Source organism: Panicum virgatum, chromosome 4N (assembly GCF_016808335.1).
Source record: "Panicum virgatum strain AP13 chromosome 4N, P.virgatum_v5, whole genome shotgun sequence".
Classification (NCBI taxonomy): Eukaryota; Viridiplantae; Streptophyta; class Magnoliopsida; order Poales; family Poaceae; genus Panicum; species Panicum virgatum.
In genome coordinates, this window is record NC_053148.1 from 27953200 (window position 1) to 28023265 (window position 70066).

The 70066-nt window shown below is 45.0% G+C and overlaps 1 protein-coding gene and 3 long non-coding RNA genes across 4 annotated transcripts; 3 read left to right on the plus strand and 1 right to left on the minus strand.

Annotated features, from left to right (window-relative positions):
- Positions 1-27895: 27895 nt before the first annotated feature.
- Positions 27896-37447, minus strand: LOC120670097 (amino acid transporter AVT1C-like). Its single transcript, XM_039950089.1, has 12 exons — positions 37147-37447; positions 35553-35887; positions 30481-30695; positions 30317-30340; positions 29965-30145; positions 29628-29847; positions 29384-29519; positions 29082-29101; positions 28734-28876; positions 28615-28658; positions 28475-28537; positions 27896-28271 (listed from the first exon to the last, which is right to left on the minus strand). The coding sequence occupies exons 1-12, from the start codon at positions 37374-37376 to the stop codon at positions 28176-28178; spliced, it is 1707 nt and encodes a 568-aa protein (XP_039806023.1). The 5' UTR covers positions 37377-37447; the 3' UTR covers positions 27896-28175.
- A 7381-nt stretch (positions 37448-44828) lies between these two features.
- Positions 44829-45555, plus strand: LOC120671061. Its single transcript, XR_005673484.1, has 3 exons — positions 44829-45167; positions 45246-45413; positions 45495-45555. It is a non-coding gene; the product is annotated as an uncharacterized LOC120671061 (long non-coding RNA).
- A 163-nt stretch (positions 45556-45718) lies between these two features.
- LOC120668916 lies at positions 45719-46190 on the plus strand. The gene is made up of 2 exons (XR_005672634.1): positions 45719-45865; positions 45957-46190. It is a non-coding gene; the product is annotated as an uncharacterized LOC120668916 (long non-coding RNA).
- Positions 46191-46242: 52 nt separating this feature from the next.
- LOC120671095 lies at positions 46243-46619 on the plus strand. The gene is made up of 3 exons (XR_005673507.1): positions 46243-46318; positions 46391-46471; positions 46607-46619. It is a non-coding gene; the product is annotated as an uncharacterized LOC120671095 (long non-coding RNA).
- Positions 46620-70066: the final 23447 nt, after the last annotated feature.

Genomic DNA, 70066 nt, shown 5'->3' on the forward strand with positions numbered 1-70066 from the left:
AAAGGCGCCGGCGGCGTGCCCCCGCGGCGGCGCAGCGCCGGAGAAAGCGAAACTGGCGTTCCAGAGCTCGAAACGGGGTGCCGCTTGGCCTGGGAGGGAGCTAGTGGCACGTGTAAACTTCCTATGGGGTTGTTGGGGTTCTGAGAGGCCTGGAGCGGGGAGGTCAAGGGTGGTGGCGGCTCAGCATAACAGAGCTCGCCGACGAGGTGAGTTCCGGGCGGTTCTGGTGCGGAAACCCGGGCACAAAAGACTCGGGGAGCGCCTGCGAAGCGAAGGCAAGCCAGCGCGGGCCTTGCGCGGGGCTGCGGGGCGCTGCATCGAGTTCGCCACGGCGAACTGCGGCGCCAGCGGCGGCGGAGCGGCGACGCTCGCCGTTCCGGCCTCCGCGGCGGTCTACTAGCCCTAGGACCTAGCGCAACTGGGAGAGGAAACAGGGCTAGTGCTCACCGTGCAAGGTTCAGGCGGAGATGCGGCGCAGAGGGGGTCGGTGACGAGGCCCGAGCGGCGGCGCTCGGACGGAGTCGGAGACGGGTCGAGGCCAGGGGCCTCCGGACGTCTGGGCGGCGCGGGACGATGCGGGGTGTGCCTGCGAGGTTGGTGGGTGAGTCAGGGCGGGCCAAAAGTCACCGGCGGCGAGTAATTCCGGTGAAATGCTCACCTGCGGCGGCGGGTTGTTCTGCTCTGGGCAAGGCGGCGGCGCTAGGGTTTGGGGTGGCTGCCGCGTGGATGGATGGGGTGAAGGGGGTCCGCGGGCTGGTTTAAGAAGGGGCGCTGGGGATCTTGGGGGGGCGCGCCCGAATAGGAAGGTCGCCGGAGATCGCGGCCGGTTTCTGTTGCACGGGCGAGCAACACGGGAGGGGGATGAAGCTGGCAGCTGGGCCCAGACCGCAGCGAGAGAGGGAGGGACGACGCGGCGCGGGCAGCTGCAGGCGCTGGCGTGCGGGCCCGGGGAGTGTGGGAGCGGGAAGGAGTGGGCAGGCTGGGCCGTGCGGAGGGAAAGAGGGTAGCGGACCTCTGCGGCTGGGCCAGAGAAGGAGGTGGGCCGCGGTGGAGGGAGGAAAACAGCGGACCGGGCTGGGCCCAGGTCGAGGGTTGGGTTGATGGGCTTCCGGGATGGGGTTTGGGTTGGGTCTAGTTGGCTTGTTGGGTTTGGATTCCTTTTCTAATTCTAACTCAAACAAAGTTTGAATTCAAACCACACTCAAATAATTAAAACTATGCACCAGCATGAATGCAACAACAAAATTTAAACCTATGGTAAAATTTTAATTACTTAAGGAACAAAATTTAGATTAAATGCAAGTCTAACACGATAAACCTTAGAAAATTAAATAAAGCCAATTAAATTTATTATTAAATGCTGGAATTTAAATTAGGGTGTTACAGACCCTACCCCCTTAAAGAAATCTCATCCCCGAGATTTAGCTGGGCTGGCTAGCAAAGAGATCTGGATAGGTCTTCCTCAACTCATCTTCTCGCTCCCATGTAGCCTCAGCTTCACTGTGATGACTCCACTGAACTCTGCACATCTTGATGCGCTTGTTCCGAGTAACCCTCTCTGATGTCTCCAGAATTTTCACCGGATGCTCAGTATAAGTCAGATCTTCCTGCACATCGACTCCATCCAGGGGTGCCTGCTCCTCGGGTACTCGCAGACACCTCTTCAGCTGAGATATATGGAAGACATCATGAACTCCTGAGAGGCTGAGAGGTAACTCCAGGCGATAAGCAACTTCGCCTTTCCGCTCTAGCACCTTGAATGGCCCCACATACCGAGGTGCTAACTTCCCCTTGACATTAAATCTGCGGATTCCTCTCATCGGAGACACCTTCAGGTACACAAAATCACCAACACTGAAAGTCAGGTCTCTCCGTTTGCCATCCGCATAGCTCTTCTGTCTGCTCTGTGCAATCCTCAGATTTTCTCGCACGGCCTGAACCATCTGCTCTGCATCATCTATGATCTTAGGGCCAAAGAGCTGCTTCTCACCAATCTGATCCCAATAGAGAGGAGTCCTGCATTTTCTGCCATACAATGCCTCAAAGGGGGACTTCTTCAGACTGGCCTGATAGCTGTTGTTATATGAAAACTCAGCATATGACAGGCACTTATCCCAACTAGTACCGTACTGAATGGCACAAGCTCTCAGCATATCCTCCAACACTTGGTTGGTTCTCTCTGTCTGCCCATCTGTCTGAGGGTGATAAGCCGTACTGAAACGCAGGTTCGTATCCAACGAATCATGGAGCTGCTCCCAGAATCGAGAAGTGAACTGAGACCCTCTGTCGGATATGATCTTCTTGGGCACACCATGCAAGCAGACAATCTGAGAGATGTACAACTCCGCAAGTCTGGCACCGGAGTAAGTAGTGTTCACTGGAATGAAGTGAGCAACCTTCGTCAATCGATCCACTACTACCCATATAGAGTTGTACCCTTTCTGAGTACGAGGCAATCCAACAATGAAGTCCATAGTGATTTCCTCCCATTTCCACTCTGGAATCTTCAAAGGCTGTAACAGACCTGCTAGCCTCTGATGCTCAGCCTTGACACGCTGACAGGTGTCACAAATAGCCACGTACTCTGCCACTGAACGCTTCATCCCATACCACCAGAAACGTTCCTTCAGATCATAATACATCTTCGTGCTGCCCGGATGAATAGAGTAAGTTGTATCATGGGCCTCACTCAGAATCAACTTCCGGAGATCCTTCACATCTGGCACACAGATCCGGTTCTTGTACCACAAAGTACCCTGATCATCCTCTCTTAAATGAGGAGCCTTGCCCTTCTTGAGCAACTCACGAATCTCCTGCAGCTTCTCATCATCTTTCTGATGCTGCCTGATCTCTGACTCTAGAGTCGGTACGGCCTCAAATGCTGCACTGGAGGTATGATGCAAGAAGCCCAGACTCAACTGCTCAAACTCCTCGCATAACTCTGGAGGCATCTGGAAAGCCACGGCCATGTTGACATAACTTCTTCTGCTTAGAGCTTCTGCTACAACATTGGCCTTGCCCGGATGATAGTGAATCTCCAGGTCATAGTCCTTGACCAACTCTAACCATCTTCTCTGCCGCATGTTCAGCTCATTCTGCATGAAAATGTACTTGAGGCTCTTGTGATCAGTGTAGATATCACACCGCTGCCCATACAAGTAATGCCTCCAAATCTTCAGAGCATGCACAACTGCGGCTAACTCAAGATCATGAGTGGGATAGTTCAGCTCATGCCGACGTAACTGCCGTGAAGCATAAGCAATCACTCTGCCCTCCTGCATTAGAACACACCCAAGACCATCCTTCGAAGCATCACAATATACTGTGAACCTCTTCGTCTGGTCTGGCAGAGTCAGGACTGGCGCCGTAGTCAACCTTTTCTTCAGCTCATCGAAGGCCTTCTGACGCTCATCAGTCCATATGAATGCCACATTCTTCTCTAGCAAGGAAGTCAATGGCTTCGCGATCTTGGAGAAATTCTCAATGAACCTCCGATAATATCCAGCTAAGCCCAAGAATGACCTGACTTCCTTTACTGTCTGCGGTGTCTCCCACTCTAGCACATCCTTCAACTTGCTCGGATCAACAGCAATGTCTCCCTGAGAGATAACATGACCGAGGAATGGAACCTCGTCAATCCAGAACTCGCACTTGCTGAACTTAGCATACAACTGATGTTCTCTCAGCCTCTGCAACACGAGCCTCAAATGCCCCTCATGCTCTTCTTCTGTCTTGGAGAAGATCAGAATATCATCAATGAAAATCACCACGAAGACATCCAGATAATCCATGAAGACCATGTTCATCAGATGCATGAAGTAAGCCGGGGCATTAGTCAAGCCGAAGGACATGACTGTATACTCATATAGCCCGTACTTGCAGGTGAATGCCGTCTTCGGAATATCCCCAGGACGAATCATCAGCTGGAAATAACCCGAACGAAGATCAATCTTCGAGAATATACGAGCACCTCGAAGCAGATCGAAGAGATCCTCAATACGGGGCAATGGATGCTTGTTCTTGATAGTGACTGCATTCAGCTCCCGATAATCAACACACATTCTCTTCGAGCCATCCTTCTTATCTACCAGCAACAATGGAAAAGCCCAAGGAGAGAAGCTGCGACGGATATAGCCCTTGGCTAGCAACTCATCAATAGTCTTCTTAACTTCTTCATGCTCTATAGGTGCCATACGGTAGGGCCGCTTTGCAATAGGAGCTGTGCCAGGCAAGAGATCAATACAAAACTCAATGGCGCGTTCAGGCGGCATACCTGGCAGATCATCCGGAAAGACATCCGGGAATTCAGACACCACGCGAATACCATCCGTGGGTCTAGCCTCCTTCTGATGAAGAAATTCAGAAGGCTCTGAAGCACTGACTGTCACCTCTTGGCCATCAGATGCTGTCAGGTGAACTGTCCGATGAGCACAATCAATTCTGACACCCCACTTGGCAAGAGTATCCATTCCCAGAATCACATCGATACCCTTGGTGTCTAGCACTCTCAGATCAGCACTGAACGTTGCCCCCCTTATGGCTACACTGACTTGGGGGCAAATAATATGGGATCTCAACTCCCCTCCCAATGAAGATACTAGCAGACACTTCCTTAATGCAGTGGTAAAGAAACTATGCTCCTCAACATATGACTTGGTGATGAAAGAATGAGTAGCACCAGTATCGAAAAGCACTGTAGCTGGATGGGAGTTGACCATGAACGTACCAATAACCACGTTAGGAGCCTCAGCCGCTGACTCGGCCGTCACGTGGTTCACTCTGCCCTGTGCTGGCGCCCTGGGCTGAGCTGGGCGCCCCTGCTGTCCCGCCTGCGCCTTCCGGGGGCAAGCGTTGGCGTAGTGCCCCGGATGGCCGCAGTGAAAGCAGGTGCGAGGAGGTCCCTGAGCCTGCTGTCCGGTAGGAGCTGCCGGATGTGGAGCCTGCGGTGTTGGCGGAGCTGGTAGAGCAGTACGAGCCGGAGGTGCCGGTAACCTCGGGCCCTGACCTGCCTGCTGCAGTCGAGGCGGGTACTGCTGCGGTGGCCTCTGCTGGTACTGCTGAGGAGGCCGGTACTGCTGCTGGTACTGCTGGGGCGGCTGGAGGCGAGGACGAGTGTTGCTGCCGGTAGCAACGGGGACAACCTTCCTCTTCTTGTCCTCCATCTCTAGGTGCTTGCGCTCAGTGTTGAGCGCGCTGTCAACCAGATGGTTGAAGTCGTCGAAGCGGAGGTTGAGCAGCGCGTACTGGAGGTAGTCCTCAAGGCCCTCCATGAAGTGCTCCTGCTTCTTGCGGTCATCCGCAACATCGGCAGGGGCGTATCGAGCCAGCTGCAGAAAGCGATCACGATACTCCGTGACCGACATAGTCCCCTGAAGTGACAAAGACAGATAGATATCGAAAGATTAACTCAAGATTCATAAGGATAGAACAAGGGGCATTAGCTCAAAAGAAACCGCGGAATGATTATATTTAAGATTACCTGCTTCAGTGCAAGGAACTCCTTCTGCTTCATCTTCATAACGCCCGCGGGGACGTTGTGGCTGCGGAAGCGCTCCCTGAACTGGAGCCAAGTGAGAGCCTCGCGGTCCTGAACTGGGTGAGACTCCCGCCAGTCCAAAGCTGCCCCTCGCAGCTGTCCTGCTGCGTACAGAATTCTCTCCCGATCATCGCACTGGGCGATGTCCAGCTGACGCTCCACTGCACGGAGCCAGTCGTCAGCCTGAAGAGGGTCGGACGTGTGAGAAAACGTCGGGGGTGACCCCTCAGGAACTCAGCACGCCTGTCGCGAGGCTGCGGCGGTGGAGGAGGTGGAGGCTGAGTGTGAGCCTGCTGAAGAGCCTGAACCGTGTTGTTCAGGGTAGCCATCATCTGCATCTGGAGCTGGAAGTATTGCTCCGGAGTCAAAGGCGGCGGCATCGGGATCCCGGTCCCCTGGGTATTCTGACCCTGGTTGTTCTGCCCCTGCTGGTCAGAACCACGCCTGGTGTTCACCATCTGATTTTGGACAAAAGATTTCACGAGTACGGATATTGTAGGAATAAATTCAGATGGATAGGATAACTCTTTGCGGAAAAAGACTCAGCCATGATAAAGTAGACAGGATAGAGTGGACTGTTTTACCCCCAACGATCTAACTCATTTTATTAATTAGTTAACTTTAATTTAATACTGATTTTCATTAAACAAATTTAAACTACTAAGCTATGCAATCATTCAAAAATCCAAATCAAACATGTAGCATAATAACAAACAGACAATTTTCACGACTTAGCCGAGTTTAACACACGACTCGACTAACACAACGCGTCGCAGAACGTGCTATCGTATTATTATAAAAGGGTCACCTAGCTTACTCATGGTGGTCAGATGACTGATTCAGGCCAAAATCTACGAAAACTATTCTTCAGAGTGAGAAATCAAGGCAAGACGAGTAAAAAGTCATAGAAGTCAAGGGGTATAATAGTAAAATAGTTTCAGCAGGCAAGGATTAGAGAGAAGAAGTCCTGAAACTCGACCAGTTCTATCTAGGCTTCGTCCTACAGTCGATACGGCTTTGATACCACTCTGTAACACCCGGTTTATAAAAGAACATAAACCGAGCAATCATATACGTGCCAGGATCAAGTCACACGTATATACAACAGAATGAACAGTATATCATAGCACATATCACGAATAAGACATAATAAATCGAAATACGAATGTTATTTATTACATTAATGACAAAAATGTCTGATACAGATGAAGCGAAGTACAAAATACGGTAAAAGCTCTCCGAAGCTGAGCAGGGCGCCACAGGGACGTCGACTGGGAGACGAACACCTAGAAGTCCTCGTAGTCCTGGTAGCGCTGGACAAACTCCCTCGTGTTGGCAGGAACTGAGCAGCAGTAGCGTAGCCAAGAGGAAAAAGTAGAGAAGAGGCAAGAGTGAGGACACAACTTGTACTCAACAAGTATAACACAAACTATGAGGCTCTAAGATTGGCTGACTCAACTGCATTAGCTTTTAAGTCTTGGCAAAATTTTATTAAAGCTAATTACTACAAGTTGATGAATCACCATTATCCCAGTTACATAGTAATTAATCAGAATTAATTAGGAAACTACTGAGAACCAAAACCAAAACCAAGCCACCCGGGGAAACCTGCCTCGTCAAAGGAAAAAATAACCCCACTAATCAAAAGGAGGATCTGAAACGCTCATAACTGTGAGCACGGCTAGTATACCAGTTTTACACTCCGCAGAGGTTGCACATCTTTACCCACAAGTCGTGAGCTACGCCAGTTGTTCATCACACTTCCTTAGGTGAGATGACTAGCAAACTCACTACGAGGCCATTACAAACGACACGTTGGTAAGGTGTAACCGCTAAGGATTCAGTCAATGCAACGATGGTGCCCACCTCGAGGGGGTACAAGACACACAGACCAGCCTCGTAGCCTGACCACCATTGAAGCTCGACTCCCCTCTTGCCCCGCAGGTAAGTTATTCCCGAACCAAAATGACCTAATTAGTAAGCCAAGACCGTCCCATTCCAGTCTTGTGGTAGCGCTGTTGTCCCAGGTTGTCGCTCTATGAACCGGTCCTTATGGAGAGTGGCCAACCCCACAGTAAGCACCGTGCTGGCCCCCTAAACCATGTTTCTAACAAACCAATTTTAACGAGACGTGAACCACTCAAGCCACATAGAGGGTCACTCTCAGAATTAAGTTGCATATACCATTAATCAAATTAATTAAAAAGGACCATTATGTGTTATAGCGCAGCAACCTAGCACAACTAACCAAAAATGCAACCCAAAGGTATATATAAATGGTGTAAAGTGGCTAGGAAATCCTTATAGGCATACAGTATTAAATGCAGTATGAAATTGTATTTAAAAGTGATAGGTTGTTCAGGTTATACTTGCCTTCCTCGTACTGCTCGTGCTACTGCTCAAAGTGCTCGGAAGACGGCTGCTCCTGGTACTGGTACTGGGGCTCCTCAGATGGATCAACGTCTACTCACGAACACATGGCCAAAACCAAGCACAATAGTAAGCATACAAGCAAACACTAACAAAAACAAAGAAACAGTACATCAATACATAAAAACAGCAAGAAAAACTAAGCCTAAACTGTTCTACACGTTACAATGATCGTGTGGACATAAAGAACGCCTAAAATGGAGTTAAAACGCATAATCTAGGCTAAAAACAAGTTCTAGGGGCTTATTTGTAAGAAAAACAGGGTTCCAGGGGCTTTTCTGCAAAAACCGAGGGCCTAAACGTAATTAAACTAAAGCTTCAGGGTCTAACTCGCAAAAACGCAGGGTCTGGACTGCGGGTTCGAAATCTAAAAAGGTCAGGGGTCTAAGTGCTAAAAACTGGGCTTGGTTGGAATTATTTTTCAACACGCTAGGACTGCGGGTTTATTTCAATAAAACCCAGGGGCTCTTTACGAAGTTTGCCAGGCTGAAGGGGTACGCGCCGATCTGGATCGTTGGATCCAGATCTGATGGCCTGGGTTTTAAGGGCGCTGGATCTAATCGTGGCCGCCAACTTCTGATCTAACGGTCCGGGAGAGGAGGGCGAGGAACGGCGGCGGAAAGGCGCCGGCGGCGTGCCCCCGCGGCGGCGCAGCGCCGGAGAAAGCGAAACTGGCGTTCCAGAGCTCGAAACGGGGTGCCGCTTGGCCTGGGAGGGAGCTAGTGGCACGTGTAAACTTCCTATGGGGTTGTTGGGGTTCTGAGAGGCCTGGAGCGGGGAGGTCAAGGGTGGTGGCGGCTCGGCATAACAGAGCTCGCCGGCGAGGTGAGTTCCGGGCGGTTCTGGTGCGGAAACCCGGGCGCAAAAGACTCGGGGAGCGCCTGCGAAGCGAAGGCAAGCCAGCGCGGGCCTTGCGCGGGGCTGCGGGGCGCTGCAGCGAGTTCGCCACGGCGAACTGCAGCGCCAGCGGTGGCGGAGCGGCGACGCTCGCCGTTCCGGCCTCCGCGGCGGTCTACTATCCCTAGGACCTAGCGCAACAGGGAGAGGAAACAGGGCTAGTGCTCACCGTGCAAGGTTTAGGCGGAGATGCGGCGCAGAGGGGGTCGGTGACGAGGCCCGAGCGGTGGCGCTCGGACGGAGTCGGAGACGGGTCGAGGCCAGGGGCCTCCGGACGTCTGGGCGGCGCGGGACGATGCGGGGTGTGCCTGCGAGGTTGGTGGGTGAGTCAGGGCGGGCCAAAAGTCACCGGCGGCGAGTAATTCTGGTGAAATGCTCACCTGCGGCGGCAGGTTGTTCTGCTCTGGGCAAGGCGGCGGCGCTAGGGTTTGGGGTGGCTGCCGCGTGGATGGATGGGGTGAAGGGGGTCCGCGGGCTGGTTTAAGAAGGGGCGCTGGGGATCTTGGGGGGGCGTGCCCGAATAGGAAAGTCGCCGGAGATCGCGGCCGGTTTCCGTTGCGCGGGCGAGCAACACGGGAGGGGGATGAAGCTGGCAGCTGGGCCCGGACTGCAGCGAGAGAGGGAGGGACGACGCGGTGCGGGGGGCTGCAGGCGCTGGCGTGCGGGCCCGGGGAGTGTGGGAGCGGGAAGGAGTGGGCAGGCTGGGCCGTGCGGAGGGAAAGATGGTAGCGGACCTCTGCGGCTGGGCCAGAGAAGGAGGTGGGCCGCGTTGGAGGGAGGAAAACAGCGGACCGGGCTGGGCCCAGGTCGAGGGTTGGGTTGATGGGCTTCCGGGATGGGGTTTGGGTTGGGTCTAGTTGGCTTGTTGGGTTTGGATTCCTTTTCTAATTCTAACTCAAACAAAGTTTGAATTCAAATACAAATTTGAATTCAAACCACACTCAAATAATTAAAACTATGCACCAGCATGAATGCAACAACAAAATTTAAACCTATGGTAAAATTATAATTACTTAAGGAACAAAATTTAGATTAAATGCAAGTCTAACACGATAAACCTTAGAAAATTAAATAAAGCCAATTAAATTTATTATTAAATGCTGGAATTTAAATTAGGGTGTTACAGCGACCGATTAAGCCCGTCAGGACACCACCGTGGACGATGGTACCTGTCTTCTTCTTCTTCTTGCTCGGAATCGCCCCTGGTTGGCCTCTTCATACGGGCCCTAAGCGCCGGAACACTGATGTCTTGTCCTGCTGGTGTCCTCGAGGCCTGCACTCCAAGCAATCATCTATAGTAGGCAATCGGCTCATGCCGGAATTCCAACAGTACCTGAAGAACGGGCAATGCCAGTGGTCGCGTATAGCCTGGCGTCTCCCCAGTGTCCTTCCTGAGCGGTGCTCGTACTCGTCTTCTTCCGATTCGTATCAGCGGCGCAACTTGTACTGGTACTGGTATTTTTCCAGAAGCCGATAAGAAGCTGGAAGCTGATTGCGGATGTGACGCACCTGCTCTTCGGTCACATGCTGCTGTTCCAGTTCGCGTCTATCCTGCGGCCGTTTGCCAGAAGCGGCCTCTCTCCTCTGCTTGTCATGGCGGCGCACGGGTCCCACCATGTTGATCTGGAATGCCAAATCCTGGCCCTTGGATCCGAGATCTGACAGCTCCACCACGTTAGCTTGCGGAAAGGGCTTGGTGTCAACCTTCATCATGTGTTGAGCCAGGATTAATCGTCCTTGCTCGATAGCCGATTGAATCTGACGACGTAGCTCCTTGCATTCACCCGTGGAATGAGTGAACGAGTGGTGCCATTTGCAGTACAGTCTTCCCTGCAGCTCTTGTGCCGTTGGTAACTTGTGATTCTCTGGGAACTTCAGTTGTTTTTCTTTGAGGAGCAGATCAAATATCTGCTCTGCCTTGGTCACGTCGAAGTCGAAGCCCTTCACAAGTCCCTGCTATTTGACCCACTTGCATGGGACAGGGTTTGCCCCCCGAGTCCACTCAGCCACGGCTATTTCTTGCTCCTCGCCAAATTCATCAGATTCTTTCGCCTGGGCCATGTTTACATGGCACTTGAACTTGTCCTGGTACAGCTCAGGATGGTAATGTTCGCATGCTGTAAGCTTCTGCACCAGGTGCGCCAGAGATGTGAACTCCAACTGAAAAGCTGCATCCTTGATCGGCTTAGCGAGTCCCAGGACAGCCAGATCGGCTGCCTCCTTCTCTGTGATGCGCGACGAGTAGCATCGGTTCTTGACTTCCCTGAAGCGCTGTATGTATTCTGACACAGTCTCTCCTCGCTTCTGCCTGACTTGGGCGAGGTCGGCAATTCTAGCTTCAGCAGCCTTCGAGTGGTACTGGGTATGGAACTGATCTTCAAGCTGCCTCCAAGTCCGAATCGAATCTGGAGCCAGTGATGCATACCATCCAAAAGCTGGGCCTGTAAGGGATTGGCCGAAGAACCGGACCCTCAACGGATCCGACACTGAGATCATCCCAAGCTGCGTTAAGTATCAGCTCACATGCTCGATGGAGCTGGCTCCTTCTGACCCGTTGAACTTGGTGAACTCAGGAAGCCGATACTTGGGTGGCAGTGGGATCAAGTCATAGTCACTTGGATACGGCTTGGAATAGCCGATCGCTTTCCTCTTGGGCAGGATGCCGAACTGGTCTCTCAGTATTGCACTGACCTGCTCCACACTAAGAACTCCTGGGGCCGATGGCTCAGCACTCGGCCCAGTAGCATACTTTGCCAGCCACGCTTGTTTTTCTGCGTCTGCTCCAGAAGCTCCTGGGTTTACCATCTGCACCGCGCGTGTTGGATTGATGCTGTCAGGGATGTAAGTGCACGTGTAGCCGTGCGGAATCTCCTTGGATGGCTCGGTGAGGAACTGGCCTTCTCCAGGATCGCCGCCGATCTTGTGGACGACGTAGATCGGCGAATTTTGTGGTCTTGGAGCCACAAATGAGAACGACAATACCGGTCTAGAATGCAATGCAGCTTCCTCTGTGTGACTCCCTAGGGTTGGCCCCGATGGAGAGTACTGGTTCTTGATTATCTGCTGGATGACGTGATGCGCCATGCGCTCGAGTTCGTTCATCAGGCTCTGAGAGTGCCGATGAAGCGCATGGGCCACCATGTAGTTCATCTCCTGACGCAGGGCTCTGGTGCGCTCTTCAGATGGTACAGACAGATCTACATTGTCAAGAGCGCCTTCTGGTGAGAACCCCTTCCACCTGATGCCATGGTTGCGGGTCTTCTCAAAAGAGCCGATGAGATTGGCTTCCAGCAGAGCTTTGATCTCATCATACTTCTGCTTGTGTTCAGGAGGGAGCTCTTCATACGTGATGGGCTTGGGAGCGGGTTCTTGATCTTGAGCTCCAGTCATCGTTGCAGTGGACGTTGTTGCCGAGAAGTGTCCCACCAGGCGTTCCAGAATGTGTTGTCGGTCGAAACCCACCGGCGAGCAGCGACAGGCAACACGAAGAGCCGGGAGGTCGCCGGGGCGCTGGCAGGCACTGCTCCCTTGTCGACGGCCCGCAATTCCGGCAACGCGTCGCGGCTTGTGAAGACGCAGGGCGTGCCACCTGACCTATACCCGATCAGGAAGGTGCGGACGTGCTTGCGAAGATTGATCTGCACACACAAACACGTGGAAATGTAAGTCCGAGCCGTGGACGGCTCCCCGGGACGACTCTTGCATCGGCTTTAAAGAGCCGATCAAGTCCCGGTGTCAGATCGGATCTGTATCTATCCGGATATTGATGATTAAAGCGAATAACTGTAAAGCTGCTTCAATTAAATCTAATTAATCTAATCCACAACGGTAAAGGCTTCACTGCTAGATTGGAACATCCTACACGTGACTAGGCCTAATAAACGTAACAGATAACTAAACCATAACCAAAATAGAGGCCTAAGAACTAGCAAGAGCCGATTCCCGGATCAATTCCCTGTTAAGACTAAAGAAAAGCATCTAATACGCCACCGGATCGTCCAACCCGTTTGCAAGGCCTAACCTAGCAGATATTACGCCAACTCTTAAGAACAAGAGCAAACCGTAACAGATCAGATCTACTAAACTTAAAAGAAGCAGGGTGTTGCCTCTGTGCAACTAATTCTATACGACAAGAACTAGCATAAGATTGAAACGTGATAGCACAGAGGCAACATGATATTCGTAGATGATAAGCAACGAAGCACAATGGATCTACTAAAAGCCATGCTACGAACATCAAGATAACTAGCATTACTCACCATCAAAAATGCTTCAGTACGAGTAATACCAAGATAAGAGCAAGAACAACGCTGCCTTGATCGCGAGAAGCGATCAGGGCAGCATGGCGCTTACTTGGATGAAACCCTAGGTTTAGGGGTGGCGATGTGCCGAGATTTGTTGTTTGCGAGATGTGATGACGCTCTCCTTTACGAATAACAAAGGATACATATTTATAGTCCGGAGACTTGGGAAACAATCTAAACTAATCTTGTCCCGATCAGACTCTATCTCTAATCTTAAACTAAATCTAAGGATGCATGGCCCATGTGGCCCAGATGCTCACGCAGGAGCCGATTTACAAGTCTTCTTAGTCTTCTGCTTTAAGCCCATCTTGCTTTCGGCCCATAAATTAATCCTGTTAATTTATGGCGATAACAGGTATGCGGTTCTTCCCTTTATAAAGCCTGACCCAACCGGCGCATCCCGGAACCGTCGCTGCAACCCAAGCGATGCCGCACACCTGGAGTTAACCACCCAATCTATGACAAGGGGGGCCAGGCCCACCTGTCAGGGAGGTCGGGTAACAACAAAGGTGTGAAAGGGCGGGATCTGGACCGTCGTCCGCGCGCGAAGCGAGGTAGAAGCTGAGCTGACGTGCGCGCATTAAGCGCTGGCCGGACCGGGCTCTTCAGGAACTGCGCTGGTGGTAAATACCCCGTTTACTCCAGCCGCAACAACGCCGAGCGTCGCACGTGTGACTAGGTGTACCACTGTGCGTGGGGACCACGAGTCAGTAAGCCGTTGCGATGTGATGAGGCAACAAAAAATCCGATAGACGGTCAAAGCAGAGCAAGACTCCTACAGTAAGAGGCTTCAAGTTATGCAAAGCCAAATCGCAATAGTGGCCCCACCTGCGGGTTCGTCACCTCTCCCGAGGTGGGCCCGGGGGCCACTGTCGGTACCCTGTAGCAGGGATACCCACTTCTACTGCAGCAAGGCAGGACTCGCATAGTCATCTGCGACTATCGCCATAAGGGACGGAGCTGCCGGGCCCCACGGGTCAGGCACCTACCTCACCAGGCCAACAGCCCCGAACCTGCTCCCAGCTCTGGGACGGGTCCGGTGACGCCACGTGTCCCAAGAGGAGGGGAAGCTCCGAACCGACAGCCGGGGGCCCGGACCCCCCATAGGGATCCGGGACCTTCCCGCGCCTGTCCGGACCTCCCGTGCGCATAGAGCCAGCATACCGCCGGGGGGGTCCGGAGGCTCCACGTGTCCCGCAGGTGCGGGCGCGGGCCTTCCATTGGAAGACTCGCCCACCCACCGCATTCAATGCGGGTGGTTGAGGCATGCTCTGCCACCGCGGCACGCGGGGCAGCCTTTGTCAGGCCTCACTGTGGACCGCGTATTACCAAGGTACACAGTGTAGCCGCCAGCGCCGCACCTGCGCAGAGCCGTCCACGACATTAATTGGATACAACGGCACGGCACTTTTCCATGATGCCGCCTACGCCGCAAGCTACACGGCCTGTTCAGCTATGTGGCAGGCGACGCCGCTGGCTACGCCTGGCGCCATTTCGACAAGACAGCGCCTGGACATGCTGGACGGGGGATTCCAGGAGCAGGCAAGGAAATCCAAGGCGAGATCTTCTCCGCCTGTAACGCCATAATGTATGAACAGTTCGTTACTTTATACTACATCGTTGGACCCACCTGTCGGGGACCCAACAGCCATGTACGCGCCCCCTTGAGATATAAAAGGGAGGCGCTCGCTGTACACGGCAGACAGACTCTGGGCAGACGCACGCTGGACTCAGCTCCAAGCTCTTCAGTCTTGAGCAATACAGCACACAGTGGATGTAGGGTATTACGCTCTGGCGGTTGAAAAAAAAAACTCCGGATTGACGGTTTAGCTAAAGAGAAAGAAATATGAGCACTCTATGATACCGTTCTGACTCTCAACCGCCAAAGATAAGGTGAAGCTATAAGCACCACAGGAGTAAGGTAAGAGGTACGAACATAAGGCCAACTTATTCAAAATCAAGATAAGAAGCATTTGGTTGTGCCTAAGTATGAGTTGGAAATTCAACATCGTAGCAACTCCTGATCATCAACGAGCGCCTTGTTTTGCTCAGGGACGAGCAAAAGGCTAGCTTGGGGGTGTTGTTGACGGTCGTTAAGTATGAAATATGACCATCAACTATACTCATTTAAGAAGGAAAACTATACCTCTTACTTGCATATTTGTATCACTAACCTAGCTCCACAGTTATTTTCGAGAATTTATGATTTCAGAAGCACAAGTCCGGAATAAGACGAAAACACGACGAATACGCAGATAGAAGTCACAGACGATCATGTCCTGTGTAACATGAGCAAAGAAGGCCCACAAACCAGAGCAAACCGACCAACCAAGCCCCGGCACAGACCATCTGACATCAGGACCCACAGAACAGTGAACCAGCGAAGGTCGGTGGGAATTGGCGCCAAGGGGGGGTCGGCCGACCCCACCTGGCAGCCTCCGAGGCTGAGATTTGGCAGAAAGCTTGTTCTTATCCTCCTGAGGTCGATTAGGCATGTTTTCATGTATAGAGATGGCGGGAACCGACCTCTCAAGCGATAAAAGGGGCCTCCCACCACTCTTCTCAACACACCACTTGGAAGCCTCTCTCTCTACACTCTCTTGTGACTTGTACTCCTTAGCGTAGTGGAGCTAGGCTAGTACTTCATCTTCTTAGCGAATCTAGTCATCCTCGGGGTCGGCGAGCAATCCTCAGCCTCTGGTATGGCTTTGTATTCCGACTTTCTTTATGTTAATCATTCAGAGTTCGTTCTTGGTTATCTTGCTATGTTCGTAGCTTGTTTAGCCTTGAACTGTGTTTTATCAAGTTATAGTAGTTGCATGCTTAGACCAGATGATTTGGGTAAGGATATCGGTTCGTTGTGCTTTCGGGCTTGCCTTAGCATCTTACCTGTCCATCCGAAGGGTGGGGGACCCGGGGGTGCTATGGTAGTGACATCATATGCGAGCATGGTGCTCGGGTATGCGGGATCCTTCGGATATGACGGTGCTCCGTGGTGTGACTGGGGTAGACCGCAGGTGGTGACAGCCCTGTCGGTCCGCCGGGAAGCTGCTTCTCGGTTAGTCTACTCCTCGACGTTCAGGTACAGTGTAGGAGTTCATGCAAAGATGAAACGGGACTGGATGTTCTCCAGTGCGGGTCATTCTCCCCAATGTCCCTAATTTCCTGGCACCTGCAGCTCTAAGCAACGCAGCTAACATATCTTATCTGCTAACATGATTAGTATAACAGGAATCTTTGCCTATGCTCCCACTAACCTTAGGATTGCTTGTTTATTATTTATTCATGAGAGTTGGCTGTTCTGTGTGTGCCGCATTACCCCTGATTATCCTTATTATATTTCACTTACCCCTGTATAGTCAGTGGTCTTCATCTTGCTCATACATGTCATGGTTATGCAACTAAGTAAATACACTTTACACAACCTAGTCATCCCTTGGGAAAATATAAATAATGATACCCTGAATACTTCCAGGTGAAATGCTACAACAGTATATCCGTGCGCTTGCGGATCCTTCTGTAAACGTTAAGACATACCACACGGCATCTACGAGGCGCCGTTGCTAGGAACTAACCACTCCTAGTGATGACACTAAGAACTGCCAACACACCCCAACAGGTATAGTTGGCCATTCGGGCCGCCCGGCACGGCATGGCCTAGGCCCGACTGGGTCCGACACGATTAGGCCCGGCACAACAGGCCCAATTATCTAATCGTGCCAGGCCGAGCCAGCCCATGTGCCGAGGCACAGGCACGGGCACGGCCCGAAGGCCTGTTTGACGTGCCGGGCCGGCCTGAAGGCCTAATCGGGCTCGACGTGCCAGGCCGGCCTGTGACCCGCCAAATCTGCCACCACTCCATCAATCCATAATTTCACCATCTATTCAAATTTCACAACTACAAAATTGAAACTTTCACACATTCAAACATTGACACAAACACATCAATAAAGAACATCATAGATTAACTTGAGTTGTTTTATTTGCTGCCTCGTTTAAAGCCTTTGTAGGTAAACCCTCACACCTCGTGAGGATAAAACCTTACAAAGGAAAAGAGTACAGCCAACTCTAAATTGTTCAATTACAACAGTTCTAGTTCAGTTCAAGTTTGGACCACATGTCAATGCCACACACACTACACAGATTCAGCTTCATCAAGATACAAGTTTTCAAAAGAGTCTTCAAGTTCTTCATCCTCTATGGCATGCTGAAGTATTGCATCTCCTTGCTCCCAATCCTTCACCAGAGCCAGCATCTCCACCGTCTCAGGGCCCAAACGCTGTCGCCGCTCCTCGATGATCCTGCTAGTTATACTAAAAGCAGACTCTGATGATATTGTAGAAACAATATTGCAAAAACAGGCACAGTCATAACATCTACAACTAGGATAGAAAGAACATGATATGATAGCTTATGCTAATGCCACCAGTGCAAGATGTTGAAATCATCATCAAACATGTTAACTATATCACTGTCTAGGTAGGTAGACAGTTCAGAAATAGCCGCTAGAGAAGCACCAGAAGTTGCAGCTTGCAACAAAGCACTAGCAGATGATCTCCTATGCAAAGAGAAAGTAGAACCAAGACTAGCACGAAGATTAGAACTACTAGTGCTAGTACCAGAATCAGAAGCATCATCACTATAGATCTTACCCCAAGCAGTCTTTTTCTTACTTGTAGGGCTTGGTTGGGCACTATAGCGAAAATGGCCTCTCATGCCATATTTCAATATAATATTTTGGCGATTGATGACACACACAACACTTGGACTAATATATGTGTTAAGATGATCATTATCAGGCTTATAGGTCCAAGGGATGAAAAGATACAAAACCCCGAAGAAATCAGGTCGAAAGGACCAAGACAGAGGTAATTTGCACTCACCGGTTAAACCGGCATGAGGCAAATTACACTCACCAGTGCAATGGGCTCAGAGAAGACTCAGTTAGCAGAGTACACCGGATGAACCGACGAGAAGCAGAGTGAAGGCGTCGGTGCAATAAACACAGAAGCTGAGGCTAGGGTTTTGCGTCGGTTGAACCGACGATGCCTGAAGACAAGCGTCGGTGCAGTTGTCCAGAGACTCTGTTTTTGGGGGTTTCTGAGCTTACATACACCGGTTAAACCGACGATGAATTCAAGAGCATCGGTGCAATTGATCAAGAAGTCGTTGGAGCAGTAACGGCTAGTCGGCTGGGAAAATGCACTCACCAGTTAAACCGGCGATGGCGATTTTCCTGAGCATCGGATTAACCGGTGCTAAGGAAATCTGTCAGCTTTTTTTTAACGGCTAGTTTTGGAGGGTTGGGCTATATATATATATATATATATATATATATATATATATATATATATATATATATATATATATATATATATATATATATATATATCCCACCCCACTCCTCATTTGGAGTGTGCTGGAGTTGCTGAAGAGATAGAGAAGTCTACTACACTTGAAGAACACCTCCAACCACCATAAAGCTTCATTGTACATCATATAAGCTTAAGCACACTTGTGAGAGTGCTTAGTGCTTGATTAGGCTTAGGTCTTGAGAGAGCAAGCTTGAAAGAAGCCTTGCTGCGGCAAGCAATAATTGTAATCGTCGTGTGACCCTCCGACTTGGTGTGGAGCGGCAACGACACTTTGTGCGGGGAAGGAGACCCCTCTTGGTGAGAAGCTCCGATAGTGAAGACGGTGCCGTTGGTGACACTTCGAGAGAGACGGTGGCGGTGACCTTATCTTGGTAACTTGGCGTCACTTAGCCTTTGCTTGTCGGAAGCCTTGGTGGCGAACACAAGATGTGATCAAGCGAAGAGACTCGGCATCACACTTGTTCTTGTTGGACAAGTGACCGTGGACGTAGGGAGAGACTTGGTGTCCTAACCGAACCACGTTAAATCGTGTGTCTTGGTGTCTTCACGGGAGTTTGCATATTCTCTCCCTTACCTCTTTACTTACCGTATTACATTTCTGCATTTACTCTATCTTGCGTGCCTTCACTTTCCTAGTTAGTTTGATTAGGATTGGCTATAGGTTGCAAGTCTTTTGGGGTAAGTAGAGAGTAGTATAGATAAACCTTAGTCATAACTAGCATGTGTAGGACGTGTTAGGTTTATCTTATGCAAGTAGTTTGAGCCCTAGGTTAGAAAGAGAATTAGCGACCCTATTCACCTCCTCCCTCTCTAGGGTCGGACATCCCGGTGATCCTTACAATTGGTATCAGAGACTGGTCTCACACCTCTTACGAGGATTAGCCAATTGCATTAGTAAATTTGTGAGAAAGCTCGTAGGAGACCCGTCGACTTCACCGTCGAGTGAGTATCATGTCCGGAGATGGGATGAGTACCGATAGGGCTCCGTTTTTTGATGGCACGGGTTTTCCACGATGGAAAGTGCTTATGCAAGCACACCTTCAAGCCCGGGGGCTTGATGTTTGGCGTGTCACCGAGGTTGGCAAGAAAAATGAGACTAAGGCCGAGCGATAATATGATGCTATTGCAAAATCTTCTCTATTGTCTGCTTTATGTGATAGTGTGTTTAATCGTGTTTATGCTTGTGAAGATGCTCATAAGCTATGGAGGCAAATCATCGAGAATCATGAGGGCACAAAGGATGTTGCCAATCAAAAATATCATATTCTCGGCGAGGAGCTTAGTAGCTTTAAACAACTTCCAAATGAAAATGCTCATGACATGTACTCACGATTAAATATTCTTGTCAATGAAATTAATGCCTTAGGTCTCAATCAAGTTGAGGATTGGGAGATTAACCGGAAGATCCTCCGAAGCATTCGCAAGCCCGACTACGACATCATCAACTCACTCTTGCAAAAAGAAGACTTGGTCAAGCTTACACCAAACCAAGTCATCAATCAAATCATCGCCCATGAATATAGTATGGGGATGACAAAGAAGAAGGATCAAGAGTCCACCTCTTCTTCAAGCCACAAGAGTCTCACCGCCAAGCACTCATGCAAGCACCAACCAAGGCGACAGGACTCATCAAGCTCAAGTGAACAAGAAGAAGAGGATGAGGAAGATAGTGATGATGAATCAAGTTCAAGTGATGAAGAATATCCAAGGGCCGTGCTATAACACCACCGCAAGATTGCCGAGCATGTACATGAGCTCTATGAGCTTGGGTACAAAACACTCATTAGGGGAGTGCGGTTGGGATGGAGAAGATGGCGAAGAAAAAGAACAAGTCAAGACCCCAAGCTCTCTCCGCCATCTACAAGCCCAAGAAAGGTGGTGAAAGCTCAAGTAAAAAGAACAACAAAAATTCCAAGAGCTCCACCACTCATCGCTCTTGGAGGACATCACCACCACCCATGTGTCTTATGGCACTAGGTAATAATGATGTAAGTGATGACTCCTCCAATGATGAATCCGATGTTGAAACTGATGAAACTAGTGAGATGATGACACTTCTTTATAATCAACAAGAACATCTCACTAAACAAAATAAAGAAATCAAAGCTCTCAAGGCTAAAGAAAAACTTCATGCTTCATTTGTCTCAAGATATGAGAACTTGCTAAACAAATTCAATTTGTTAAACAATGAGCATAAAGAACTTAAAATAAAATATGAGGGCTTTGAATCTAAAAGTGAATCATCATCGGATAAATCATTTCCTTGCAATATTCCTTGTCCTATTCCCATTGTAAAGGTAGATGCGTCTACCTCTTGTGATCTAACCCCTTGCAATGAGAATGTGATTGTAGAAACATGTGATGATCTCATTGCTAAGGAAAATGATAAGCTCAAACAAGAGGTAGAAAGGCTAATGGCGGACTTGAGGCGGCTCAAAGGAAAGTACACTCAAATGCAAGCCCAACCTTCTCAAGATAACACCCTCACGGGCGTGAAGACGCTTGAGAAGGGAGAAACCGTGACTTGCTTCAAGTGTTGCAAAGAAGGCCACAAGTCCTACCAATGCAAGGAGAAAGAGGGCGAGGCAAAGGGCAAAGAAAACGGCAAGCCCAAGAACTTGAACAAGAGCAAGAAGGGACACAAGAAGGCTAAGGAGATCAAGAAAAACACATCTCCAAACTTGAAGGCGTCATACATGTACACCAAGCCCACCCTCAAGAACAAGCAAAAGAGCAACCACTACATACTTGAAAAGAAGAAGAATGGCAAGGTGGTAGCTCATGTCATGGGGTGGAGAACATATGGATGGAACCGGCCTATTTGGGTGCCCAAGGATATTATTCATACCATGGATGGCTCTCAAAAGGTTTGGATCCCTAAAGCTTAGGCGCCAAACAAGCACTATGGGAAATTTGGAGGCTTGGCAAGGTTTGGGATGCATGAGTAGGGATGCATCATGCAAAGTTGAATTAAAACCAAGTTATGAATTAAAGATTAGTGACCCAAATTCCCCTCCCCTAAATATGAGGTAATGAGCAAGGTAAAAGGATGATCTCAATTCATTTGATATCCTTCATGCATCTTTGTAGCTCAATGCCTCTCTAGGATTGCATGATCTTATCTTTACTATTGATATCTTTCATTTGATATGCCTTCCTAGAAATTTCACATGGTAGGTTATCCATGCCTTATTCATATCTTGTTGTAACCTACATGAGCTTAATTGATTCTCTCTCATAGCATATGTCTTTCATAGCATATCTTGCAATTTGATATCTCTCATATTCGTGGTAAAAATGCTTTTGATATCAATTGCTTGCTTATGATGCCTTGATTAGCAAGTTATGAAGTAAAATCCCCATTATGTGAATTACAAGTGCAACATTTGTTTAAAGTGATTCAAACACTAATGCACACATTTAGGGGGAGCTAACTCTATAACTTATGTTTGTGTGACTAATATGCTTTACAAGTGCTATTTGTTGTAGTCACCTAGAGCTATCTCCATGAGTTCAAATTTCTTTTGAACACCACCCCTACAAGTCACAATTGGCATCACAATTGGTGTTAAGATGAGAAGTGCCACAAGCTTTGAAAAAGGGGGAGCTTGTTCAAACAAAGGGAGATATGCCAAATTTAGTGGGTATAACACTCTATCACTAGTAAATTCCTTTTGCTACTAATGCTCCTTACTGTTAGTGGTTATGAAGCTTTTAGGTGTTTGATGACAAAGGGGGGGGGGGAAATGTACCCTAAAAGCAAGCAAATAGTTTGGAGTAAATGATGCCATTAGCAAGGGGGAGGAATGGAAAATACAATGCAAAAGGATGCATGGTGATAGGGGGAGGTACTTAGTCAATATGAGGGAGAAGTGCAATTTGATGATCCCATGGACTAAGGTACAAAAATTTTCATTGCTCATATGGTTCAAACCACACAATTGTTTTACATTGGCCACAAGCCATTGTTTCACAATTGCTATCAAGCCGGAAGCATTTCAGCCTATGGACTAATTAAATGCCGGTGGCTTTTAAAATGATCATTGAAATGTCATCCGAGCAAGCTAAGTAGTTTCTAACTTTTAAATTTGGTACCAATTTCTTATTCTTCCAATTCATCTTGGTTGCTTTGGTTGTGTTGTCATCAATCACCAAAAAGGGGGAGATTGTAGCGAAAATGGCGTCTCATGCCATATTTCAATATAATGTTTTGGCGATTGATGGCACACACAACACTTGGACTAATATATGTGTTAAGATGATCATTATCAGGCTTATAGGTCCAAGGGATGAAAAGATACAAAAACCCGAAGAAATCAGGTCGAAAGGACCAAGACAGAGGTAATTTGCAATCACCAGTTAAACTGGCATGAGGCAAATTACACTCACTAGTGCAATGGGCTCAGAGAAGACTCAGTTAGCAGAGTGCACCGGATGAACCGACGAGAAGCAGAGTGAAGGCGTCGGTGCAATAAACCCAGAAGCTGAGGCTACTGTTTTGCATCGGTTGAACCGACGATGCCTGAAGACAAGCGTCGGTGTAGTTGTCCAGAGACTCTGTTTTTGGGGGTTTCTGAGCTTACATACACCGGTTAAACCGACGATGAATTCAAGAGCGTCGGTGCAATTGATCAAGTAGCCGTTGGAGCAGTAACGGCTAGTCGGCTGGGAAAATGCACTCACCAGTTAAACCGGCGACGACGATTTTCCTGAGCGTCGGATTAACCGGTGCTAAGGAAATCTGTCAGCTTTTTTTAACGGCTAGTTTTGGAGGGTTGGGCTATATATATATATATATATATATATCCCACCCCATGCCTCATTTGGAGTCTGCTGGAGTTGCTGAAGAGATAGAGAAGTCTACTACACTTGAAGAACACCTCCAACCACCATAAAGCTTCATTGTACATCATATAAGTTTAAGCACACTTGTGAGAGTGCTTAGTGCTTGATTAGGCTTAGCTCTTGAGAGAGCAAGCTTGAGAGAAGCCTTGCTGTGGCAAGCAATAATTGTAACGCTCGTGTGACCCTCCGACTTGGTGTGGAGCGGGAAAGACACTTTGTGCGGGGAAGGAGACCCCTCTTGGTGAGAAGCTCCGATAGTGAAGACGGTTCCGTTGGTGACGCTTCGAGAGAGACGGTGGCGGTGACCTTGTCTTGGTGACTTGGCGTCACTTAGCCTTTGCTTGTCGGAAGCCTTGGTGGCGAACGCAAGACGTGATCAAGCTAAGAGACTTGGCATCACACTTGTTCTTGTTGGACAAGTGACCGTGGACGTAGGTAGGGACTTGGTGTCCTAACCGAACCACGTTAAATCGTGTGTCTTGGTGTCTTCATGGGAGTTTGCATATTCTCTCCCTTACCTCTTTACTTACCGTATTACGTTTCCGCATTTACTCTATCTTGCGTGCCTTCACTTTCCTAGTTAGTTTGATTAGGATTGGCTATAGGTTGCAAGTCTTTTGGGGTAAGTAGAGAGTAGTATAGATAAACCTTAGTCATAACTAGCATGTGTAGGACATGTTAGGTTTATCTTATGCAAGTAGTTTGAGCCATAGGTTAGAAAGCGAATTAGCGATCCTATTCACCCCCTCCCCCTCTAGGGTCGGACACCCCGGTGATCCTTACAGGCACCCCTTTGCAACCTTACACGACCAAACTTGTCATCATACTTAGAAAAAATAACCGACAATTCAGCCCTTACCTCAGTCAAGTAGCTTGAGTAATCATTACCATTTAGCTGAGATAGAAGTAACAGAAGTTTGTTGAAACCTCTCATCTTAGCCCTAGGATCCCATATAAATGCAAAGGAGTAGAGCATAAGTATGTCCCATCAGTATTGTAAAAACTTACCTTTCATGGGAACCACAACATATCTTAGTTCTCTATTATTTTCATAATGGTTTAGATGGCCAGCTATTTCAAGAATATGATGCAATATTAATAGAGCTGTGGGGTAATAAACACTAGACAGAGCAACAGTGGAATCATAGAACTGTTAAAGGAATTCAAATATTTTTTCAGTAATATACCAGTGTTGTTCTGCCAAGAGTGGCTGATCATCAATTAAAGGATGTTGAGTAGTGATGAAAACAGAGAATGTGACCTTATGGGGCAGGAGATGTTTTAACATAAGATAAGTAGAATTCTATCTCACATCTATATCGAAGCCAAACTTGTGAGATCTTACACCAACAGCAATGCAGTATGACTTATATGCAGCGATGCGCTGGTTAGACGAGTTTAAAAATAATATAGCAGTTCTAAATGCAGCAAGCATTGGTTTGAACACTTCAAGGCCAGCCTTAACAATTAGATTGATGATATGACAAGCACATCTTTTATGCAGGAACAATCTATCAACATAACCCGACAGAATAGGATTAAGTTGATTAATAGCCCTAGTGTTAGCAGCAGCATTGTCCAATATAACAGAGAATATTTTATCAGTTAATCCATAATCAGCAACAACAGAAGCAATATGCTCAGCAATATTCTCAGCATTGTGAGACACATCAATCAGCATGAGACCCAAGATCCTTTTTTCTAATTGCCAATCAGCATTCACAAAATGAGCAACCACACTAAGATAATCTTCCTTAGCATTACCAGATCATATATCAGAAGTAAGAGCAACAGAGGATACATACTTCAAACACTCCACAAGCTGAGCACGACATTCATTAAAGTACTTAGCAAAATCTCTAGTGGTTGTTTGCCTAGAGACCTTAGCAAATCTAGGATTATGAGTAGTAGTAATATACTCTTGAAAAGCATCGGATTCACCGAAGCACATAGGTAGGTCAAGACGTGAAATTAACCTACACAACTGAGTATGAGCAACTTCAGGTTTATACTCCCAAGTGTGCACAGAGCCATCAGGATTAAACTTAAGCTGAGATTTTGCCAAGCCAGATCTACCTTTCAAAACACGACAAATAGGAATGTGCCTACCCAAGTGGCCAGTACCACCGATCGATTTACCACTGAAATCTTTCTTGCAATGCTTACATTTAGCACTAGTTCGAACTTCCTTACCACTGATTACCATATATCTCGTCGAAGTCATTCCAGACCTTAGAGGTGGATGCCCTCCTCTTCCTGGCAGAGTTGCTCACGCTCTCAGACCCAGCCGGCTCAGAAGCCTGCCCCTGAGAATGTGCACGGACGTCTGCCAAGCAACTCCTCTGCGTCCCCAGCCAGGTCTTCCTCATCATCTCCGCGAAGACCCATCGCCCGCAACTCATAGTTGTAGTACGTAAGGGTCCTCGCCGTCGGCCATCGCCGGCCTCCGGTCCCTCAACGGCCTGTGCAAGAAAAAGAAGTGAAGCCAATAAAGAAGAAAGTACCAAGTCAGTGATGAATCCAAACAAAAAATAATAATATGGCGAGCAGGAGGGGAAACCGGAGTTACCTTTAGCCGGAGCACCAGAGTTGCCATCGATGACCTCATCGGAGAGTAGGAGAGGGAGATGGGGATTGGAGAAGAGGCAGGCGAAGAAGGTCGACAAGCAACAAAACAAGGGGAGGGCGAGCAGATCTGACGGCGAGCAGAGGAGCACCGAAGGCTGGCGAGCAGAAGAGCACCAGAGGCCGGCTAGCAGAGGAGGCAAACAGATCTAGCTCGCATCACCGCAGCTCGGCCTTCCCCGCCTTCCCCTTCTTGAATCCCCGTCGCCGGCCACAGGAGAGGGAGGAGAAGGTGCTCATGCCGGGCCTGCGTCGGATCCGGCGGCGCATGAGGCGAGGAGCTAGATCCGGTGAGCACAGGAGCCGAGGAGGCCGAGCCGCAGCGCGGGAGGCGAGGAGGACCACTGAGAAGCCAGATCTGGCGAGCAGAGGTTGAGGAGAAGGGAGGGGGCCACCAGATCTAGGCGAGGAGAGGCGGAGGAGGCGAGAGGAGCGGCGGAGGAGGCTAGGGTTTGTGGAGCAGAGGCGCGGAGCAGTCCGTTCGGAGGAGGCGAGGAGAGGAGAGCCGCGGAGGAGGAGGCGGAATAGGGGCTAGGGTTTGGGAGCTGGCTGACGGCCGCCCCCCTCAAAGGCCGCAGCTCGGGCTGGCGGGCCAAGTGGGCCGTCGTGCTCACGGGCCGGTGCACGTGCCTCGTCGGGCCGGGGGCTAATCGTGCTAGGCCGGGCCGGGCCACGTGCCGAGGGAGCGGCCCAAGCACGGCACGGGACCCGTGCCGGGCCGGCCCGGGTCCGTGTAATTTTGTGCCGTGCCAGGCCAAAAAAATTGTGCTTCGAGCCGGCCCACGGGCTTCGTGCTAAATGGAAAACTATACCAACAGGCGATTTGGGCCCTACTGCAGACAAGGAAACTTGTGACGATGTACGCAAAAATTCAGATCTACTAGGTGATGAAAAGAGAGGATGAAACTTACTAAAGGTGCTTCCAGGACCCGGCCGAAAACCTGACTTAGGTTTTGTCACCGCAATCAGAGGCAACGTTTCATTCCCATCCATCATCACTAGAGGTTTCATCGGGGGACAAGGACGATTCTTCCCGAGAGGCGTCACTGCAATTTGGTGTTGCATGGGGGTTGGTCCAGAGCCAACGTTCTCAACCTGAGGAGCAGATGTATCAGCTTGGCTATTGTCGCTCCTCATCTTCTTGGCTGCTGACCCCTTTGCAGTATCTTCAGCATTGCCATTGTCCGCCCCGAAATCATCATGATCCATGGGCTCTGTATCATCTGCTGGAGCAATAGCTGGCTGGAACGATTCTTCCTCTAGCCTGAAAGTGATATGATATCCTTGCTTCCCAAAAACCAAATCTGTGGTGAAAGGTAATTGATTCTTATCAAGGATTCAAGCCTTCACTCGTACTATCCCCATCTTCCTGTAGTGAACAAAGACACGTGAAGTGAGGATGTGCTGTACTATCTCGTCATCTTGGTCACCGAGGGGGCACGGATCCGGATGAGGCAGACCTCTTTTTTTTTTCCAGCCGGTCGGCCGTCCAACAATAATTGCGAATAGCCAACCAAACAAAGGTTTTGCACTTTCCCGGAGCCCAAGACTTCCAGAGGCGTTTCCACGGTTGGACAGTGATAGAATCAAGGAAGAAGTCCCGGTAGGCGGACTTAGTGGAGAATGATCCTGAAGATTCAAGTTTCCAATGGTGTTGATCATCTGTTGGGCCAAGAGCCAAACCTGAGAGTGCATCCCATAGCTCTAGGTACTCAGTGAGATCAAGCCAGCTCAGAGCCCCTTTTATATGAGTAACCCAAGTCAGATTATGGAGTGCTGCCGGCCACTGTTACAGTCTTACGAAATCTGTCTGGGACACATTTAAGGACATTTGGAGCAAGCTTTTCTAAGCTATGGCCATGTAACCAGCGATCTGACCAAAATAGGAGAACTAACCAGAAGAACATATATTGATAGAATCAAATCATAAAAACTACAAGACAACTCAAACTTGTTTTTTGTCTGCGCCATAAAGAATACTGTTACTTCCGCATGATACAACCTCAAGCCCATACTACATACTGTTGACCCACGAAGTACAGCATGCCACATATTTAATATACACGACTCAATTGCTGGGAAACTTTCCACCTTGTATATCTTTGGTTCATATAGCACACAGTACTGCTGGGCAGCTGTATATAAAGGATCATAGGAACTGTATTATGTGTAGTTCTGGATTATCTTGGACAGGGATGAGTATGTCCCCAAGCAAGCGCAGCAAACCCCGACAATGATGATGAACGAACAAGCTGCTATCTGTCAATCAAACAAGTCCAGAGTAAGTAGGGGGCATGATTCTTTGAACCATGCTGATATTTTAAACAATTATAACTGGTTCTGCTTCGGTGCAATCTTATTCATATGATCCTTGTCTTCTCAGACACTTGGTATACCACTGAAGTAACCCTTCTGTGTTACTCAGCATGAAACATTTGAAAATTGGAAGCACTTTTGCGTACCTGATGCCACCCCACTTTTGTCTTAAGGATTGCCAAATAACACGCGCAAGGCAAAATATAGGTCTACAATGAAAAAGAATATAATTTAGCCTCTGCATGTTGGTAACAAAGGACATCTCAGGTGAAAATGGAAATCTTACCACAAGCATGGCGAATAAGGAACCCACCAAGGCCATCACAAGTCCTGTTAAAAGTCAAACACAGAGGTTGAGGATGGTGTCAAGGCTGATCTTGCTACTTTTAAATACTATGCACTTACCAAAGAATGGCACAGATAAAGCAATCAGCAGGGTTGACACCACCAAGGCTGATCTAAGCATGATAATGCTCCAGTACTTCTGTTGACTTGATGGCAGCAGCTCTTCCAAACTCATGGCCAGTGGGATTATGGTTAATGCATATGTGATTATCCATTAAGGAAATGCAGGCGAACCATAATGAAATTTATGGAAGTATAATACGCATGTACGGTATCCTTACAAAAAGGAATCAGTTTGTACTTTAAAGCATAAAAAAATGGACCAAAATCTGTTTTGATTAAAACACACTCGCTCTGCTCCATTTAGAGATTAATTAAACAACTTTTAAGGAAAAGGACCAAGGATATTTTGTTATTGGATTTGCCACCTGCAATAAACAAGGAGATGTGAATAACTAACAATTAAAAAGGGACTGCTAAAGAACAGCAATTCAAATCGGTTCAAAAATTGTGTAAGACCAGTTTTGAAAATTCTTTATCTTGGTATATAACTGGAGATTATGTAAATAACAGCCACTTGTGGTTTACTTGGAAATTAACAGATAAACCAATAAACCATTAGCATATTTATGACAAAACAAGTAATACGGCTCAGAACCTTTGTCTCTCTTAAAATAAGGAATTTGAAACGATTTAGGCAGGAATATTACCGTTGTCCAAACAGCAACCTTTGAAACCACTGAGTTGTCTGGTAAGTTAAGCGTGAACTGAGACTCTGTGGCTTCTCCAAACATTTTGTATCCCATCACAGCAGCACCAGCATATAAAACAGTAGACAGCCCAATGCTGACAAGAAAACGTAAAAAGGAAAACAAACTTAGTGCTGCATTTCGAAAGAATTTACATTATGAGATTTGGATTAACATGGGTCATCTCAGTTAAGATAATTATTACCAAGTAAAAAGAATTGAAGGGAACTGATTGCGATTCTTCAGAGACGAATAGATGTTTGGAAACACCCCATGCCCTGAATAGCAGTAACCATACAATCCAAGTGCAATAGGAATTCCTGGGAGGTTCAGCATAGTCCCTTTGTTCTCAAAGCCAACATCATCAACAACCCCCACCCAGGACAGGCAGATGACCACAAGGATCGATGCAATGACACCTCCAGCTACAGAAACAACAATGTTTCGCAAATCAATATAATATAATGGACAGTGCATGCATAAAGTACAGGATCTTTTGCAATAACAAGGCCAAACAGAATGAGAAGCAGGCATAAGGAGACCTGAAATATAGCTCAGACAGCTCAGGTCACGGAGCCAGGTGGTTGGCATTACTATGATGGTAGTCAAGATTGCAAAAAATACATGAGAGTTCAGTGTCAAGCTCCCAATGGTCAGATGTGCAGTGGGGAACAATTTTGACAAATTGTCGCTCTCCAATATCAAATACTCGATGCAACAGGCCTGCACAAAAGATTAGGACCGATACCAATTGATACCGATATTCTTCAGAAGGCAAGAAATAAAATGGTTTCATATAAGATATTCATCTTATGGTTGAATTATGTTAATTTACGGCACAACTTTGTTGAACTAATTCTGACTGAAATGGCTGGTTAGTAATATAACACTTACATACAATTCCACATACAGGATTATCTGCAACAATTGAGCCACAAACAAGGAAAAAAAATTAAATAAGTCATCACAGAATCATTCCTCCATTGCACATCATACTTAAATGTGCAGAAAATCAAAGCACCATAGAATGTATTATCATACTCTAAAGAAGATTTTACCGATATAACTATGCGACCGGTGCTGCCAAAGGCGGCATGGCCAATATCTGGGTATGTCTCAAGGCCTTCCTTGCTGTCCAGGCAATGGCGCAGGAGCATGCCAGTGTACCATGCAAGCAAAGCGAATAAACTGAGTATCCCAAGTCCAATCCAACCCCCTTGTTTAATGGCATAAGGTGTTGATAGGATTCCCACGCCACATAGAACATTTATTCCTGCATAAAGATTACACACTCAATGTAGAAGCAAGAAAATTTTCTATTAAGGATTATAAAACAGTAAAGCTTATCTAAGGTGCAAAACTTATAGTTATTGCAACATTCAAGTTAGATAAATATTATTACAGAAATTTCGAACTAGAACATCCAAATAAATTTCTGCTGCATATAGCATTATCGATCCAACTTAAATAAACTACAGCTTTTGGTTTCATGCTATACTCGTGTTACAAATTTCATTTTGCTTTTTGTTTAGAGGGATTTTTCGAGTGTGATGTTGTTTAGACTAGCCGCTCAAGTGTTTTCAAGGGGCATGGAACTTCTATTGGTCATGTCAGTTAGTATAAAATTTTGAGCTCCTTCCATGTTAGTTAGCTTGCTCCGTGGTTCGTGCTGTTAATCTGTAAGCTGGCAACCCCAGTGGATATGTGTTTTGTTTCAATAAAGCAGATCCAAAAGCCTCTGATCTAAAGGAAAACTTCAATAAATTACATGAGTAAAGCTTCATGGTAACTCTTAGGTTAAAGGATAATTCTCCCTTAATACAAAGATACGCAGCACTCTCCTGCATGTTAAAAAAAGGTTACAACAACAACAACAACAACATAGCCTTTTTTCCCAAGCAAGTTGGGGTAGGCTAGAGATGAAACCCGAAAGAAATAAGTTCAAGGTTCAGGCACATTGGTAGCTAGTCTCCAAGCGCTCCTATCCAAAACTATCTCTTTAGAGATATTCCAATTCTTAGGGTCTCTCTTAACCGATACATCTCACGTCAGTTTAGGTCTACCTCTACCCCTCTTTACATTATCGACCCGCTCAAGAACCCCATTACGCACCGGCGCTTCAGGAGGCCTTCGTTGGACATGTCCAAACCATCTCAGCCGATGCTGGGTAAGTTTCTCCTCAATTGGTGCCACTCCGACCCTATCCCGAATAACTTCATTCCGGACTCTATCCCTCCTTGTGTGCCCGCAAAACCACCGCAACATCCGCATCTCTGCTACACTCAGTTGCTGGACATGTCGCCTTTTTGTAGGCCAACATTCAGCACCGTATAGCATCGCCGGACGAATTGCTGTCCTATAGAATTTGCCTTTAAGCTTTTGTGGCACCCTCTTGTCACAAAGGATGCCAGAAGCTTGTCGCCATTTCAACCAGCCAGCTGAAATTCTATGCCTAACATCTTCATCAATGTCTCCATCCTTTTGTAGCACCGATCCTAAATACCGAAAAGTATCCTTCTGGACCACCACTTGTCCATCTAGACTAACGTCTCCCCCCTCATGCCTAATCGCGCTGAAATCGCACATCATGTACTCGGTCTTGGTCCTACTAAGTCTGAACCCTTTCGACTCTAACGTGCGTCTCCACAGCTCTAACTTCCTATTAACCCCTGCCCTACTCTCGTCAACTAGCACCACATCATCAGCAAAGAGCATACACCAAGGGATCTCACCTTGTATATCCCTTGTGACCTCATCCATCACTAAAGCAAATAAATAAGGGCTCAATGCTGACCTCTGGTGTAGGCCTATGTTAATAGGAAAGTCAGTGGTGTTGCCATCACATGTCCGGACAAATGTCGTCGCATCCTTGTACATATCCTTAATGAGGGTAATGTACTTAGTTGGGACTTTGTGCTTCTCCAAGGCCCACCACATGACATTTCTCGGTACTTTGTCATATGCCTTCTCAAGGTCAATGAAGACCATGTGCAAGTCCTTCTTCTGCTCCCTATATCTCTCCATCAATTGTCGTATTAAGAAAATCGCCTCCATGGTTGACCTTCCAGGCATGAACCCAAATTGGTTTTGGGTCACACTTGTCACTCTTCTTAGGCGATGCTCGATAACCCTCTCCCAAAGCTTCATCGTATGGCTCATCAGCTTAATCCCACGATAGTTAGTACAATTTTGAACATCGCCCTTGTTTTTAAAGATAGGTACTAATATACTTCTCCTCCATTCTTCCGGCATCTTGTTTGACCGAAAAATGAGATTAAAAAGCTTAGTTAACTATACTATTGCTCTATCTCCTAGGCATCTCCACGCCTCAATGGGGATACCATCAGGACCCATCGCTTTACCTCCCTTCATTCTCTTCAAAGCCTCCCCGATCTCTACCTCCTGAATTCTCCTCACAAAACGTCTGTTGGTATCGTCAAAAGAGTCATCTAACTCAAGGGTAGGGCCCTCACTCTCCCCATTAAACAACTTGTCGAAGTACTCTCTCCATCTATCCATGATGTCCTCATCCTTCACTAGCAGTCGATCTGTCACATCCTTAATGCATTTGATTTGGTTGATGTCCCTTGTCTTCCGCTCGCGGATCCTAGCCATCCTATAAATGTCCTTCTCCCCTTCTTTCGTGCCTAGCCGCTGATACAGGTCATCATACGCCTTACCCTTTGCTACACTCACAGCTCGCTTTGCAACCCTCTTCGCTAATTTATAACCCTCGATGTTGGCTGCACTCTTGTCAAGGTGGAGGCGCTTGAAACACTCCTTCTTCTCCTTAATAGCCCTTTGCACCTCGTCATTCCACCACCAGGTGTCTTTCCCCTCCTGTTTGCCTCCCCTACTCACGCCAAACACCTCTGAGGCCACCTTCCGAACACATGTTGCCATCTTTAGCCACATGTCATCTGCGTCTTCTCCTTCTTCCCAAGGCCCCTCACCTAGCATCCTTTCCTTAAACGCTTGTGCCGCTTCCCCTCTAAGCTTCCACCACTTTGTTCTCGCAATCTTGGCACGTTTGTCCCGGTGGACACGTACCCGAAGACGAAAGTCCGCCACCACAAGCTTGTGTTGAGGGACAACACACTCCCCAGGTATCACCTTACAATCTAAGCAATCACGTCTATCCTCCCTCCTAGCAAGGATAAAGTCGATCTGGCTCGAGTGTTGTCCACTACGAAACGTCACAAGATGGGATTCCCTCTTCTTAAACACGATATTCGCTATCAACAAGTCGTAGGCTAACGCGAAGTTCAACACATCCTCCCCCTCTTGACTCCTGCTACCGTACCCAAAACCCCCGTGCACTTGCTCGAACCCTACATTAGTCGCACCCACATGGCCGTTGAGATCTCCTCCTATGAAGAGTTTCTCGCTGGTAGGTACGGTACTAACCATGCTATCTAGATCTTCCCAGAACTGCATCTTGGTGCTCTCACTAAGGCCTACCTGAGGGGCATAGGCACTGATCACATTCAAAACCGAATCTCCAACTACCAACCGGATTAGGATAATCCGGTCGCCTTGCCTTCTAACCTCTACGACTCCATCCTTAAGGCTCCTATCAATCAAGATGCCTACACCATTCCTACCCGGAGTTGCTCCCGTGTACCAAAGCTTGAAGCCAGTATCCTCAACCTCCTTCGCCTTCTGACCCTTCCATTTAGTCTCCTGAACGCATAGAATATTTAGACGCCTCCTAATTACTACATCAACTAGCTCTCGCAACTTACCCGTTAGGGACCCTACGTTCCAGCTACCTATACGAATCCTAATTGGCTCGGCTAGCTTCCTTACCCTTCGCACCCGTCGAGGGAAGTGCGAAGACCCTTGCTCATTTTTCACTACACCTGGGCGTAGATGTAGCGCGCCATTCAGGTGACGACCCGACCCTTGCTCACTTATCATCGTACCCAGGTCATGATACGACGCGCCCTTGGGGGGATGGCGACTAGGCCCTTGCCTATTTATCACCACACCCGGGTTCCGATGTAGCGCGTCGCTAAGAGGGTTACGCCCCAACGAGTTTCTTGTGGGTTTCAAATCCATTAGAGTGGCTATTTTTATGCTGGTTTGCCAAAACCTAACGCAACCCTCCTCCTTTATCCGGGCTTGGGACCGGCTATGCTGAGACGACTCAGGAGAGAGAGTCTTCCAGTCAGCATAGGCGGAGTTATGTTAAAAAAAAGTTAAAAGGAAAAAAACAACGATGATATTCTGAATCTTAGACTATTAATCCGTATATTCCCAAACCATAGCTTAGGCGCGGCTATCAGTTTATTTTACTACTATTGTACAAAATAAAACCTTTTTTAATTTTTTTATCATCTTTGTTGATGGCTCTTGTATGGTTTCAGCACTAAAAGTCTTTAATGCTGTCATTGTTGTACGGTTTGTCCTCAAGGATAAGTACACCACACATCTATTTTATGCGTGACCACTCCCAGATGATCGTGCTGACACATCAACCATGTGATGTCCCTATGCATGTGGGGACGAAGAAGAAAAATCAAACTGGTGGGCCTGTGATGCGGGGAATCAACAAAGAGAGAATAGAGCTACCAAACAGAACATAATTGGTCATTGAATGCACTTGGTGCTTTGTGCTGAAACCCAGTAATCACTTAGCTAAATAAGCAAAATAGACATTGTGCAAGTGGTTTTGCGCAACTCAAGATGCAGAAGGAGAGAGACATCTATTATCCAAAGAGGAGATCATACAAATGGATCATATTATCATGCTTCAGTGCAATATTTCAAATGACATGCACTGACATGTAAAGCGTAGTAACTAGCCAGTCCAAAACATGAATCTAAAACAGTGTGATGTCAATCTAGATACTTCAAGTTAGAATTGTGATCCGGGTATGTGTAAACTACATATTGGAAGTCATCAAAACACAATACTACAGAGAATATCAATGATTGGGGGGGGGGGTCCTATCTCCTAAATTCACTATTCATCAAAATTACCTCAAGACATCAACATGTGCAAGCATTCTATAGTTAGATCTCTCGATCGATTTTTCTTGTATCAATCATTTTAGCCAAGCATAACTTTCACATTCCTTATGACGTCGAGCATCTCAAAAATAGTAGACAAGTTGTAGGTGCTTACCATTCATCACTCCCTGTGTGTAAGAGCAGTTTCGATAAGGAGACACTTCATGACCAGCTACCAATTGTTTCTGATCCTCGGGGATTTGTTGCAAAGATAGCTTTCTTGAGGGCAGAAGGTACTGGGAACTCTTTTGGGTATCTTCGTGTTGCTGCTGCTCATCGCTTGTAGTGGGGCTCAGAAGTGGCTTGATAAAGTTAGAGACTATTTCAGGGGTTTTGCTCCGAAAGGAATCGGTGACAGCAAGGAAAGAGTTGGACAATCTGCTCAGAGTTGGAGTGCCTAAAAAACTGAGATTGGGTGACTGCACGCTACTAAGAATGTCAATTGATTGCCTGTCAAAGGAGAGCGAGAAAAAAAAAGAAATGTTATTGAAGTGATTTAAACAGAGCTGAAAAAATCATTTAATCTATAGGACATTGCTGTGTTCTTTTATAAAAGCCCTGCATGAAAGAGAACAAGCGGAACAATCAAATATTATACCTAACAAAAACTGATACAAAAAGTTGTTACATTAAGCCGAACAGATCACGCGTTCTAGAAAAAAAGCTCAACAGATTCATCAAGGCTCTGTCATATTTAAAGCAAATGTCGTCGGAGCAACTCCATGTTAATTAGTTGAACAGGAAATACTTTGAGAACTATATTTCAGAAAGACGACAGAAGGACAAGACCAGAGAACATTAAGATGGTGACAACTGCCATGGGTCCACAGACCCAAGCTGGTTGTTTACCGGTCACAGATCATCTTGTTGTTTACAGCAATTGTCTATCCTTCAGATCTTGACAGCAAAGCTATTACCCCTCCTTCCAAAACAGCGAGACACCTTTTCTTTGGAGACAGTTAGACTCAAGCATGCAAAATTAAATAGAAGGAATTCCATGCATGAATAATGAGGAAGGACAGTTCGATAAATGAAACGGTGATGTTGTGAGATAGCAAAGATGAATCAAACTTGGGCACCTCGAATTAACACTATGGTTGGCACACATGAGCTGTATACCTCCAGACAGAGATGTACATCTAGGATATGAAGAGACAATGCAAGCAAGTGGATTGCCGAGAAAGGATGATTGGTGTGTGCCTGCCTGACAGATAATGCCGGCGCACACATCGATGGATTCGCATCGACTCCGGATCGCCATCCAGTCGCCACAGCCAGGCGGGGAGGTCGCACTCATAAGTCTCTTGCTCTTGCACGGATGTGAATAATCAATAGTACTACTCTATCATGGGACACATGTGTCATGTGTGCTCGATCGACTAGTGCCGCCATGTATGGATCTCCAGCTATCTGGTAACTAGATGGTACGATTGGTGACCGGGACAACAGAACTCCAGGTGAGGGGCGAAGAAGGATGAAAAGAAGGATGCAACTACCCGACCTGAACTGAACCTACGGGTGCAGAAGAAGATGCAGCAGCACTACACTGCCCTGTATTCGATCCAGGTGCTGGCCGCCAGGCCGAAGTTGCGATTAAGCTCGGATAAGATGATAAGCAGTACGGTAGTACTAGCATAGTACATCAGTAGATGGCAACTGCAGATAGTCTAAAACTCATAGGACGAAGATGGGAGAGGAATCGGCGTGACCTGTAGCTCTGCGGCCATTGCTGGGCGTAGGGGGAGCTGGGGGAACAGGGGCCGCGGCGTGGGGTGGCGCAGGACGAGGACGACGAGGAGTCGGAGTCCGAGCCAGCGCCCTGCTCCTCCTCATCATGGACGTGTCTTTTCTCGATGGTGGCCGCGGCGGCGGCTGAGTGGGTGTCCTCATCGTCGGAGCTCTCGATGATGAGGCTGCGTTCCGAAATCGGGCTCCTCATCTCCCGCCGCCCGCTCTCTTTCTCTCCACTCCTCGGCTACTGAGAATTCGCTTCCTATTTGCCCAACTCCTTTCTTCCTAGTTGCCCTTTATATACCGGACAACACAGAAAAAAGAGAACTGTGCACACTGTATATACACACATTCATGCTCTTACTATGTTCCATATAAAACGGGTTTTGGGTGTTCAATCGGATTTCGGGTATTCGCGAGTTTCAGTTTTGGGGATGATTTTTCATTCGAATTGGTGTTCGAAGTGGGTTCGGGTTTTAAGTTCGGATTTTGATTTTGGATGCCCAAACAATCCAAATCCGCCCCATTGCCATCATTAACTATACCCCTCACAGAGATCCCACTTACCAGGGCAAAAGGTTTGACAAAAGAGGATGAAATCCCATTTTTTAATAAAAAAATGTTTCCACCCAAAAACTAAATTTTTTTTCACCAAAGTCTTCTACATATCGACCCAGTGTACCCGTCGCGTGGAACACCCTCACTTGCAGAGTGGGAGAAAATTGATTCCCGCCTATTTTTTTTCTTAGACATAAACTCAACTTTCCTTTGCATATCCATAATTTGTGTCACGGTATGTTCGGAAGAATGATACCCTCGCGTGCACAATTAAGGGACAAAATTGATCCCATGTACTTATGCACAAAGTTGACTTTCCACATGCAAAAAACACCATAGTTCGCGTCACGGTACATTTGGAAGGAAAACACCCTCGAGCGTAGCTTCTTTGGAAGTTTGATCACTTTCCCATTCTCCCTGCCATTAGGCTTTCTCTAACCATTTCCCCATCCAACTTCCCCCAAACGTCCTATTTACTATATTTTACTACCTGCCTCCAAAAGATTCCTCCCCCTATAACTCCTTCTCTCCAACTATTCCCCCCATATTTATTCCCTCTATATACTATCACTCATTAACTAACTATTTATTTATCGTTTTTGAATTTAAAAAAATCATACAGTATTTGTACTGTCATAATACACATTATCATCATGTTACGGGGCTCAAACGAGATTAATATCATGAATAAACGGTGTGATTAGAGATATAGGAGGAGTTGAAACTCACCCTATATATGGAGGGAGTTTCAACTCCCCCCGTATATAGGGGGAGCTTTGGCGGAAACCGTTGAATCGGATTTCCCCCCAAAGCTCCCCTACGTGGGGTGGGGGGCCATATAGGGGGCACCATTGGAGGTAGCCTTATATTGGAACGACACATATCTCCATACTTCCGTTCTCGCTACCACCATCACCCCTTGTTCACCGCCGCCCATTGTTCTGCTAGCCATCTAGCGTCCCTATTCACCGGTGCCCCATATTGTTTTGTTGCTGCTAGAAGTAACATTTAATCCCATTCTTCCTTCCATTCGAACGGTGTGTGTTTCCCTGGTCGTCATTCACCATGTTCGGCAGGCTGGAGCTGTAGGCTGGAGCTGGAGTAGTGTGAAAGAAAAATCATGTTACCTAGCTGGTGGCTGGAGGCTGGAGCTGGAGTAATGTGAGAGAGAATTACTGTACGGCTGGAGGCTCAATCCACCAGCCGAACAGGGTGATTGTTGGGGTTCCCCTGTTCTCCCTACCCCTCCGAGCCCTACATGTGCGAATTGAGTTGTGCTGGTTGTTTTGTCACTGGTTGGAATGGTGCATAGAAATCCATCGAATCGAATGGGATGTTAAACCATTCTAGATATAAAATCTGTATAATAGGAAAAAATAAATATTTTTTATTTACCCTCGATAAAAGGAGTCATATCAGAGTTACATGCTTGATATATTCCAATATAAATGTGTATAGATAAAAGCTGGTTAATTCATGCTAGTTTGGTATATTGGTGATAATTTCCCAATCTCCTATATTTTGAAATAGGTTGGTATGTTTAGATCATTTTTCTTATGATATTTAGGGCTATAAAAGCAGTGGCAGCAGTAGCCGAAGAGATTGGAAGTAGCGTTTATGGAGGAAAAGGCAGCGGACACCAAGGAATGGCAATCACAAAGTGCAGATTTTTGGTAACTTATTAAGACCTTATTAAGGCCTTGTTTAGATCACTTTGCATTTTGGATTTTTGGATTTTTAGAAAAGAATCTTCAACATTTGAAGTATTAAATGTAGACTAATCACAAAACTAATTACAGATCTCGTCTGTAAACTACGAGACGAATCTAATGAGACTAAGTAATCCATCATTAGAGCATATTTACCATAGTATCACTGTAGCAATTTAGTGCCTAATCACGTCCTAATTAGGCTTATTAGATTCGTTTCGCGATTTACAGTCCATTTATGTAATACGATTTATTTTTCGACTACATTTAGTACACCATGCAAGCGATTTATAAAAATTTTATATTTTGGCTTTATGATCTAAACAGGACCTAAGGGTTCAAGATTCTTTGGATCACTGTCGAGGCTATTTTAGAATATGGTGGTTATAATTTACAAGCGTGTGGAACCTCTTGCCCTGATTTTGGCTTTGTGCATATAACAAGAAAAGAGTGTAGGATGGATATATATACATGTGCATTTAATTTGATGCTTCCAAGTAAAGCTAGAAAAAAAGAAACCTGCAAGTTTTTGGTTACTAAATGATACTGTTCTTTGTAATGCTAAATTGTTGGTTCTTGAATGTAAAATTCGTGTCACTAATTTTTAGAAAATATGTTCTCATTGCATGCACACCTTTACTGTACATATAAACTATTATTTACAATATTTCTTATAATTACAAAATATTTATTATTATTTTAATAACATGTGCTCGGGGCACGTGCGTCTTCTCTACTAGTGAACAATAAAAGTTAAAATGTGAAAAGGACTGGTAGCGCGCTCTAGCTTAAGAGGGGGAGGGGATGAATTAGTCAAACTAAAATCTTAGACCTATGGCTCCAACTATTTGCACAAAATTAAACTAAGCATACTATCTAGATGTGCAACTATTGTTGTTTTAGTGTGAAACCCCTATCCCAAAAGAGTTTAGCAACCTATAGTCTTTCCTATCAAGAAACTACTCTATGAAAGTAAAGGCACACAAATTGCTAGTATAAAATGCGAAAACTTAAAGAAAGGGATAGGAGAAAACAAACTCTTGACGCGGGTGTTTATCCCGTGGTTCGGTTAGCCACAAATGCACACCTACATCCATGTTGTTGTAGCACTCACTAAGAGTATTGCTACTCGGTCACTAAGTCTCTTCCGTGAACACAATCACGGTCACCTTGGCCCTGGGTTCCACTAAGGAGCTTCTCCACAAAGAATGGGGGTCTCCACGTCCCCCGCACAAAGTTGTCATCGCCGCTCCACACCAAGTCGGAGGGTCAATGACGTGCCGGCGAGCCTTCAAAGCTCCAAGGTGCCGGCGCACCAAAATCTTCTTTTGGTTCACTCAAGAACCCCAGCACAAAGGCTCAAAGCCTTGCAATCTCACTCACTAAGAGCTAATCCTTTATACAACACTCTCAAAGTGTGCTAAGAGCTAAGGATATGAGTGCTAAGCTCTTGGATGGCTTGGAGATGTTCTTGGGTGTGTTTGTGACTTCCTTGAACTCCAACAGTCTTCAAATGGCCGGGGGATGGTATATATATAGGCCTCCAAGTCGAAGTAGCCGTTTAGAGCTGTTACCCAACTTTCTGTGCATGCACCAGTGTATCCGAAGGTATAGCACCGGTGCATCCGGTCACTCTGTGCCTGAGGGTATCCATTGGGAACTCTGACAGCTGACGTGGTATCACCGGTTAGACCGGTGCCTGGTCACCGGTGCAACCGGTGCAACTAATCTCCCTTGCAACTGTCACGGCATTGCACCGGTGCTTCCTCCGGTGCACCACCGGTTCAACCGGTGCTGAAGAACTTCGTCTTGGCCACTTGACATGCTCTCTGATACATGACAATGTGCATGCACCGACGCCTCAAGATAGTACCACTGGTGTAACCGGTGCTACTCGAACTTCTCCCCTTTGGCTGGGCATTGCTTGGCCCATTACACCGGTGGTCCAGCACCGGTGTATCCGATGCTAACCGGTTAGACCAGTGCAGTGTCACCGGTGCATCCGGTGCCACTATTTTCTGCTGAACTCGTCCAATTCATTCTTTCTTTGAGTTCTTTCTTCGTGTTTTGCTTTGCTTGGTCTTTTTGCTTCATCCCTGGGATCTATTAATGTTCACTTGACACACTCATTAGTTCCATTGATTGCATTGTCACTCAATCACCAAAATCACAAAACAATGGCCTAATGGGGCCATCTTCCTTACAAAATGACATATAATTTTGGAACAGAGTGAATAACCTTTTTATCTTTTGCAAATGTTAAATCAAATGTTTTCTAGCAATTTCAGAAAGAACCCCACTAAAAATAGAAACGATACAAAACAAGGTCTTATTCTAACTACAACCATGGCAACTCCTTAATAGTCTCCATCACCATTGACATTATTGTTGCCAATAGAAGAATGAAAATTAATTATCAAGCTAAATAAGAGTGAAATAAACTTCAATCTTACAATACTAATGAATGCCACAATAGTCTCTCATCTCATAATGGAATCAAAACTTCGCCCAAGAAATATGGGTGGTGTTGCGCGCGCCCTTCACACAAGATATTCTGGCTCCTATGCCACCATCCACTACTAGAGAATTGGCCATTGCCAACGGGCTATCACCGCCGGTTCAACCTGAACCGGCGGTGATAAGGTATCACCGCCGGGTCCACAGTAGGTGGCCGTAGTGGCCGTTCGAACCGGCGGTGATGCTGATTATCACCGCCGGTTCGTGTTACGAACCGTTGGTGATGTCTTGCGAGCATATCACCACCGGTTTGTAACACGAACCGGCGGTGATAATCAGCATCACCAACGGTTCGTGTTTAGAACCGGCGGTGATAAGCCTGTACAGTACAAAACCCCAACTCCTCCTTCCTCCCACCACCTTTCTTCTCCTACCCGATGGCCACACCTCTCTCCTCCATTGTTGCTGCCGGATTTTGCCGAAATTCTAATGAAACCTCACCATTCTTGATGTATTGGCTCCACCAACTTATTCTAAGGTTAGTAGCCATCAATTCATTGGCTTTGTACCCATTTTCTTGGGATTAATCATGCATTTCGTGATGAATTGATCAAGGAGGGCTTTTTTCTCCATTTTTGGATCATTTCTCATCATTGGGGCTTCTTTTTTTGTTGTTTGAGTGAACCAACTTGTGATAGGTTTGTAGCTAGCAATCCATTTGATTCATAGCCTTTATATTAGGATTAGTCATTCATTTTGTGATGAATTGATCAAGGAGAGTCTCTTTTTCTTCACTTTAGGATAATTTCTCATGAACACTCATCATGAAGTCATCATGGAGGCTCATTAAATTTTGAGGACTGGACTTCACATATTTGATTGAAGGTAAGAACTAGCTCTTTATGGTTAGATTGTTGTCATAATTGCGATGATTGGGATGTAAGGGGTCTTTCTTAATTAGTTTATAGGATATTTATTAATTGTGATGATCGAGATGTAAATGCTTTTTCTTAATTAATTTAGATGGCATTTCTTAGTTTTGATGATAAGGAACTTGACAAAAATTGAAGTAGATATTTTAATTATTGAAGTAAAGCCTCTTTCTTAATTGATTTAGATGGCCCTTAAAGTGTGATATTTGTTACGAAACTTGATAAACTGAAAATCTATGTGTTGAGATGATAATTTTACTAAATTCAGATTCTTGGATGTTTTCTTGTGTGCATAGATGAATCGAGGTTGGATGTATGGTACAAAGGCTGGAAATTTGGATTTTGTCAATGGTGTGGACTCGTTTGTGCAGACTGCCAAGGCACACAAGAATCTACAAGATGATGGCTACGTGTATTGCCCATGCATTGATTGCAAAAATCAGAAGCAGTTTGGCAATGTGGAGCAGATCCGCTTTCATCTGTTATTTAGAGGTTTTATGCCCAACTACCAAGTTTGGAACAAGCACGGTGAGGTTGGTGAGACAATGCACTCCGTCCATGAGGACAGGCATGAAACAGTGGAGGAAACAACTAACCCGGAAATAGTAGAGGAAACCGGACATGAAAGCGTAAATGAAACCATGCAGGAAACATTAGTTGCTGATGATGTTGTGGATGCACTAGACCAGATGATACGTGATGGGGAACCAGACTTTCTTGATGAAAAGAATCTGAAGAAGTTGGAGCAGATGAGGATAGATGCAAGAACACCACTTTACCCAAGTTGCAGCGTGTCTAAACTTGAAGCAAACCTGATGCTATTGGAGATGAAGTCTAGTAATGGTTTGTCAGACAAGGGATTTGATGATTTGTTAAGCTTATTGCAGAAGTTGCTGCCAAGCCCTAACGGGTTGCCTGAAAACACATACCAGGCGAAGCAAATAATTTGCCCAATGGGACTGGAGGTACAAAAGATCCATGCATGCCCTAAGGATTGCATCTTGTATCACGGCAAATATGAAGACTTGGATGCATGTCCAGTGTGCTCAGCTTCACGGTACAAATGTCCTGAATCGGCATTGTCAATGAAAGGTGACCGCAACAAACGACCACCTGCCAAGGTCGTCTGGTATTTTCCTATCATTCCTCGTTTGAAACGGTTGTTTGCAAACGCGAAGACTGCCAAGCTGATGAGGTGGCATGCTGAAGATCGACTCGTTGATGGGAATCTCAAACACCCTGCAGATGGTTCACAGTGGAGAGCTATCAACTACAAATACAAGAATCGGTTTGCAAAGGAAATAAGAAACATAAGATTCGGTTTGAGTACGGATGGGATGTGTCCTTTTAACATGGTGAGCAGCAAACACAGTACGTGGCCTGTAACTCTTTGCATATACAACCTTCCTCCTTGGTTGTGTATGAAGCGGACATACATCATGATGCCATTACTAATCCAAGGGCCAAAACAACCTGGAAATGACAGTAGGTTGCTAGGGGATAACATCGGAGGATTTGTGGTGTGGCGGAAATGCTACATAATATTTGAATCAGAATCTGAGTCATCCGATGATGATCCTCGAGAGTCACCGGAGAGGGACCTACCTCCTTCACCAAAGTCCAACAGAGAATCAAGCCCGCCGTCACCTCAAAGAGAGCTAACTCCTCCTAGCCCTCCTAAAAAAGGCGAACATCATCGAGAACACAGAAAATATCATCTCAGAAGCAATATTCAGAACCGGCAGAAAAGCCAGAGGGACCATGTGAAGGGACGGGCAAGAAACAGGTGAGTGGAAGCATAACATCGCTACTCAAAGATAAAGGAAAGAAAGTAGAGGAGGACTTCATAGTCCCCAAAGGTGCAATGTACCATTTCATAAACTTAATGAAAATGCCGCAAACTGGAAATAATCAACCTCCGCTTTCAGACTATGAGCAAACTATGAATATAGAGAGGTGGCGTGAAGGAACCCGAGCTGCACACAAGTTAAATGTAGATGAACGGGCCGCATTTTGTGAACAAAACAACATGACAGAGTTAGAACTTCTTCAAATTGAGTATGGAGAAGATTGGTGGAAACAACCATTGCCACTACCACCGATTACCTGGAAATTTGAATTGGGGAAAGATCTGGTGGCCCCAGAACAAATCCCGAAGCTACCCACAAGAATGCGACAGTTGCATTCTTGGTACAAGATGTAAAAAAGTAAGCTGTTTGGGGCAAGTTATCTTGATGAAGATCTTCATAAGGGGGAAGGCAGAGTGTGGGTTGATTTCGAGCACTTGTATCATTTCTACCAACAGGGTGCTCTCGACGTCTCAATTATGACCTTGTGGACTGTGTAAGTATCCTCACTACTGATCATCTGTCGTCATTTATCACTCATTAGCATGTTTAACTTTTCATTATTTTTTTCTAGAATGGAGTCACACAAATGTAGACGATGTGGGATTAACAATATAGGCTTCTTGGACCCTAGCACCGTACATGAGAACACAGTCAATTTACCAAGTACCGTTGACTACTTGTACAAAGCTTTCCTCTCCATGCAGGATAAAAGATCCATACTTCTTTCATACAATTGCTTGTAAGTTTGTTTTTTAATTCCATATCAAAGTTATTCTCACCATGGTTATTATTAATTTGCTTTGTTGTGTCTTATATACAGTTATCATCATGTCCTACTCGATATCAGCCTTAACGATAGTCGAATCGAGGTTTATGACTCACAAAAGAGGCCATTATCACTAATCCAGCCCGTCATTGATGTCGTCAACAAGTAAGTAAAGCAAGTGAATTTATACGATATTTCAATGTCGTGTGTCTTATTCATGCAATTTCTATTTCATAATTTCGCTCATATATAGGGCCTTCGCTAAGTACCATAAGAAAAGCAAAATCCATAGACCTTTTTGGGGAGACTTCACTGTAGAAGAGGCTAAATACATCCTCAAGCAGCCTCCGGGCAACGATCACTGTGGGTTCTATGTAATGCATTACATGCACTGCTACACCGGCGATTGCAGAAGCGCCGAAATGGTTTGTATGAATTGGTTAATTGATATATGTTCTTGTGTCTTGAATTATCTAACTTGTCTAATATCTTGTTGTTGTGTCATTTTTTTTCCAGAACACTGAGTTGGATTCACGTGAATTGCTCATGGGCGAGCTAGTAGCACTTCAAGAAGAACTAGCTGGATGGCTTGTGGACTACGTGGTGAAGCCAGGATTTGAGTACAACATAATCTAGGTGTAATGTCTAGATCGTATCGTTCTTGTCAAGCATTGTAATATATTTGGTGTATGGACTAGATGTTCTTAAACTTGATGCGTGGACTCTATATTTTTTATTATGATGTTTGAACTCTCTCATTAGATTTCAATGTATAATATCTTATGGTTCAATTTTGCTACAATAATTATGTATTATAAACTCAAGAGGGCCTTGAACTGTTGAAGGCAGCTATAGAAAAGGCTGGATACACTGGAAAGGTACCTCCTCTCTTCACTACTTACCTCATAATTCAACCTTCGTGTATTGTTGATTCAACCTATCCATGGCAGGTGGTTATTGGAATGGATGTTGCTGCTTCTGAATTCTTCAGTGAGAAGGATAAGACTTATGATCTTAATTTCAAGGAGGAAGTAAGAATTGCAACTTCTTATTAAGCCTTTTATTTACTTATAGCTATTCTTTATGCTGTTGTTTAAGTTATCTATGGGCTTATGATAACAAATGAGTTTTTATTTATATTTACGTTAATTAACTTTCTTTGCCAGAACAACGATGGTTCAAACAAAATCTCAGGTGACAGCCTGAAAGATCTGTACAAGTCATTTGTTTCTGAATATCCTATTGTGTCCATCGAAGACCCATTTGATCAGGATGACTGATATGGCGCTAATTTTTAGCTGACTCCCCTTTTTCCTTAAACTTTATCAACTCCAAATACATGCACAAGTGTACCAAGAAATTTAATCCATGCCATTATGTACAAATTTTAACTTTCCTGTTATAGGAGTGGCACCATGTTTACTGCAGTTGGTTGGCCTTCTTGTGACTCCTGAATCCCCTAGATGGCTGGTTAGTAGCTTTACTTTAAGTACTAATTTTTTGATGAATATTTAGTTCCATTACCATCTAAGTTGATAAACACCTCTCTTATTTCGAGTTTAGAACTAAAGATGACATTGACAATCAGAGTCAAACATTTCTTAATAATGATCATGGAGATCTACTCATGTAAACATCACACAAGGATCATAAGCAAGGGAGAAGATTTTGAACTTTTACATATAAATATTTAACTTTTAGCATAAATTTAAAACGCTGCAGTTATGGTAAGGTTTGCATAGATACCAAACAATAAATGTGTAAAATAGTCTTCCCTTCTGTTCATAGTTTCTCAAAGATCCATATCATTAGCTAGAACCGACAAGTTTACCACTTGGAAGTTGGAATAATGCTTGATGAAGATCATGTATCTCAGGCAAGGTTTGGACACCCAGGTGCATTTGAGGCAGAGTTGCAGAAGCTAAGGGGAAAGGGGGCTGATATATCTGAGAGAGCTGAAGAAATTAAAGTATGAAATGCTTGCTTACTTGAGAATAAATATAAACATTCAACTTAACCGTATATTAAACAAAACTCTTGATGATTCTGTGATCTTGGCATTCAGGATTTTACAGAAAAGCTTCAGCATTTACCAAAGTCAAAGGTTTTGGACCTGTTTCAGAAGGATTATATTCATGCTGTTATAGTAAGTACCGTTAATATGTCTTTCTTCCTATCAGGAACATGTTTTTTCTGTTGTTTCCTGACAAACCAGCTCTGCGGTCAGGTTGGAGTCGGGCTAATGGTCCTTCAACAGTTTGGGGGAGTGAATGCCATTTGCTTCTATGCCAGTGAAATATTTGTTTCAGTTGGTAATGAATGATAATCTATTTCCTTAACTCGCATAAAACCTGTTTTGTTCATGAGAAGAGAATTTTTACACCGTTTTACACCGTTATACAAATGATGCAATATTATTATATGAAAATATTTTTTTGATGGGAAAAAGGTCTTCACCGCCGGTTCGTGTATTCAACCGGCGGTGTTGATGTCTCCATCACCAACGGTTCCAGATACGAACCGGCGGTGATGGGTGCACATCACCAACGGTTCTGGAACCGGCGGTGATAGCCCCACTATCACCAACGACATAAATCCAACGCCTCCCGAACCGTTGGTGATATTCCTTACGAACCGGCGGTGATGAGGGGTGCTGGAGTAGTGATCTATCGATGCAATCTCAAATCTTCAAAACCTCGCTTCTAGATCTTATGCTTTCTCATCGATACTATGACCGGCAAACAAGGTTATGTGAAACATCGCTAAAACCTTGAGAGAGCCCCCGAAGCCCTTCACTAGTGCTACGTGAAAAGTTGCTGATACATTGAGAGAGCCTGAGAACTATTATTATTTTATAAACATTTCTTTATTCAATATTATTCTATTGTATAGTATATCATAAAAGTAAAATAAATCTATAAATCTATACTATGAAAGTGCATCCAAGCTAGATAATCTATGTATATGGAGTTTTCAGGGGAACTAACCATTCCATTACTTATGCGCCGCATGAATATATGATTGAGGGATATCCACAATCATATTCGCCGTCACTGAATCACTTCATGCTGCCCATCGCCGACAACTCATGTACTATTCTGTTACAATCTTTCTGTACATTTTTTTAGATTATGGAAAACATTTTGACCTTGATCATTCACAAGCGAGAATAACTACAGCCAAAAGAGTTACATGAGTTCTTAGTCTCTAAACCTCAAATGAGGGATTTCATAAATACAAGAAAACTATAAAACAAAGGAAAGAAAACTAGAAGACTAAGCTTCAATCTTCTTCTTTGTTTCCTCTTTAACCTTGCAATGGATTCACACAGTATTAATCCAACACATCTCTCGTCTACTTAGAAACTTGATGTACACACGTCATCTCCATCGGAGTCATGAAGAATGAAGCCCCACCCCCGAGCATGACTCTAGATTGAATGAGGGGTCGTAGCTAGTTTAGCTTCAGGTGGCCCTCCCTTGGCTTAGCCCATGTTCTCCTTTGGTCTTGAGTGCTGATGTCTTCTCCTTGCTGACCACTCTCTGAAATTCAGGCGTATACATCTGAATTCTGTAGGCAAAATGTCAGTAGGATCACTTCTCTTCTCCCCTTCACAGATTATGTTCCTCACACTCCACCTCCACACGGTGACAGTATCCTCCTTTGCGGCTTTGCCTCATAATCAAGATTTGAAATAGCCAGCTATCTATAGTCTCCATTATCTCCCGATATAGCTGATTGAGAAGGGTGCCGCTAGTTGCTTCCATATGCAATTTAGCCACTGTTAGCTGTTATAGCTCCATTTAGTCAGCTATTAGCTGTTTTAGAGGATCAAACACTAAATGGCTTAGGCTACTCTCAGTGAGAGTGTTATGAGAGTGTCATGAGTATTAAATTTGCTGACACGGCATACGAGAGAGAAGGGAGAGTGTCATGAAATGTGAGAGGAGTGTCATCATCATGATACTTCTCCGGCTTGGTTACCTAGTTCATAGTCTTAGTAACTGTGCGATGACACTCCACATTGAGACCAGCATTAGCCCACTATTTTGTGCATATCTCAGAATGCAATGTGTTGCTTGTTTAGCTGATGAGATCTCCGCAAGTACTAAATATTTAGATGTTGTCACGCTCTAACTTACATGCTTATTACACACATTTTGTGTCGAGGACCATGGTTTTGCAAGTTATACATATGGAGCATGACTGTCATATGAATTTTGATATTTTCAATCAACAGGGCAGACCCACAGTGCGAGGGAAGAGGGCTCATTTTTTTTCTTCTTCCTCCTCCTGAATCTCTTCTTTTTTTTCTCATATTCTACCTCCTCTTCATTCATGGTTAGATATTTAGGGGGAGGCTGGGCTTAGGGGGTCTGCTTTGGAACGGGTGCTCCCCCCACCCCCCACCCCCAGCCCCCGTGTCCAAAAAAATGTTGGAAAACTAAAATCTAGAATACGATGTACTATCTCCATCCTCAAATAAAGCTTCTTGTGTCGCTATCAAAAATCTAGAAATAGATAGGTTGGTGGTTCTTGCCAATAAGAAAAAAATGTAATTTAAAATCGAATAAATTACTAGATGAGAGTGATGAGGAAAGGGATGTTAGACTGGAAGCAGTTCTCAGCCAAGCATGTGGTAATCTAAATGAGAACATGCAAGATCTGGAGTCTGATCACATTATCGATCTCTCTCTGGTCCGTCGTAAGAAAAAGTCTAGTACTGCCAAAAATCCTAAAAATGGAAGAATCCCTAAAAATCCAAAAAACCCTTCCAAAATTGTTATCAAATGAAAGGGATTTTCTGGAATAGCAGAGGTCTTGGGGGACTTGGCTAAACACAGATTTTTGTCTGATTTGGTTAAGGAAGAGCAAATTAGTTTCATAGGTCTTTCCGAGACTGGTAGGGATGATTTTCCAGATCACATTTTAAAGAACCTCTGTGCGGGCCGGGACTTCCTTTGGCATTGTATGGCCCCACATGGTCGATCTGGTGGCATCCTACTAGGTTGGGACTTGAAGGTTTTTGATATTGGAGCCATTGTAGAGGGAGATTTCTATGTGAAATTTACCTTGAGATGCAAAAATGAAGGTTTCAAATTTGTGCTATATACGGTTTATGGCCCAGCACAATATCAAAACAAGCAGACGTTTTTGGTCGAATTGGCAAATACATGCTCAAAGGAATCTCTTCCGTATTTAATTGGAGGGGATTTCAATATTATGAGAAGGCCGGAAGATAAGAGCTATGGGGTGTTTGACTTTAAATGGCCAAACTTGTTCAATGCTATTATCGAATCTCTTGATCTCAAAGAGATTGTTATGTCTGGGCGCCAATTTACTTGGGCGGGTCCTGGAGACAATCCAATTTTTGAGAAGCTAGATATAGTTCTAGTTAGTATAGATTGGGAGGATAAGTTCCCCCTATCAACAGTAGAACCAAGAGATCGCGATATTTCAGACCATACTCCTCTAATTCTTAATACAGGGGCGTCCACCCACCACTCTGATCAACGCCCTTTTAAATTCGAGAGAGGATGGCTGATTAGGGATGGTTTTTAGGATATGGTTGTTAGCATTTGTCAATCAGAAACGTCTGGACGTACTCCTTTGGAGTGGTGGTAGAATAAAATTCACAGGCTCAAACAACATCTTAGAGGCTAGGCTAAGCATACAGCAGGAACATACAGAAAAGAAAAGAAGAAACTTCTAGCTCTTTTAGAGAAGTTAGATAAGAAGGCTGAGATTACCTCTCTTTGGGATCAAGAGGTTAATTTTAAGCACTATCTAAAAGAGAGATTAGTTCTTCTTTTGCGGGAGGAAGAAATTAAATGGTATGAGAGAGCAAAAGTGAAAATGCTTCTAGAAGGAGATGATAATACAAGATTCTTTCATCTAGTGGCTAACGGAAAACACCGAAAACAACATATTTATAAACTTGAAAATGATCAAGGAACTGTTATCGGTGATGCCCAGATTAAGAGCTATATCCCTCAGTTTTATAAGAACCTTTTCGGGTCTCCGGATGTTTCGGATATTACACTTGAGGAAGATCGAATTCAGGATATTCCACAAGTGACCCAAGAGGATAATGAGTTGCTCACTTGTGAGTTCACCGAATCTGAGGTGAAAAATGCCATCTTCCAGATGGAACACAACAAGGCACTTGGTCCTGATGGCTTTCCGGCTGAATTCTATCAAGTCTTCTGTGAAGTAATTAAGGACGACCTTATGGCTCTTTTCACGGGCTTCCAAAAGTCCAAGAGGCAACCAAAATTCAACAATATAGACTTATTTGCATCCTCAATGTCAGCTTTAAATTTTTTACTAAAGTTGCCATGAATAGGTTGAACAAAGTTGCCCAAACAGTGGTCAGTCCTATGCAAACTGCCTTCTTGCTAGGCAGGAATATCATGGAAGAAGTAGTCATCTTGCATGAAACTATACATGAACTGCATACCAAAAAACGAAATGGGATCATTTTCAAAATTGATTTTGAAAAGGCCTATGACAAAGTGGTCTTTCCTTCAACAAACACTACGCATGAAAGGGTTTTCTCCTAAATGGCGTAGATGGATTGAAGGGATGATTTCTGGTTGAAGTGTGGGGATCAAAGGCAATGACGAAATTGGTCCATACTTCTAAACAAAGAGAGGGCTCCGTCAGGGAGATCCTATGTCACCTATTTTATTTAACATCGTCACTGACATGCTGGCTCTCCTCATTAAGAGGGCAAAAGACGATGGTCAAGTAAGAGGTGTCATTCCTAACCTTTTGGATGATGGTTTGTCTATCCTACAGTATGCTGATGACACCATCATCTTTATTGATCATGACCTGGAGCAAGCTAAGATTCTTAAACTTTTGCTTTGTGCTTTCGAGCAGTTATCCGAGTTAAAGATCAACTTCCACAAGAATGAAATTTTTTGCTATGGAGCAGCTAAAGAAATGCAGAATATCTATACTGATCTCTTTGGTTGTAATGCTGGTGAATACCCTTTTAGATATTTGGGAATTCCAATACACCTTAGACAGCTCCTCAATTCTGAGTGGGGAAAAGTTGAAGAACGCTTTGAGAAAAAACTCTCTTGTTGGAAAGCTAAGTACCTGTCTTATGGGGGCCGTTTGGTCTTGTTAAATTCGGTACTTAGTAGCCTACCCATGTTTATGATGTCTTTTTTTGAAATCCCAAAAGGGGTACTCAAAAAAATCTTGATCATTTTAGATCGAGATTCTTTTGGCAAGGATCTTCTAATAAGCATAAGTATTGACTTGCCAAATGGGACATATTATGTCGTCCTAAGGATCAAGGGGGGCTTGGTATCTTAAATCTGCAACTGCAGAATAAATGCTTACTGATAAAATGGTTAGTGAATTTGCTTAATACCAATGGTATATGGCAAACCCCACTAACAAACAAATATCTAGGATCCAAGTCTCTCACGCAGGTGCACGCTAAACCTTATGACTCTCATTTCTGGAGAGGTCTTATGAAGATCAAAGATGAGGTTTTTGCTAATGGCTCCTTCAATATTAAAGACGGGAGCAAGACAAGGTTCTGGGACGGCGTTTGGGAAGGTCAACTGCCATTCAAAGTTAAATATTGTTAAATATCCATCACTTTTAAAGGTTGTGCGGGATCCTCATGCGACTGTGGCCAGAGTTTTGGCTACAAGGCCACTCAATTTATATTTTAGGAAGGCTTTGGTGGACAACAAGCTGGTTGAATGGCAAAACCTTGTAGCTCAGATCACGTATGTTCAACTAGTGGATGCGTCAGATGCGTTTAGATGGAATTTGACCAATTCAAGGTCTTTTACTGTTCGATCTTTCTATCTGCACTTATTAGATAGACAACCACCTTTTAGACATAAGATGATCTGGAAATTAAAGATTCCTCTAAAGATTAAGATTTTTCTTTGATTTCTTCAAAGGGGATACTTTAACTAAAGATCATCTTGCTAAGAAGAATTGGACAGGAAGCCAAAAATGTTGCGGTGTAATAGTAATGACACTATACAACATTTTTTCCTGGACTGTCCTTATGCAAGAATGGTCTGAAGGATTATCTTTTATGCTACTGGTTTAACACCACCTAGATCAATTCGTCATATGTTTAATTTTTGGCTGTCTAATCAATCTAAAAAGATTAGGAGTGTCATCTGGGTGGGGGTTGCAGCTGTATGCTGGGCGATTTGGAGATGTCGCAATGATATTCTTTTTAACAAAATCAAAGTTAACTCGGTTTTGCAGGTCATCTTCAGGGGAACATACTGGTTTCGTTTCTGGGCGCAGTTGCAGTGCGAGGAGCACGCCAAGAACGCTTTCTCCAGCTTGAGCAGACTAATTGAGATAGTTGCTCTTGATTTAGTTAAAGGAGGGTGCAAGTATGTCTATTGCTTGCAGTAGTTCTGAGTCTTTCTAGTGACTAGTGTGCTTGTTTCAGTTTTTGCAAACTTTGTTATTTTAGCTGTGCATGCCTCGTCATAGAGGTCGGATTGTTAATCCTTTTTTCTAAAAAAATGTCGTTTAGGATAGGCAAATTAGTTCAAAATGAACTAATTTTCTTGTTCTAAACGGTATATATTTGAGAATGGAGGAAGTATGTGATACTGATAAGTGATAAGACTACCTCCTCTTCTTCAATCATTCATTCATGGAGGTAATAATGATAGGGATGACCAAGTAACTCTATCAATCAAATTAATCATCGTAGTACTAATATCAGTCAGATGTCTCCCTCGCAGCATCTTATTTTATTGAGCGTAATCCTTCCCGCCTCATGCTCTCATAGACCCTCTTGTCGCCCCCATACTATTCTCATTTTTCTTATCTTGAGTGAGCCTCTTCATTATATTGTAATGTTGTCCCATCTTACCAAAATATCTATCTTTCTCGACATTTTTATTATAGGCCCATACCACTGTCTATGTATTACTTGCTCCGTTCCAAATTATTAGTCATTTTGACATTTTTAGATATATAGATTTTTGTTATGCATCTAAATATATGTTATGTCTAGATACATAGCAAAATCTATGCATCTAGAAAAATAAAAACGACTAATAATTTAGAACGGATGTAGTATTTTCTATCAGTAGTTTATAGACCGCGCGCCCTACCAACTGTTGCTGCAATGTGGAGCATGTCTGTCTCCTAGCCAACCCTGCAACCAGGGATAATAGGAGGAACCATGGGGTCGCAAACGCTAACCCTACAACTTCACCGCAGAAATGTCACAAAAAAATATTGAGAGGGGTGGCAGTAGCATGAATCCAGAAACAAATAAGTTCCAAATATTATTTGTCAACGGTCTAGGAATAACACGAGCGAGAAAAAGCAGTTCCGAATTGAAAAGCGAAAAAAATCCTTCAAACAAGCCACAGGTCAATCTCTGTACGTTCGTGGCCCCTCGTGTAATGGCAGGTAGCCTGGTAATGGATTATGGATGTCAGGCTCAGAATTATATTAATGGCAGGTAGCTTGGTAATGGTTGTCAGGCTCAGAATTATCTTTCCCCTCTTTTGTCTTTCTTCACTATTTGTCTCGTCTCGAGTCCAACCATCCATGGTAGCGACTTCCCATACTTTTTCGTTACATACGAACTTACTATCACAAAAACGGTTTGCAGTAGAGAGCCAGTTGAAACGGCATTTCTTTGACAGATATGTTACCCGCTCCTTTTTTTATTTGCAGCTACAAATACTTATTTGCAGTAGTAAGTAACATGTCCACTCTTGTAAAACCATTTCTAGGGACGGACCATATCGTCACTTCCACTGGAAGGCTGACACCATAATCCGTTCCTACTAATGACTATTTTCAGAGCCGGGTGAAAGCATGAGGCGGCCCTAAAAATTGTTTTCCAAGCACAGATGATGACATTGCCCGCCACTAAAAACATTCAGCCCACCAAAACATTCAGCAATTAGTTTTTAAAATTTCAGATTCTTTTTCTCGCTAGGTTTTTAAATTTTTTAGTTTCCATCAATTTTGACCTAACAAATTGAATACACTATTTCACTATTAAAATTGAATACACTTTTATAAATTGAAATACAATTGAATAAACTACATAATTGAAACATAATTTAATACACATTCATATTCACTATATATTAAAATTGAATTCACATTCATAATCACTAATAAAACTAATTTTCCATTATCAATTTTGAAATGGAAAAATGAAAAAAACACTAAAATGAAAGAGAAAACTAATGGGAGATGGGAGAGAGAGGGGCACCAACGGGCAGGAAGGGCGGCACAGGAAGGGCGACCGCGTGGGGAGAGCGTGGGGACTGGGGAGTGAACCACCATGGGGAGGGCGTGCTGACGCTCGTTAAATACCAGAAACATGCATCAATTGATCATAAATAAGCAGGAACTTGCATTTCTTACCCATATTATGATAATGAAAACACCGTATTCCATGTATCATTGGAGAAAATAATGTGAGTAATGATTTGGCTAATTTTAAAAGGATAAACACACCCTAAAGGCAAGGAAGCACACCTTCGACCAATCACGCGTTATCACGCAAATATCACATGAATTGAAGGGCCCAGGGCAAACAACCTTATTTCAGGGACATGCACTGACCAAATGGCACAAGGGCCCACTTGTCATCCACCTAGCCACTACTAAAAAAACTGATTAACAATGACCTTTTTTTTGAAGCTCTAAGGCGGATACATAAAACAACCGCCCCTGTTAATGTCTAGCACTAACAGAGGCGGTCAACCTTAACACGATCGCCTCTGTTAATACTCCTATTTTCAGAGACGGACACGTTATAAATGTTCGCCTCACTTAACAGAGCGGCCCAATCGAAGCCCAATTGAGTCCTGTTGCTGAGAGAATTATATAAACAAACCCTAACTCCCTCCCTCTCTCTCTTACTTCTCTCCCTCCCTCCCTCCCTCCCTCTCTCGCTCTCAGACTCCCGACGCCACGCCGCCCCAACGCCCTGACACCGCCCCCACCCCGACGCAGCGCCGCCCCTGCCCGACGCCGCTCCAACCCCAACCCTGCCCCAACTCCCTTCGCGGCGGCCCTCTCGGCGACAGTGACCCTCTCGGCGGCGGCGACACTCGAATCCATTGAGCAGGGGCCGGATCCGGCCTTCCCTGGCGGCGGGCTGGGCTCGACAGCCGTGGAAGACGTGTGGCGGCGGGTCGCAGTGCCGGCGGAGACCGTGGTGCGCGCTGGCGGCGGCGACCGTGGTGCGCAGAGGGCATGCGGCGGTGGTCTACCGTGGCGGCGGTGCGGCGCAGATAAGCTCACCGTGCCCGTGATGGGCTCGGCGGGCTCTTTTTGTTCGATCGATTAACAGAGGCAGTTGCATGCACCGCCTCTGAAAACACCTCATTTACATAGGCGTATGCTCAGAGGCAACCGAGGCGGTTGCCTCTGTCTGCCTCTGAAAATGTTTTTTAATCGCCTCTGTAAAGATTATTGTAGTAGTTAACCCAAGGGGAGGTCGGTTCGTGGCCCAAGGGGAGGTCAGTTGGTGGCAGCTATAGGTCAGCTAAACTGTTGGTTCGGTCGAACAGATTACCACCACTCGTCTCCAGCTTGCACTTGTTGTGTCCACAAGCATCCCAAGGTCGATTGTGCATGTTTCCTTTCAAGCCTATAAACACAGGGGTGGGGGTGTCTCCAAATTGAACACACAAAGATGTAGCCCTCCTCTCACTTGTTGTGGGCATTTCTTAGCATCATCACCAGAAGGTTTGTTATTCCTCCGGTAACGGCGCCAGGAAAAGCCGTGGGGTATGTCTTAACATTTACAGAGGGATCTGCAAGCGCACAGATATACCATTGTAGCATTTCAACCAGAGAGTATTCGGATATCATTATTTATATTCTCCCAAAGGATGTTGGGTGTAAAGATGGCTTTACTTGGTTCATAATCAGAACAATATGCTTAAGCTATAGACACATTTCATACAGAGGTAAGTCACAGGAAATGAATATCAAGGTAATGTGACACACACTTAGCCAATCTCAAGGATAAAGAATAAATAAAGAAAGAACAAAAGAATAACACAAAGGTTAGTGGGAGCATAGACATTGAAACAAAACAAGGTCCTAAAGCATCCATTCATGTTAGCAAGGGCTACACTAAACACAAGGTTAGGAATACAGGTGTCGAGACTCCAGATACCAGGGAGAATGCCCCGCGCTGTTTCCAACCAGCCCCGTTACATCTTTATGAACTTCTACACTGTACCCGAATGTGGGGAACTTCGCAAGACCCGCCAAAGTGTGGCGGACGGATATGACTGTCACCATCTGCCACCTACCCCTACTACTCCATGGAGCACGGCCATATCTACAGGATGCCGCATACCTGAGCACCACACCCATGTATGAGGTCACTACCCTAGCTCCCCCGGGTCTCCCACCCTCAGGATGGAAAAGTAAAGAGCTAGAGCAAGCGTTAAAGTAGAACGAACCGATATCCTTACCCGGATCATATAGCCTAACCATATGCTACATAACTCATGATAGAACAAGGCATGGTATGATAAACTATCAAGATAACATAACAGCCACGAATAAACTCTATTTTATGAATATAATACCGATAAGATGAATACAAAGCCATACCAGAGGCTGAGGATCGCTCTCAAAAACTCGCTAAGAAGAACTTCTAGCCTAGCTCCACTAGCCTAAGATTACAAGTAACAAGAGTAGAAGAGAGAGGCTTGGATGTGGTGTGCATTGAATAAGGGCTCCTTCTCCTTTATTTATAGCTTGAGAGGTCAGTTCCCACCATCTTTTCATAAGGAAACTTGGCAAACTAACCTTGGGAGGATAAGATAAAATCACCAGCCAATGTGCACCCAGACGGGAGGCCATCCAGGTTCGGCTGACCCCCTGGTGGGCCCCGTGGCTACCGCCTTTTGCCTAATGATAGACAGGTGCGTCTTGATCTTATCCTTTAGGTACTGCCGCCTTGGAACATCAGTTTGCTCTGATATATGGGCCCTATTTGTAAGTGTGATGCAGGATTGGATCTTCTGTGTGTTTTTACTACGTCCTCTGCATGTTTTTTCCTTATTCTGTACTTGTGAACCTAAAATGGCTAGATGGACAAAACAACTGTGGGGCTAGGTTAGTGATACAAATATATGAGTAAGGTGTATAGTTTTCCTTTATTTATGAGTATAGTTGACGGCTATATTTCACACTTAAGGACCATCCAAACTTGTAAAGCTCCCTAGGCTAGTGTAGTGTAGGTGGAGAGTAGTTCTTCAAGGTCTTCTAGTCTTCATGAAGAATTTGTTATGGCCTTGTACTTTAGTTTTCATTTAAACTTTGAGTTATGCAATAAAGAGTATTTTCTTATCTTAGCTTATCTTTGTTTCATATGCCTCTAGTTACTCAAGTGACACTTTCATAGTGTCTGCTTGAATCATTTACCTTGCATGCTTAGTTGTGTAACACATCTAGTGCCATGGCAACAATTTCATCCTCATAACCAGATGCCCTAGTACTAGGACTCCTAATAGAGACAAATATTCTTGCGAGGCTAGAGTAGTAATTATTAATGCAGACATAGTGTCTGGATTAAAGGTTCCATATGAATGCGGTTCTACCCCACAGTTTATAGAGGTAGGCAGCAGGTGGTGACAACCGCCCTATCCTTCCTCTGTAATCCTTCACATTCTGGTAGGAGGTCTGTATATAATATATAAGTATAAGCTATGCTTGCTTCGATTTGAGTATATCTTTATGCCCTTGAATGCTCTTTTATCTCTCTCTAATCCTAGTTCATTCTACCTGAGTTGATACATCTTGTGTCACACTATCTCTCTACCATATTTTTACTACCCTTATTTAGACTTTGGATATTTAATGAAGATATTTTTCTAAATTTAATAGTTATTTAATCACTGCATTCTCCTACGGAAATATAATACAACACCTAAGGTTACTCACACTACTACAGAACATGCCTTTGTTTTAGGCCACTTGTCCCGGCTGCCTTTGGGCCCAGGACAATAGGTGGCTTTTGTCCCAGGTCCAACGGCTAGCCAGGCCAGCGTGGGGGGGGGGCGATAGGGGCCTTTTTTCTTGGTTGGAGCCACCAACTGGGACAAAAGGGGGGCTTTTGGTCCCGGTTCGTGGCTCCAACCGAGACAAAAGGCTGCGGACCTTTTGTCCCGGTTGGAGCCACCAACCGGGACAAAAGGGGGGGCCTTTGGTCCCGGTTGTTGGCTCCAACCGGGACAAAACTCCTTGGCCCCCTTATCCCCTTCCCTCTCCCCCGCCCGAGCCATTTAGCTCACTTGTTCTTGCTGTTCTTGGCTCGGGAGAGGTGAGTTCTTGCTCATTTCTTCACCAGATTTGTGAAGATCTTTGATTCCCCCATCCATCCATCGGCGCTAAAGGTTTGGGGCTTGTTTTTCTCTTCTTCCATTGCTTGTGTAGATTATTTTATGCTTTAGAAATAGAGAAAATGTGTAGCTCATTTCTTGGACATTTAGATTGCATATGTAGGTGTGATTTTCTTTTAGATTTAGATGAGTACATAGTAGAAATTTTTAGAATGAGTGTAGACACTTCATGTGATTTACTTGTATATATTACCATATTGTGGATAGTTGATTTTTGTATTAATGAATGAATTAATGAAATTTTTTGTAATATGAATGGATTATTTTGACACTCTAGTGATGTATTTATTCAGGCTCACATTGAAACCATCTAGAAGCTTAAAAAAAACTTTGTTTCGAAACAAGTATATGTTGTTAATCTCCATTCAACGGTGATGACACTACATTTCGGGGATACACGATGCGCTATAAGGACGTCGACAATAGGTTGGTCGCAACACCAGCATTTTCGGTTAATGCGAACACAACATTTGGCGCAGTCAGCGTGACCGTTGTTGCACTGAGAGCATATCAACGAGCATGCTGCATGTGCCAAGTGCTGTGTTCCTATCAACCGTAAATGTTTGTGTTGCGACTGGCCTATTGGTGACGTACTTATACCGCACCGTGTCCCCCCCCCCCCCCCCCCGCCGAAAGGCAGTGTCATCACCGCAGGGTCGAGGTTACCAACATATACATTTTCCAAAATAAAGTTTTTTTTCTAGATGGTTTCTGGATATTGAAAAGAGTGTTCTCCTGGAACTGAAGAGTGTCAAAATAATTAGGAGTAATTATTGTTGTTTTGTATATGTTTTCATTGTTATTTGTAAGAGTAATTAATGTGATCATTGTAATTGTTAGAGTAATTAATGGTGTATATGTTTTTATTGTAATTGTAAGAGTAATTAATATATACATTTTAGAAATGCCATTGCAACATGATGCTTTCGAGCGCCGTGTGTCCGCTCGGGCGGTGGTATGCAATCAATTGAAGAATACTGGACATTCTCTTGAGTTCCGTCCTGAAGATCGTGTTGGTCCTGTGAGCGGTCGTATTCATCGTTGGATTAAGAAAGCGTTTTACTACTTCACAATTTCAAAAGGAGATCGTAAATTTCAGCGTGAGTTTAATGTTGAGTTGCATGGTATGGATGATGATCGCGAGTTGATGGCTCGATATAATGCTAGACGTGAAGAGTCGGGGTTGACAGAATTTGACCGTAACATGTCGAGACTTCGGGAGGCGGTTAAGAAGACATTGGTTGATAGGTCCCCTGAGTAGGATGTATCATCCTGTATTTTAATTTGTACTATTTACTTTGTCAAGCTCTGTAATGGATTAAGTACTCCTTTTAATTAATCATGATGTATGATGGATATTGCAGATCTTTTAATTATTCATGTTATGTTACAATTAATTTAATTTAGGTTGGGTATATTCTATTTATTCGATACGTGTAAAGAACTCAAATCGATTCCTTTAAAATGCAGATGGACTGGCAATGGATGTACAATGCTGACCGACGTTCTAACGAATTCATTGAAGGCCTGCATTATTTTTTGTTTGTGGCTGAGGCAAACAAGCAGAATGATTTTATGTGCTGCCCGTGTGTTAATTGCAAGAATAATAAGGATTACTCCTCTTCAAGAATCCTACATAGCCACATTTTCGCAAATGGTTTCATGGAGAAGTATGTTTGTTGGACGAAGAACGGAGAACAGGGGGTTACCATGGAAGACAATGAAGAAGAAGATTGTGATGACCACTTTCCCGGTATTGCTGGATTCGGTGCATTCGATGATGATATTCCCATGGAAGAGCCCGAAGCAGATGTAGGAGAAGATGATCCCAGCGACGATCTGGGGCAGGCACTGCACAATGTGTGGGCAGACTGTGAGAGTGAAATGGAGAGGTTGAAGTTCCAGAAGGTGTTAGAGGACCACCGTAAGTTGTTGTACCCAGGCTGTGAAAATGGATTGAAGAAGCTTGGCACCACCCTGGAGTTGCTGCAATGGAAGGCGACAAATGATGTATCCGACAAGGGATTTGTTGAATTGTTGAAACTTGTTAAAAAAATACTTCCTAAGGACAACGAATTGCCTACCACAACGTATGAAGCCAAACAATTTGTTTGCCCTCTAGGATTGGAAGTGCAGAAGATACATACATGCCCCAACGACTCATCCTCTACCGAGGCGAGTACGAGAATTTGGATGCATGCCCCGTATACAGTGCATTGCGTTACAAGATCAGAAATATGATCTTGGCGAAGTCAAAGGGGAGCGTCCCCAGAAGAGAGTTCCTGCCAAGGTCATGTGGTATTCGCCTATAATACCACGTTTGAAGCGTCTGTTTAGAAATAAAGATAATGCTAAGTTGATGCGATGGCACAAAGAGGAACGCAAGCAAGACTCGATGTTGAGACACCCCGTTGATGGGTCGCAGTGGAGGAAAATAGATAGAACATACCCTGAATTTGAATTGGATGCGAGAATCATAAGGTTCTGTTTGAGTACGGATGGCATGAATCCTTTTGGTGAGATGAGCAGTGGTCATAGCACTTGGCATGTAACACTTTGTATGTACAATCTTCCACCATGGCTCTGCATGAAACGAAAGTTCATCATGATGCCAGTGCTTATCCCGGGCCCAAAGCAGCCCGAAAATGACATTGATGTGTACCTAAGACCATTGGTTGAAGAACTCTTATTGCTCTAGGGCGATGAAGCTGTACAGATGTGGGATGAATATAAACCGGAAAACTTCAACCTACGAGCATTGCAGTTCGTAACGATCAATGACTGGCCTACTCTTAGTAACTTGTCAGGACATTCGAACAAGGGATAAAAAGCATGCATACACTGTTTAGATGAAACCGATAATGTATGGTTGACTCACTGTAAGAAGGTTGTATACATGGGTCATCGTCAGTTTCTTCCCATCAGGCATCCGGTACAAAAGAAGGGCAAGCATTTCAAAGGGCAAACGGACCACCGAACAAAGCCGATGCACCGTAGTAGTAAAGACGTCTTCAACATGGTAAAAGATCTAGAAGTTATTTTTGGAAATAGACCTGGTAGCCAACATGTTCCGAACGAAAATGGAATGGCGCCCATGTGGAAGAAGAAATCTATATTTTTGGAGCTATCATATTGGGAAGTATTGGATGTTCGTCATGCAATCGATGTGATGCACCATATGAATAATCTTTGCGTCAACCTGATAGCATTCTTTGGAGTTTACGGAAAGACAAAGGATGCACTAGAAGCTCGTCAAAAATTGCAACATATGGAAGAACGAGATGCCTTACATCCACAACAGCGAGATAATGGACGAGAATACTTAAGTCCTACCAGCTGTACTCTTAGTAAGGAAGAGAAGGAAAGCATGTTTGAGTGCTTGAGCAGTATAAAGGTTCCATCTGGATACTCATCCAATATAAAAGGAATCCTAAATTTGGTAGAGAAGAAATTTACAAATCTCAAGTCCCATGACTGCCACGTGCTTATGACCAAACTTCTTCCGGTTGTGCTGCCGGGGATTCTGCCTGATAACGTCCGATTAACCATCGTGAAGCTATGTGCCTTCCTCAACGCAGTTTCTCAGAAGGTAATTGACCCGGACAATTTTATAAAGCTGCAAAATGATGTGGTGCAATGCCTTGTTGGCTTTGAGCTGATATTTCCACCATCTTTCTTCAACATCATGACACATCTTCTAGTGCACCTTGTGAAAGAGATTGATATCCTCGGACCAGTATTTCTACACAACATGTTCCCCTTCGAAAGGTTCATGAGGGTACTCAAGAAATGTGTTCGTAATCGAGCTCGTCCAAAAGGAAGCATTGCCAGTGCCTACGGAACTGAGGAGGTCATTTGACTTCTATGTTGACTTTATTGGTGACCTTAAACTGATTGAGGTCCCTGAATCACGGTATGAGGGGAGACTAAATGGAAAGGGTACATTAGGAAAGAAATCATATGTCTGCACAGATGATTTCTCATTCAAGAAAGCGCATTATGCGGTTCTTCAATAATAATCCTTGGTTGACCCGTATATCGAGGAACACAAAATGATTCTGCTCTCCGAATTCCCGGAAAAGTCTGAGGCATGAATTACACATGAGCACATGAACACTTTCGGCAGCTGTTGCGGAAGCATCTAATGCATAACTTGGATATAAGTGAACAACTATTCTTATTGGCTAGGGGACCATCTTGGAATATCTTAACATACCAAGGGTACGAGATAAATGGAAACACATTTTATACGATAGCCTAGGATAAAAAGTGTACCAACCAAAACAGCGATGTCCGTGTGGATGCCACGGACAATAATGGAAAAAAGGACACATATTACGGCTACATTGAAGAGATATGGGAGTTGGATTACGGTCCTAATTTCAAGGTGCCTCTATTTCGTTGCCAATGTGTTAAGCTATCTGGAGGAGGGGTAACAAAAGGTGAGTATGTGTTGACGCTCCTTAGAGTGCCAATTTATGTACCGCAAGCACACAGATCGTGTAGCTTTTCCCTTAGAGTATTCCCCTAAGGTTTATCAATCCACGGAACAAGTGTATTATTATGCTTAACTAAGCACTAATGATTTTGGTAAAAGATCTATATTGAGTGATTGAGTGTGAAATAGATCTAATCTAACCAATCTAGACTAGTGAGCAATGATAGGTTTGTGCACAAGATATGAAGAGCATTTGTCCATAGGGTCTAGGATCACTAGAGATGTAATCGCCAAGCAACAAAGAACGGATCTAATCTACCAAAGGTGTGTTCCAAGATCAAAATCTTTCCCTCCCGCATACTGTCACTACACGAGGATAATCGGTAACGAATCAACAAGAACACGATAGTTGATGTAATCTAAGTAAACCATGCAAGAGCAAAGCAAACCCAAAGCTAAGTCGCGAACTATTAGGCATCAAAACATCATCAACAAGAATCGTGATAGATCAATCTCATAAAGGATTCAGCAATTACAACTCAAGATCTCCTTACAACCCCATGAACAAACGAGGACTTTACCCCATGAAGCTAAGCGAAGCGTAGCCGATCATGGTGACGAAATCTCCGACAAGGGATGGATCCCTTACTGTCCTCCAACTTCCAGCGGCGCCGAGGGACGATGAGGACTCCGGCGTCGCCTTTCTCTTGTGTCTAACTCGAATGGATCTCTGAAACTCGTCTCTGGAAGCTCTCTTCCGAATCTCTCTGCGATCTTTCGATTCTCTGTCCCCCCTCCCTTTGACGGCGGCTTCGGCGTATATATAGGCGGTTCTGGTCAGTGGTTTTGGTAAAACACAGATTAGGGTTGACGCATACTTCGCGCTGAAGAAAATTGAGGCCGATTGGGCCCCGGAATGGGCTAGGGCGGTCGGCTCAGTGGGCCCAGGCCGGCCGGCCTGGGCCCTTTCTGGCCCCTTTCGGTCCCATCTTTCGTGTGCAGCCTCTTCTCTTTATTCCTCATCTTAGCCCAGTTGTGACCATACGTCAAAACATCTCCGAAAATGTCCAATTTCTTGCCAAAACACAACATGCTCCAAAATCCAGGACAAAATCGAAAACGGTCAAGTTTGGGTGCCAAGTGGCGGGTTAGTATATGAATCATCCCAAAGAAATTACCAAAACCTCTCCTAATTGTTTAATAAAATGGGTACTTAAGGAGCGCCAACATTCCCCCCATGCTTAGCTTTTGCTCGTCCTCGAGCAAATCAAATCATCAAGTCCTTCCATGGGTTGCTCGAGAGTTCTCAAACTATAAAATTTACTTATGCAAACAAAGGTCAGAGGAGCAGCGAGGATAATCATATCATGGGCGTTTAAAAACTCATCCAATATTACTCCATGACTCTTACCTTTAACCGACAACTCGAATATCGACAACACTTGCTTTTCTTGCCATCCTTGGAGGTTTTTCTTTTTTTTTTAGTTTTTAGAAGCAAAATACCCTGCAACAAAGGTTAGACCAAAAATTCTTGCACAAGTCCTTTCATGTCTCCCGATATAAATGGCTATCCTATTATTATTTGCAAACTCTCATCTCCCAAAAGTCTCTCAAGTATAAAGTGGGGATATAGGTGAGGCTTAGCAAAGTATATACATATATTGTCAAATTAAGAAAACCTTCTAATGATTGCTTACCTTCCGAGCCAATGATCATGAGAGTTTCTCCATAATGTAAAGGGTTCAAGGGTAAGAAGATTTAGAATGGTGGACATGTGCAAAGGCATACAAAAAGATTGACTTCAAGGCACAAGCATCGTCCTCGTTGTCGGATTGCACATGGTTGGAATTGAGGATATCGTTCTCAAACAACAAGGTGATATCTCTTTGCACTTCTCTAACCATAGAATCCCTTCATTTATTCTTTTCTTCTCATACATTTTTTTTTCTTTCTTTCTTTCTCCCGAATTTTCTTTCTCTTTTCCGAACCTTTTCATAGGACACTTTCTATAAAACATAGATAGGCAAATCTCTGAATTGGCTCCCTGAATTTTTGGAGCCCGAGCCGAGGCCAGAGGGGCCTAGGCCGGCCGGCTCAAGGGGTGTAGGCCGGCCGGCCTGGGGCTTTCCCAGCTCGGCTTCGGTCCGTTTTTCTAGTACTCCTTTCTTTCTTCATCCCAAAATTATGTTTTATACAAATCATGTGCAGAAACAGAACGTATCCTCATAATTGGGTTGTGGTCAAGGAAAAGGATAATAAACAAGTTAATCTCAGGTTCGGGTTTTGGAATCCGGTAGATCTCATGAGTTGTTCCGATGAGGAATTCTCATTACCGAATATTGACGGGGCTAGCAATTCAGAGATGAAAATTACGGACACGATCATTGCTCGAAATTAAAACTCTCAAGAGAAAGAAATCCTAACTCAACTCAATGCACATCCAATGCTTATGGTGGAACGAATATAGCTTTTGGATGATAGGATTTTTACTCTCGACTTGTCAAGAACTTGATCAACCTTATGTTTGTAGGGGTTTTATTATTTTTATGAAATTGAAGTCCTCCAAATCATGCCTTACTCACAAGCGTAATCAAAACCAAGTGCTAGATCAAAGATCAAGTGTGGGTATTAATATGGACGAATAATTTACTAAGCTCCACAAATAAGAATTAATTTTCATGACAACGCTCGTGAATAATTGCTTTAAAGAAAATAAAGTAAAACTGAATGCATAAATAAAATTGCACGATCCAACAAAAAACAAAGACTCTTTTTATTTTGTTTTTATGACTCAACACTAATTTAAGACTCACTCTCACATATGCGAAAAATAAAGCACACAACGCTAGACTATGACTCTCACACATGTGGAATTAAAGACATGCACACGACGAACTTTCGACTAAACAAAGACTAACAAAATTCAATCTATGAGCCATCACACCTTTCCCCCCATGCTTAGATTATGCGGCGTCCTCTTCGCAATGATATAAAAGACGGGTGTGACGCACCTAGGGCAATTGCATCTAGGGCGCCCTCCTCCTTGCTTTTGTAGATCTCCGACCATCCCGAATAACTTCCTTATGTTGCGGACAAGGAAGTTGTAGTCTCTCTCAACCAAGCTCTCGATGTCGTCCATCCTTTGATCCATTGCCACGAGTTGATCGTGACACCTATCGATGGTGGCGCAGAGATCCGCGATTTCATTGCGGCACTTGAAACAGCACCCGAAGTGATGCCCGCTGCGGTTGGGGCTATCGTCCTCGGGCTCGTCGTCGTCCTTGTTCTTCTTCTTGCCGCTGTCACCTTCGGAGGGGTCGTCTTCCTCCCTTCTCTCCTCTTCGGCCCACCCCGGCCAATCATCATCTTAGTCACGACCAGTAGCGCCCCATGAACTAGGGCTCATGTAGCTCTCCCAATCGCTATCCCCCGCATAATCCTTCGGCTCCGGGGTGTGCTCGACGTAGTTTTTCCTTTTAACTCTGAGAAGGCGCAAGGAACGCCTAGGTGCGGGTGGCTTTTTGTCTTGTCGCTTCTCGCCTTCGTCTTCGTCGATGCTGATGACGATGACCACCCTTTGGGCTTGAGCTAACTTCTCATTGCACCATGGAAGGCCCTTCCCTCCGATGCTCATCTGTGCTTGGGTATTGAATTTCTTCGGAGGGGCCTTCGCTTCACATCGCTTTGCTTCGACAAGGAGAGGTGTCGCACCAGTTGCCAAGATGGGGCTAGGTGTCTTTGGCGTGGGGGTGTCGGGCGCCATGCCCCTCTCCTTGATCTCCATCACTGCAATCATGGCTCTTGCGCTCGCTGGAACGGCCATTGTCGACGTCTCACACGAGGTGGTGGTGTAGATTGAAAAGTATGAGAGAATAGATCTAACCCGCGCCTCTATTTAAGTCCCGAAAAGACTTGGACGAGAAGTCCAATATCTCTTCGGTTTTGGCATGCGAAATCTATAAGGCACAGGTTTGAAATTTCCTTATCTCGTACCTACCAAAAATCGAGACCGAATCGCACACGAGGAGCCTCAGGCCGGCCGGCCTAGGGGTATTTGGCCAGCCGGCCCAGGGGATTTTTCGGCCCCCTGGGCTCCAAATTTTTCTGAGGTGCCCACCAACAAATTATGAGCCTATGTTTTACTCGAAGTTCGTCCAAAATAAAAATAAAACTATGAAAATAAAATTTAAAAGAGAATATTTACAAACTTACCTTGCTTAACGTGTTAGGCTTGACGTTTCGGTTCCTCATCCATGGTATATATGTCGATGTAATGAAGGGGCATGATGTCGGGCTTCAAGAATACCTTTAGTCGCTGTCCGTTCACCACATATTGGTCACCTTTCACATCCATGATTGTCACCGCTCCCGTGGGTGAAACCGAGTGTACGACGTATGGTCCATCCCATTTTCTTTGTAATTTTCCTTTACCAAAAAGTTTGAATCTTGAACTGTAGAGTAGGACCTTGTCTCCTTCTTTGAATTCCTTGTTATGTAATCGCTTGTCGTACCATCTCTTCATCCTTTCTTTGTAAATTGCTGCACTATTGTACGCTTTCAATCTTAACTCCTCCAATTTGCTTATTTGGATTCTCCTTTTAATTCTAGCGGCTTCCGCATCAAAGTTCATTTCCTTCATCGCCCAATACGCCTTATGTTCTAGCTCAACCGGCAAGTGGCATGTTTTTCCATAAACAAATTGATAAGGAGTCATACCAATTGGGGTTTTGTGTGCCGTACGATATGCCCATAGTGCATCATCTAGTCTCTTCGACCAATCTTTTCCTCCTTTTACCACGGTCTTCTTTAAAATGTCCTTCAATTGCTTGTTCGAAGTTTCCGCTTGTCCGTTTGTTTGGGGGTGATAAGCCGTGGACACTCTATGTTCAATTCCCAATTTCTTCAAGCATTTACCAAAGTCTTTGCCCGTGAAGTGTGTTCCTCCATCGCTTATCAAGATTCTCGGGACGCCATATCGAGGGAAGATTACCGATTTAATCATGTGCGTGGACTCCTCCGTTGATGCCTTCCGACATGGCATAGCTTCAACCCACTTTGAAACATAGTCCACCATCACCAATATATGCTCAAATCCATGTGAGTTCACAAATGGTCCCATGAAATCGATTCCCCAGACATCAAATAGATCTATTTGCAAGTTGTAGTTCAATGGCATGGCATTCCTTTGCGAGATATTCCCAGTCCTTTGGCATTCCGGACAAGTCGAAACAAATCTTTTTCGCATCTTCATGCATCTCGGGCCAATAGAATCCACTAGCCCATACCTTAGCTTGAGTTCTAAAGTGTCCATAATGTCCTCCATATCCCAACGAGTGACACTTTCTTAGAACTTCTTCATGTTCCTCCCTCGGTATGCATCTTCTTAGGACTCCATCTTCTCCATATCTATATAAGTATGGTGGATCCCAATAGTATTTCCTTCTTTCCGCGATCACTCTTTTCTTTGCATTCTTGTCCAAGTAATCCAAGGGCATCCCTTTTATTGCCCTTATTATATCATTCATCCAACTATCTTGGTCGAGAATTCTATATAGGTGATCATCTCTCATTTGATCCTCGACAGGTTCTTTTCCATCATCTCCATGGTTCATCCTTGATAGGTGGCCGGCCACAACATTTTCTGCCCCTTTCTTGTCCCTTATCTCCACATCGAATTCTTGTAGCTATAGGATCCATCGAATCAAGCGTGGCTTAGCATCTTTCTTGGACAAGAGATACTTGATTGCCGCATGGTCGGTATAAACTATCACCTTTGAATT

Bases quoted from the DNA above. Each gene is read 5' to 3' on its own strand.
- LOC120670097 (XM_039950089.1), bottom strand. From the start codon at position 37,376: ATGAGGAGCCCGATTTCGGAACGCAGCCTCATCATCGAGAGCTCCGAC. The intron at 35,888-37,146 runs GTCACGCCGATT...CTCCTTTGACAG, and splicing joins CAATGGCCGCAGAGCTACAG to GCAATCAATTGACATTCTTA. The intron at 29,102-29,383 runs GTAATATTCCTG...TGTTTATTGCAG, and splicing joins AGGTTGCTGTTTGGACAACG to GTGGCAAATCCAATAACAAA.